Source organism: Aristolochia californica, unplaced genomic scaffold, assembly GCF_029961685.1.
Source record: "Aristolochia californica isolate CCGP_79_NKW_82.1479 unplaced genomic scaffold, dmAriCali1.0.hap1 SCAF_6, whole genome shotgun sequence".
Classification (NCBI taxonomy): domain Eukaryota; kingdom Viridiplantae; phylum Streptophyta; class Magnoliopsida; order Piperales; family Aristolochiaceae; genus Aristolochia; species Aristolochia californica.
The window spans coordinates 1,804,670-1,872,340 of record NW_027182257.1 but is presented as its reverse complement, the minus strand read 5'-3'; the positions used below and the strand labels follow the sequence as shown (position 1 = coordinate 1,872,340).

Sequence of the window (67,671 nt, the reverse complement as noted above, 5' to 3'; positions counted from 1 at the left end):
GTATGCTTGGGTGGGGACGCTTAAATCTTAAGGTAAGTAAAACCACCCTCGGTTTTATGAGTATTACTGTATTACCATTGCGACCAATCATTCCGTGGCGCCCCTCTTGTGTCCTCTTCCTGCGATCGTCCTCTTCTCCTAGGGTCATCTCATGGCCGTCGCCACTCAACTCAGCTCCGCCATTTTCTCCCGGCTCTCGCCGCCTGATGGACCCGCCAAATTCTCGCGCCACATGGCTGTTATCGGCGCCGGTGCCGCCGGTCTCGTCACAGCTCGCGAGCTCCGTCGGGAAGGGCATAGTGTTGTGGTTTTCGAGCGGGGGAACCAGGTTGGGGGAACGTGGGTTTACGACCCTAACGTCGATTCCGACCCGCTAAGCTCGGATCCCTTCAGAAAGATAGTGCATACCAGTCTGTACCAATCGTTGAGAACCAATCTTCCGAGGGAGTCGATGGGATTCCGCGATTATCCCTTCGTCCGGAAGCGCGGAAGGGATTCTAGGAGGTTTCCGGGTCACCGAGAAGTTTTTCTCTATCTGGAAGATTTCGCTGGCGATTTTGGGTTGAAGGAGTTGGTGAGATTCGAGACGGAGGTGTATCACGTGGGAGTGGCGGAGGACGGCAAATGGGTAGTGAAATCCCGGAAGATTGGAGAAGAGGGTGGTAAAAAGGCGACTGGCCGTGATGAGTTTTATGATGGTGTTGTCATCTGTTGTGGGCATTTTACTGAGCCCCATCTTGCCGAGATTCCAGGTACCATTATCCTTGCTGACGTTTCTTCATGTTTCATTCCTCCTGAACGATAAAACCCAATTTTCTGTAAAATCATGCATGTACCTACATAGTAGATGGATATAAAGTATAATTCGGGGACAGTTATTCTTAAAAAGTCTTAGGGCGGCATCTAAAAGTTGTATTTTGATTTTGTTTTATAGAAAATCTAGGAGGCACCATCCAAGCTTTCTAAATTTTGAGGTACCTAAAAAAAGAGCACCGAAGGGTCATGGCTTGGAAGAGTGAGCCAACTCAAAGGCAAACTATGAATTTAAAAAGCTGGTCAAAAGGGTGTCAAGGCAATCTGGAGTTTCCATTCTTGAAGCATTCTCCAAAGATAGGATTTCAATCAATTTAGTGATCTCATTCAATCTCCTACAAGTGTGTAATTTTAATTTTCTTGTTTGATATAATTAGAAATCCTAATTGAATTTGGAATTTCCTAGTAGATGTAAAGGAAAAACTATGAATAGAGAGAATTTATTTTAATTTACTCTCTCTCAATCCTCTTCTCCCTCTTACTCTCTGAAATTTGTGCCCTAGTACCTCTTCTCTCTTATTCTCCATTTTGCTTCTTGCCTTTCTCTATCTCCCTCTCTTCCTTTGCTTACTTCTCCCTTCTTCCTTTCTCTCTTATTCCAACCCTCTTAACCACTCTTCTTCAATCCCTTCTTATAATTTTAAGAAAAATATAGGACCTTCCCCAAGGTAGTTCTATCAATTGGTATCAAAGCATCCTACTCTGAACCCTTTCTGTCTTAGTTGTACTCGCATAGAAGATCAATTTGCCCAAACTACAGATCCGACAATCTATCAAATTATCTCCTTCACATGAAACATATTTTATGTGCCAATATTATATTTGAATGAAAGATATTCGAGTCTATTCTTAGAGGCAACAAGTTTCAAGTCAATCTGATATCTCTTTAAAGAGATATCCCCATCATAGTCAACTAGGGTTTTGCTGCAGAATGAAGCAATCAAACAATCATTAAAGATATTTGAGTCTACGTTTTGGAGCAAGCTGTTTGGTATTCGGAGTTATATGTTGTGAGATATCACCATTAGAAGCCATAAAGATCAGTTCTTCCAAAATTTTCTTTTTTAATTCTTCGAGCTGATTCGACCTAGCCCTCCTTTTGCCTTCCCCCATTACCTTAAAACCCTAAAAATTATTTATTCACCATATTCTTTGTGTTTCACCTCATTGTAGAGTCTCATTAGGTCCACATCCATAAAATAAAATAAAATATATCCATATCCCTGCATCTTAGGAGAAACCAACTCTTCCCTCCTATTTTCTCTCTCCCAACATTCCTAACTTCTCTCCCAAGTTATTTTTAGCCAAACCCACGACCCTAGATCTTCTAAATCACATCCTAGTCCCACTAAACACTCTCTCCCTTCTCCAAAATCACTTCTACAAAAAAGAAAAAAAGAAAAATGAAGCATGGTGAGCACAAAATGGATGGAGCAACAATTACATGAGGTTGTTGCTATTAATAAGTTTAGCCCTAATAATTTGGAACTGCAGGTGCATCACCTAACAAACATGTTTCAACATTGAATGGAAGCAAGGGCTACAAGACCTCCTTCCCCTCATCAATAAGCAATAGATCGTGAAACCTCAACTAAATCTATTTTTGGTAAGTTAATTGTTCATCACGCACCATCAGTTTTATTACCTATGCCATCTCTATCAAACCAAAATTACAACACAACACCCTCACCTTCATCTTATTATTCCATCCAGCCTCCACACCCCTTACCCACCAACCATGAAATCCCATCCAATCCATCTACAATTTCACCGCACCAATTTAATCTATTCCAAACACCACCAACATACCCACCACTACCCTCCTCAATGCCACAATAGCATAGAAGTTCCCCATGCACAAAAAACTATCTCACTTATACTCTCAATTTTGGCCATCATCTAAACCAATCCACGGATGCAATCATTCACATTACATCTAAAAAAAGCAAACCCTCATTATTTTCCTCCTCTCCCCAACCCATATAGTTTACGAATGTTCCATCCGCATAAAACTCACTCAACTCTCTCATATTCTTCATCTGTCTCAGTCGCTCCTTCTCCTCCTCAAACAAATCCTCTCCACCCCACCACTGCAACCATGAAAAAATCCATCAGACCATGCACCACCTAGCTACTCTTCCAACCGCCCCCTCCTATGAAGATCCCCACCCTATTTCTTCCATGAAACATACCACATATCACCTCCCTATTTCCCAACTTAGCCTCAACTCAAGTCACTTTCCAAAACAAAACCCTAACCCATTCCAACAAGAAATTCTTATTCCTACCAATAACCGAATCCTCACCTTCCCATTTGGCACAACCACCCACCATTGTCCAAGACCAAAATGTTCCTACACTAAGATAAGCTTGGTTGCACCGAGATCTAGTTCTCAAGCTCAACAACCACCAACTTAGCATAACACAACAGCAGAAGCAAAGCGAGCTTAACAAGAAATACATAACTTGGGAAATTGAAGAAAAATTCTTATAACGCTTTCTCAGTACTTCAACCTTGAGGGCAAGGTTGATCTTCCAAAGAGGTGGAATAATAAAACCCAATTTTAGTTAGAAGCACACATGTACCAAGCTAGAGAAGGGTATAAATGGTAATTTGGATGGTATTTATTTTTAAAAAGTCTAAGCGGTGCCACCTTAATAATAAAAGTGGTAATTTGATTTTGTTTTCTAGAAAATCTAGGGGGCGCCATTCAAACTTCTAAATTTTGGGGTGCCTACAAAAGAGGAACACGTGAGGGGTATAGCTAGAAAAAGGGAGCCAAATCAAGGGCAAACTAGGAATTCAAAAAGTGGGTCAAAAGGGAGTCAAAGCAATCTGGAGTTTCCATTCCTGCAGTAGTTTCTAGAGATAGGATTTCAATAAATTTAGCAATCTCGTTCAATCTCCTACAATTATGTAATTTTAATTTCTTTGATTGATGTAATTGGAAATCTTAATTGAATTAGGAATTTCATAATAGATGTAATGGAAAAATTATTAATAGAGAAGAATGGGCTAGAGCAAACCATCCAAAGCCAAAGATTTTATTTTAGTTTGCTCTCTCTAAATCCTCTTCTCCCTATCACTCTCTCAAATTCATGCCCAAGCAGCTCTCCTCTGTTTTATCCTCTCTTCTTCTCTATTTTCCTTGTAGCTCTCTCTCTATTTCCCTCTCTTCCTCTACTTCTCTCTTCTTCCCTTATCTCATATTCCAACCCTCTTAACTTCTCTGTTTCAATCCCTCCTTGCAATTTAAGAAAAAGATCGGATCTTCCCCTTGAGGTTTTATCACTGTATCTCAATCTTTTGCTTCCCATTTTTGTCTAAAAAGTGAACTAATTCACGTGAGAGCACACCATATACCTTCCATGTTTACTGTCTGTGAACTTTATAGAAAAGGAAACAACATATTTACGGTATGTGTACATTGTAGAAAAGATAACGAAATAGAAAATTCTGTTTGTTTCTTGTATTGTGAAGGCATACATTTATGTTGTTGTCTGGTGCTACTCTAAGACTTTTATCTAGGTGCTCTGTTTGATGTTATATGCATTTTCAGGTGTTGAGTCATGGCCCGGAAAGCAGCTACACAGCCACAATTATCGTGTTCCCAGACCATTCAAGGATAAAGTATGAGATTCCATAAATGAATCTATGGACATCAGATATTTTATAGGTCCTGTATCTGCTGTTCTTTTTTGCTTAGTGGATCTGTATTACTATCACATATTAATCTTAAAATTTCATGTTCTTTTCCCTCACATTTGGTCTTCTTAAAATTAAAGACAACCATCTGTTTTGGACTCTTGGCAGGCCATTCAGACCATTTTCAGGTTTTCTGTGGGACTCCAATGTTGAAATTGGAGCGAATGAATCTTTTTCTTCCTGATAAAAGACTGAATTTGAAACTTGAAAAGTGATAGAGACTAGAACCGTAGATGACATGATATATTATATTTTATTCTTCTTTGTATTCTCGTTCATACTCGATGCCAATATCAAACTAACTAGAGGTTTTGGAGCAAATGAACTTTTACATGTATAGATTGATTAAAGTTTCAGGAATGTGTACATTTGTCATTTCTCTTCTGGCCAGGTTGTTGTTCTTATAGGGAGTTCTGCTAGTGGTGTTGACATCTCTAGAGACATAGCTGCTGTTGCCAAGGAAGTTCATGTATCTTCAAGATCTGCACCCGATGGGCCGTCAACAAAACAACCTGGCTATGATAATATGTGGCTTCATTCTACGGTAAAAGCATCCTCAATTGAAGAGTGAGTTGGAAAGGTTCTCTCCATAAGTCCATGCTGAAGAACTTAGCTCCAACAGTGATTTAAATATGCTAATATAGCTCAAAAAACATGCAGATAGAGAGGGCGAATGAGGATGGTACTGTGGTATTCAAAGATGGCAGTTGTGTCTTTGTTGACATTATTCTGCATTGCACTGGGTATGCACAACATATGTGTTTCACTGTATGCAGTATTCCTTTTAGAGTCTATACATAGCAGTCTAACCGTTAATTTTCTTGTGCTTAGTCTGTCCTAAAAAAGGATGGCCCATGGTACTTTAGGACTGTTTAAGAGGATTATTAGTCTATACCAACCCTAACTTTTAATGAAATATTCACCAAGAGCTATTGAGTTTGACATACTTTGAATGATTTTCAGGTACAAGTATCATTTTCCCTTTCTCAAAATAAATGATATTGTCACTGTTGATGACAGCCGTGTTGGCCCTTTGTATAAGCACATGTTTCCTCCGTCGCTTGCTCCATTCTTGTCTTTTATTGGACTACCTTGGAAGGTTTGTTGCCTCATCTTATGAAGTATTTTGGTAAAACCCAATTTTATGTAAAAGCACACATGCACCTCTCTTTTCTTCTTCTCTATTTTTCTTTTAGCTCTCTCTCCACTCCCTCTACTTTACTTCTCTTCTTCCTCTCTCTCTTATTCCAACCTTCTTCCGTCTTAACCTCTTTCTTTCAACCCATCATTGCAATTTTAAGAAAAAGATAGGACCTTTCCCTTGGGGGTTCTATCATATTTGTTCATGAAGATCAACTACGCATATCAGGCAGTGGTACAGTGATTTTGGATTGTCTCTTGGTTTAGGTTATTCCTTTTCCTATGTTTGAACTACAAAGCAAGTGGTTAGCTGCTATATTGGCAGGAAGAGTTTCACTTCCTTCCTACGAGGAGATGATGGAGGATGTGAAAGCTTTATACTCAGAACTTGAGGCATCTGGTTGGCCCAAAAGATACACTCACAATATGTCAACTTGTCAGGTAACATCTCTTAGTAAAGCTAATCAATACTTTTTAATATTCTGGACAAGACATCTGATTGCTGAATGCAAAAGTGCAGAATCTTGGGGAAGGGATCATGATTTGTCCAGTAATGTGCCTTTTTTTTCCAACTAATAACTACAGGATTTTCCAATAGGTCTGAGATGTGAATAACACAAACAGGATAAAAACTAAATGGGACATGGAGTTGATATAATAAAACAGGTGATCTACTCTGATAATCTTAAAATTAGGTCCAGATACATCCCAAAAGGAATACCCTCTTTAGGCGAGCTTTATCCTTCATTAGTCTTATGTGGATGTATTTCCAAAGTAAGAAAACTTTCTTGTCATTGAATGTTCCAGCGCCATCATCCTGCTAACTTGATCAATATATTTGGCATTTTTTTGCAGTTTCAATATAACGATTGGCTTGCTTCCCAGTGTCACTATCCTCCTGTTGAGGAGTGGAGGAAGCAGATGTATGATATAACTGGGGAGAATAGGGTGGTCCGGCCAGAAACATACCGTGATGAGTGGGAAGATCAGGAGTTGATTCTAGAAGCCGAAGCTGATTTCCTAGAATATCTGAAAGTACGTTCCAGCAAGCTCTAGAATTTGTGTTCATGCATTTTTATATCGATAATCCTCTGTGAGTGCTTTCCGATACACTGAAATGATCTAACGGACATTCAAATATGCTTACAATCGATATTGTTTCCTCAAATGCCTGATAATTATCTTCTGTATGCCGGCAGGTATCCTCCGGTGGTGTTGGAGAGCAGCTGGGGACTCACGTGAACTAATTTCATTATGAAGAAGACGAGGACGTGAAGTTGGGTTATGAAGAGCATTCGGATTGACGTACGTTTTCCCAATAATTTTTTTCTGGGAGCGGTTGTGTATGAGTACTCGTTGTTTTGCTGAGATTAAATGGATTTTAATGGAAATATTTATATTATTATATTATTAAAGTATTATATTATGTTTATTTACTACATTCATAATATTATATTAAATTATTAAGAGTAATAATTAAGATATTGTAAAAGTAAGAATTTGAATATTTTTGTTTAAGTATTCTATTTTTATAATTAATTAATTTTTTATTTTATTTTTTAATTATTGTAGTAATTTAGACTAAACAAAAAATTTTCTTATTTTATTAATAAATATTTTATTTATTTATTTTTTATATTCATGATTTTTAATAGTATATTAAATTATTAATTTAAGAATAATAATTTAGATATTATAAAAATAAGAATTTAGATATTATAAAAGTAAAGGTATATTAATTGTTATATTTAATTAATTTAATATTTAAAATTATTTGTTTTATTTGGTAATTAAAAAGTTAAATAAAATTATCTTAACAAAGTTAAATATATTATTAATAAATTTATTCTCCACTTTCCACTAAAATTTTTATTTGACATACTAAAAAGGACAAAAAGTAATTCTTTACACTATAATTTTATTATCGAAATCATGAAAAAATTTATATGCACCAGCCGGGAATCGAACCCGGGTCTGTACCGTGGCAGGGTACTATTCTACCACTAGACCACTGGTGCTCAGTTGAGAGTTCTTGTCGACTTGGAAAACTCAAAACTGCAATCAGATGTCGGAAACTTTTTCGAGTGTCTCCGTACGACAACAAAAGATTGGACGAATCTCTGCTGGTTCTGTCTTTTGCCTTTCTTTACACTCCCCACTAGATGCTTATCCTGACAGTTCTCTCTGATCAATCTGCGAAGGGGGCCGTTCGAGTCTGACCTCTGCTTGATATTACGAATAAAATCGTAACGTTTGATAAATTGTTTTCAAATTTCTTTCTCTGCGGCGTTCTCAGCAGCCTTCGAAAGGCACGTCGCCTTCTGTAGGACTCTCTCCTTAAACTACTGTGAACTGGGTTCGCCAATGCATCGTGTAAATCTGCTGTGCTCCCTTTCTTAACTCTCCAATATTAAAGCATAGTATGGAGATTTGCTTTTGAAACCAGTGGATTTGATAACATCGCACACTCTGACATTTTCGTCCTATCTTCTCTAACTAGGAAGAGAACCGAAAGAAATTGCTTTTATTTGCCTTCGTCTGCTTTCCCCCTTCTGGCTCCCACTTTCTCCTTTCCCATTTTAGCCTTTCCACCGTCCCTTTTGGTCTTTCACCCTTTTTAACCTGGGTTTCCCCCCCTTCCCCTTCTATTGCTGCTAAGCAATCCACCATTACTCACTTCTGCGAGCTATGAGCAGGTTTCAGATAATGGATCTTTTCGAGCCTTCTTCATCTGTCACGTATAGGCAAGCTTCAGTTCACCGATCGAAACCTTCGCTTCTGTTCCCATTCACTTCGCCATTTCTGGTTGAAGAGGAGGAGACAGGGTTAGGGTTTAGTCTTGATCTCGTAACTCCGAAGCCCAACCCCTTTGATCTGATCTACTCGCCTCCTTTCCCGTTTGAAGTCTTCGAAACGGCGACCGATCTGATCCAGGTCGAGAAAAGCCCGCTTTCGTCAGCATTCAAGAGGTATGAGGAGCGGAGAGACGCGGACTTGCATCTGCAATACCTCAGCGGTCGTGTCTCGGCGCTTGAGCTAGGGCTCGATCAGGCGTTGAACGCGAGGAAGGCCGGTGCTGAAGATCGCAAGTACAAATGGATTTCGGAGTACAAAGGACCGGAAAATGGTGGAGTCGAGAAGAAGTATAAGTGGTTGGCGGAGATCAAACAAGCCAAAGGCAAAGATGGGAAGCTCACCGGCGGGGTCGAGAAGAGCTTCAAATGGACGAGCGCGGTCAAAGGGAAAGGAATGGACACTCCGATCTCCAAGAGTTACACTTTCAAGTCCACGACGGCTCCTGCCGGTAACACAGGAAAGCCCAAGAAGAAGAATGAGCCACTGCGGCTGGTAGAGATCGAAGAACCTGTTGATCCGGCTGCTCTTGCTCTGAAACAGGTATATCGTCGCTCTTTGATCGTTAATTAATCTTTTGATTTATGTTTTTCTGGATTTAGTTGTCATTAATCTTTTGGTATATTGTTGGTGTGGGAACTCATTTGATGTTTGGACCACAGCACAGAGCAGAAAGATTGAAGCTGGTTTATTTCGTTTCATTTGATCTCTCTCTATTTCTTCCTTATCTTTCGGGAATGTAGATTTTCACAATGTGGGTCTTTTCAGACTTGGCTAACGGCATTTTTCCTAGTTTTATTTGCTTTTCAGTTTTGCTAGTGTTCGTTCGTTGACTTGATTATAAGAGTTGTGCACACTTGAGCTTCTCTAGCTCATAGATTACAATTTCTGTTTAACTTAAAATCTGAATGTGACTGAAGCTGCTCTTTGTAGTTCTGTTTTAATGGCTGCGTTTATTGAAGTTGGCACCTTGTCATATCGGTTGAAATTCACATTTATGTAGCTTGTATGTCCTGAAGTCTCTTAAGACAACGAAGGCTTCTAGTATTGGGGACCTAATATGTCATATGTCTCTGGCTCAGCAAACCTCGAGAGAAGCAGGACATGTCGTTTTTTTGGTTGCTTAGTTTCTGATTCATGAATTGAAAACATTGATGAGTCTGATTAGTTCTCTAAATCATGGTTTTCTGACTTGCTGAGTCAACTTACACGTCGGGCAAATCAGATTGGATTTTGGACTGGCTGAGTTTAGTTGGGAGGGACTCAACTCTTCTGATCTGGCCAAATCCCTTCAGTCTCGCCCCGAGTTCGATCATGGTACTGCATCCTGAGTTCCAATCCAACTTTGTTGATCTGCCTGAGTCTGGTCCCGATCAGAGTTTGCTGCTCTAAATTGTTTTACAGATTTGCTTCGTTTTGATCATTCAAGAATCTGCTGAAGAAGCTCGTATAATCTAGGAACTCACTAAAAATATAGTAATAGTTCAAGTCAAGAAAGGTACCAAGTTTAGAACATGAAGTTGGCAGTTCAGAACATTTGTGAAAGTAGTTACTATGTTACAAAACCATTGTTTTAGAAGTCCAATTTTGTATTTTACACCATTTTGTTGAATTGTTCACTCTAATGCTTTTCTAGGGAGGTTTTTGTCTTGGTGTTAACTTTTATTATTCTCGGTTATTAGATCTTTGAGAAGAGGAGGTCTTTAGTCATCAAGAATGACAAAGGCAAGAAGCAGGAACTGTCTCCACAAGATGCTGCTTTGATAATCCAAGTCTATTTCAGATCTCATTTGGTCCGCAGATCTCAAGCACTTCGAGGGCTTCGTGAGCTTGCTGTAGCTAAAGCAAAGTTGAAAGAGATTCGTGCTTGTTTTAACAATTTCTCCTATCGCCGCCGCATTGGCAATGATGCAGAAGAGAGGCAAAGGTTCTCCGAGAAAATCATTGTGCTGCTCCTTACTGTTGATGCTATAGAGGTTTGTTTTGCTTCACCCTGTAGTTACCTGCCTCTGAGATAAAGTATTGCTTCACTTGTTTTGGTCTATTACTGCTATTCATCTTCTTAGTTAATTGTAAGATCATTACAAATACATGATAATTCTTTGTAGGGAGCGGATTATATGGTTCGGTCTGCACGGAGGTCCATGGTGGCGGAGCTAGAGGCCATGCTTGATGTTGTGGACCCGCAGCCGGTAGGAAAACTAGGCTCATTGAAGAGGAGAAAATTCGATATGCCTGAAGTTGGTCCCATTCAGAAGGAAATGGCCTTAGGTGTAGCCGAGGTGATGCAGATGCTTGACCAGAGTGACAATGGAAGCACTGCCTTCCCAGATGGGTCTTAGTGAAAGTTCTATTGACAGATCATTCCCCCGAGCAGAGACAGACAGGAATTGAAAGTGTTTTTCTGCAAGATGTTTATTAGCTAAGACATGAGCTAGAACTTTGCTCGGCTTGTTTGTAATGTAATGCAGTTCTCATTTGTGATCATTATCGTTTTTAAGATAGGTTTTCAAACTTTGTCTCGCTGTTACATTGATTTTTTTTTTTATCTCAGAAGAGATCCCGCGTCTCAGAACATCAACATCGTTGCAATTGCCATCTTTCAGTCTCCGATATTAACTCGTCTAATCTTCTAGCTGAAGAACTAAAACGACCGATGCAGAGTCTGCATCAGAATATTGAGTGCCCCGTCCGTTTCTCATAATTGTCAGCAACGAGGACTGCTGTTTATCAATTCTATCGTGAAGAGTACGTTTCAGACACAGTAATAATGGTGGATCGTTGCAGCCCGTCGTCAACAGGGGTCCCGCTGGAGGAAAAGAAAGTTACCAGCAGTTGCCTAAGGGTCCCCAGTACGGAGATGAGACTTGGTAGCCTCTTAAACTGGAAATTCGAACAAAGCTATCTCTCAAAATCATCTGCACATCTCGTACGAGAGGATTTTGTCTTCCAACTGCCAAGATTTAAATAAGAGACCTATGGAATTTCAAACAATAGATACAAAAACTAAGCCTCCATTGAAGAGTAGTAGTACTTCGGGATCTTCTACCATCTTAATTCGCAAAAAAATAAAAGGACCAATTCGGATCACTTTCCCCCCCCCCCCGTGGAGATTTGTAGAAAAGAAATATCACTACACACTACAGAGATAAACAATCAAGAATTGAAAAAATAATAACTAATAAAACAAATCCGTCTTCAACCCGCTTTGATCTTCTTCGGAGACGTGTAATGTCTAACGAAGACGGAGCTGAGATCATGGGGAACGAGGAAGAAACCTCCGGGTGGCGAGACGGATTTCCGCTTCACCGGTCGGGGTTTCCTCGGCGCCGGCGGACACTCCAGAACTGGCCGGATCATGTGATCTTCCGACTTGGGCGTACGCAATTCTCCTCCTTCGTCCGAAACATCTTTCGCAGCCTTCGTTCTTACTGGAGCGATTGATACCGATACCAATTCTTCAATGTCTCTCGAACCCATAATTCACCGAACAGGTGACGAACACTACAACATCTGCCAACGGCGAAGAACCTAGCGAAACTGAGTCTGAAGCTGTTTAGGGATGAAACACATGATACATCTCGTAAATATATACAGAGACCGCGAGGGCAGTCGAGAGAGGGAAGAGTCGGAAACAAGCACGAATTATTGTGAAAGAGACTAACAGAAGAACGAATTACGGAGGGTGTAAAGAGGGAAAAGGGCAATCAAGGAATGAGATTTAATGCTGCCTTTAAACTCACGCTAGCTGTGCATGAAGATGGCGGCAGACAACTCTGTTATTTACTCTTTAAAAAAAAAAAAAAAAAAAAAAAGTCTCCTTTTTCTTTAAAAGAAGATCGCAGGAGAGACGACAGGGGCAGGGACATTAAAGTCATTTCACGGTTAGATTAAGTGTCGATGTCACGAGGACGATGAAAGTGGAAAATCCACCCGATCTTCGTCTCCTACGGGGCCCGCACGCCCACCATCATCCGGACATGCCGAGTCGTCTACTGTCTCTATCGTCGTCCATCCCTGTGGGACCGGATTGATCTGTACCATGTTCTTATTTTTTTCTCTTCTAAGTAGGAAAACACGAAAAGGCATCCAAGGCAAATTTTGTTTTTTTTTCTTTTATGCCACTTTCTGTGGTTCACTAAAATACCCTCACTGATTAGAGTAATTACCCTATTGAATACGAAAGATAATAATCTCATAATCCACTCTGGAATCGGAGGCAAAAGCTGGTGAACTCACATGGTTTTGTTTGGTGGGAGGCGATTTATGAACTCTCCCAATGAAGAACACCATGTGGGCTGGCTGTATCATGCTATCATCCGATCGGTCGGGAAAAAATATTTCTGGAATAGCTGGAGTTGAGTGCTGAATGCGAACTTTCCCTTGGATTATATTACTGAAACGCAATACTAAAGCTGTGTTTGTGTCCCACCCAAACATGGGTTAGCCTCAATGTTCCACCGCCGGGCCAGTAGAAATCATGTGAGGGAAGAATTTTAATTCCGGTGGGGGCGCCCGCGGCAGACATCGGTCTCTATCCTTGCAGAATTGAGGGCGTTTTGATTCTTTGATCTTTTCCTGTGGGCAGCCTGGCGAGAATGGGAAACATCGGAGCAGAGGAGTTTACATGGGTATCTGTTTCTGATGAAGAAATGAAAAGAGGGAGGAGGGAGAGGTTCAGACGATAGGCGAGTGCTTTGGATTCCTACAGAAGAGGGATCGAGATTAACGAGTCAACTGCAAGTGAGTCCATAAAGAAAAGGGGATGGAAGAGGAGGAGAAGATTACAAACGCGTCTTTTCACTTTTGTTGGTATGCTTTGTGTTTGATCTTGAGAACCCACAGAAATGGGAAGAAAGGGAATAATGGTGTTTGAGCTTTTTAAGATTGTGAAAAAGGGTTTTTGGTTTTGTTTCTCTGGATAAGTTCGAATACCAGCAGATTTAGCTCAAAAAGACTTCAGACAGTAGTTCACAGTTTACACAGTCTCCGGGTTTGACACAGTAAACACTCCTTCGAGTCAGAAACATGAGAATGTTACAAAATATATGAAAATAGAATAGAAAATCTGCCTGGCGGGAATGCCCATCTCTTGTCTATAACTCTTTTTTGGTTTGTCTTCATAATGGAGATGTATGAAGGAAGCCATCTTTGTGGGAATTTGTTCGTGAGTGATGTCGCTGTACCAGAATGACTGGATGCTCGAAACGGAGTTGCAGAGGATGGAAAGAATTGCTTAGGTTGGTGCTGTGTCAACGTATGCTTCTGCAAGACAGCAAGTCATTTTTGCTTCTGGTTGTGATCTCAAATCCCAAGGTGAATGACCTTCTTTATGTAGTTGTCTGTTCTTGTATGCTTGTACTTAAAGCCTTCCCTTAACAGTGGAAAGTAGAAACACTGTAGAAGTAGAACATGGCGATGAACTCACACCACATAAGCTAGACCTTATCTGTTGGGGGTGGCCACCCAATTTATATTTTTCCTTGCTTCGTTTTAAATAGCCATGGCTACAAATATCCAAACTTAATTCATATTCACAACTTCATTCTTCATTCATGAAATTATCAAAATACTGTCAATCTCACCTGGGTAATCCAGTGATTAAGTACGAAAATTTTAGATGGACAAATTTACAAGAAGTCAGGTGTCCTCACCTAAAAAGGATCATGAGAAATGAAGAAAATTTAATGTGATGCCGGCTAGACTTTCTATTTCTCTCTACTATAATAGAAGTTTCAGAATGGTGGGGGGGGCATGGACATTTTTTAGGTTGGAACTGTTCTTGCCTTCTTCTATAACTCTCCAATCCGTCTCTGCTTATTTTTAACATAATTTTTCTGTTAAACCTCAGGTTTGGATCATAAAGTGAATAACATTTTGAGAAAATTGTGAAAATGGTTTTTTACATTGAGAACTATTATCAAATCTCTGAATACAGTAGACAGCAGTGGTTTTACACAGTCAAAGAGTATCAGGCTCAGGTATAAACAGTTTATTATTGTTCCCCAGATGCAGGAAGGAGTGCTGACGGATGAGAAACCATGGTAATAAAGACAATCAATCTTTGTTATTCTCTTTGTATGGAGGCCTACAGCAATAAAGAACAGAATCATACCCAGGTTTTGTGTGTCCCAACAATGAATGCCATGGTAGAGACGGAAAGGAGAGTCAAATTTTTATTGTTTTGATTTGCATCCTGGAGGGTTTTTCAATTGCTCTGGGAAATTGCTAAGAATGCAGGAAGAATTGACTGGTGCTCGTCACAAATAAAGCAAGAGTATACTATCATTCTCAAACTCTCTCTCTCTATCTGAACTCAGGCTTTCAGTCTGCAGCTGTTGAAGATTCTGAACTCAGGCTCCGCTTGTGAGGCACTTAAAAGGGTCAAATCAACGAAAGCCGGTTTAAGTCTGAGATGATGGAGGGTGGGTAAGGTCAGGGAAAGCATATCGAAATTCACAATCAGGCATCGACAGGTATCTAAAAATGGTAAGCGTCGTCATTAGCCGGACACTGGACGAGTTTGCAACTTGGGGACGCCATTGTTCGAACAAGATAATAGAGATTTCCTTAAGAGCCCAGAAATGACTCGAATATCTGGCTTTCATGTGGCTGCTGTCTGGTGTCCTGAATCGTCTTGAGTCGATTTGATCGACAAAAGCTAATTGGAAGTACTGAATCTGACCAGTGGAAACGCGTTAAGCTCTCTAATTGATCATGGCGTGAGGGGTGAATTGTTGAAGACGATCATGTAAAATAGGAAACTGAATATTCGGTTTCCATTGTCAATGATCCAGTAGAAAAGAGATTGTGTAATGGACATGCTATAGGTGATGACTCTTTCAATTCATGGTCATTGAAGCCTCCTACAACGATATATTGTAGTGATTTATCGTTCAATGAATGAATAAAACGTTCTTTGGTCGGATCATAATATTACTTTTAACATAAACAAACCTTCCGTAATGTTTCTAACGGGAAAATTTCTCTATCCATTGTTCTTGATTCTTTTTACCTTCAAGAAATGTAAAAAATAATAAGAAACCATAGAAAAAACCAAACCAAAAATGGTTTTTGATTACTTATCTCTTATTTTTAATCTTATCTTTATTATTTATAAATTATTTATCTATCTTCAATCGAGCGATTTCACCGAACAGACAATTGAAATTCATCGGCCTTTTCATGAAAGAGAGAAAGAAAGAGGGTGTAAGGCCACCCTACCCGCCTTCCTTTATTTGACAGAAAGCAGGTCCTCCTCAGAGCTATGGTCCACCACTCCCCCTCCCCCCCTTCTTTTAACACGTGCCCCAAAAGCTTGGGGGACCCCCTTCCCTTCCTCTCCCTTTCATTAATCCTTCCTCCCAAAGTGAGACCAAATGGAATATTTCCTCCCAAAAGACGACATGTCGGCCTCTTCCTATGCTTCAACTGTATCCGTATCCCATTCCCCCCATCATTCATACATTCCCATGCAAATTTCTATTCGATTATCACTAACCCAGTTGTTTAGATTACAGAGGAAGAGAGACAGAGAGAGCTTCTGATTCTGAAAATGTAAGTCACATGGCGGAGTAGCAGTGGCAGCTCTGCTGCTGCTGCTACAGCAATACAGACAAGGTTGGTGTAGTACGTGACAGAAGAAACTAAGGGGGCTGAGAAAGGAAACAGATGAGCCAGGGAAGGAAACCTGACTTTAGAGTTTTTGCTCAGGCAAGTGGCTCCCGCCCACTTGAAGCTATAGATTTCAGGTCCGCACTGTGAAAGCGCCAATTGGTGTTTTCATGGAAGCTTTACCTTCTTTTTTTTTACCTCTCACATCCACAACAACAATGCTACAGCTGGAGAAGCTTACTCACCAGTTCCCACAAGCACAGAAATACGAAAAAGAATGCCAGGCTTGTTTGTTTCTTTTGGGTCTGGAAATTTATTGCTCATTTACGAAAAGAAGCCTTCTGTCTCAGTTTTTTCTATTCTGAAACTGCTCTGAAATGTCAGTAATCGAAGATAAAAACAGCCCAGCAGAAGAGACGAACGGGGAGAAACGTAAATTGGGGACGAAAAGAATTACAAGAAGAAAAGGATAAAGTTTTTAGTATTCATTATGAATCAAGATAAACACTGAGAAGAAGAACAACATCCTTTTGTCTACAAAATTGGGAGGCCATTTTTTTCTGTTCTATTGTCTCTCTCCCTCGAAACCCAACTGCTCAGTATGCAACTGCGAATTACCGAATACAAAGCTGCCATCTCCCACAAAGACGGATTTTCTCCACTTTCAGTACAGCGGCGACCGGTTGGGGATGCCCTTCCGCCGGTTGACATGAACTTCGAGCACTGCCGCGGGCGAGCACGTCGGCCGGTACGTGCTGCGGGAGCTTCCGGAGACGCTGCTCCTCTTTTTTCTCACGACCTCGGTTGTCGCCGTGCAGCCGAGAGTCCGACAGCCTACCCCACCACTATGGCTGGAACCAGACGCAGAAGAAAACGAGACCGGGGATTCTAAAATCGAGTCAGGAGTCATTTGTCCATCTTCCAGCTCATAATAACTGCTGTCTCCCCTGGCTCCATCTGGTAGGGGAAGGAACTGGCAGTCGTAGAGATACTTTGAAATCCCACCTTCACTCTTTATCAGATGTTTCACCTGAAATTAGGGAAAATAAAAAATAATTCAAAGAAACCAGGGAAGATAAAGAATGGGAATCTCTGGAGTGGGTGCAATCAAGTTTAAAACTTGGACCTTGCAGGCAACGGAGCAGAAGACGTAAGGATCTTGGAGGCTCCTGTCGCAGGTATTGCAGACATTCCCGGAACCTCTGAAGGGGCGTGTCTGAGGCCTCTGGTTCAAGAACACCACTTTCGCACTGTTTGTTATATAAGACTGCTCAAAACAAAAACCCAGAATTATTTTTACCAAAAATGCCGCGAAAGAAAGAAAGAACGAGCTAAAGGAATTACACGCATGACAATTACCTGAACATAGGAACAATCGATTAATTTCTCCATGTCGTCGACCCGGATAACATCGTGGTAAACATACCTTCTAATCTGAACAACGGAAAAAAGGAAAAAAGAAAAAAAAAGGAAAACGAAATGAGTTTTTAGCACAGTGAAAGAGAATCTCTCCAAACAGGAAAGTATGTCGATCTTTTCACCTGTAGGAGGCGGTGAGAGCGATGGGGAGACAAGCAGTGGGGGCATATACTGATACTACAATCCAAGCAAAAAATATTCTTCTCGTTCTTCTTCACTCCCTCGTGCACAAAACAAGGATTGAAGAATTTCTCTTGCAGAAGCCGCTCCAGCCACCCCGGAGAACAAGTAAACCCCACCTGAAGACAAGTAAAAAAAATAAACAAAAATCAATTCAAACAACCAAAACCTTAAACCCAAACAAAAGGCACATAGACGAAGCGTAGAAAGCCACAGAAGAAATTAACAAAAGAAAAGAAAAGAAAAAGAAAACCAACCATCTTCTCTCCCTCTCCGAAATTCGCAGCTTGAAGAGGATAAAAGAAGAATGTTTCACAGCTTGTATACCCGTGTGCCTTCCGCCACCCTCAACATCTCTGTACTTCAAAAAAAATCGAAAACCCTAAATGGACAAAAGAGGAAAGTTGACAGGTCGAGGGAGCTAAGAGTGAGAAGAAAGAAACGGCGCCTGCTCCTGCTGCCACTGCTGCCGCTGAGAACGAAGCAACGATAGGCGAGGAGATGTTTGAGCGCATTTAAGACAGGATGTCAAAAATCTAAGAATTAAATAATTTTACACCTTAAAAAAATAAAAAACCCAATTATTAATTCCTTTATTAATTATAACACCTCAGCTAAAACGTGGATTTACTTTTTACTAATTACTTTAAACCGTGGTTAAAAGTTATTAGAGAAAAACACCGTTCCCTAATCCCGCTCCTTTTACGTGTCCACTAAACGACAACACCTTTGACGGTGACTTTTCGCATTTATCGGTAAAAATAAAAAAAATGGACCTAAGAAGAAGAATGACCGGAGGGTATTCAGCTTCTTCATTGACGAATTTACCCCCGGATTCAGGGCTAAATTGTCTTTTTGGACAATCACTTGCACTGGAGCGGGTCCCGCAGGGAAGATGCTGAGCTGGCGACAAAGGGACTTGAAGCTTCGCTCCTATTGCTCGTGATGTGGGCCCCGAAACTTCACATGTCCGTGGGACTTGTGAAAGAGTGGTCCTCAAAACTTTTAAAAGGCGAGGGGAGAAGCCAGGATGGGGCCAAATTCAGGTCCACATTGGGAACGCTGATAAGATTTATTTAATTTTTTTAGGGCATTTCCGTCATTTTATGTTATGTTTTCTGCTTTAAAATGCTCCCGATAGGCTCCACGGTGGACGCTATGTTGTGCTGCCACGTTGGCATCGGAGGATATCCGCTAATGTGAGCCGAGGGAGCGTAACACGGGGAGTGAACCCGAGGAAACAGGATCTCATTGTCGAGAAAGAAGTGCCTACTTTGGCCTTTTTCTAATTCCATGTCGACCAAGACCGTCGACTTTAAAAAGACCAAAACGCCCTGACGGGTACCCCGTGGGCTTTTTTGATGATTTGAACCATAATTCGGTCACATCGACTCATATTTAAAACAGATAACAGGTCAGATTCGACTCATCCAACTCAGTTTATCGAGACTCCAATTCGATCCCCATAAGTCCAAGTCCGCGTCCGCTGGAACCGAAGAACCGGAAATTGGCCAGGTCGGACGATCCGGCATGAAAAGCAGCGAACGATAATAATTTTGGTGATCGGACTGGTCTGTGCCGGAAAAAAAACAAAAAAAACACAAAGAAGACAGTCTCGAGGCAGAAGGCGGGATCCGAGTCGAGAGTCGTTTGACAATTGATTTGAAAAGAAGGGTACATTAGTAAATGCAAATTGAAGAGAGAGGGAGAGGGAGACAGCTAAGGCGTGGAGGGAATCAAGGAAAGGGGCGTGCGTCAGGCAGCCATCAAACTGTTGGGAAGTGTACCTATACACACACCCTCTCACTAGCCTAACAAAACCCTCTACTCTGACTATCATTTTCTAATATATATTTAGTTTAAAATTAATTATTTATATATATAAATAACACCAAAAAATATTATATATATATTTTTTATTATAATTTTATGTGTTATAATTTAAGCATTTATCATTTACATTTAGATTTGGCAAAATACAAACCCTGTCTGCCGCTCATTGGTGGTTGTTTCCGGCTCCGGCAACCATGCTTTTGCTATTTTTTAAAAAGTTAAAAAGACCGACTCCGTGCCCTGGGGAGGGGGACCAGCTGGAGCAAAGCAGCGCCTGATTCTGCGCAGGTACTGGACACGCTCGTTCCTTTACGAAGCCTGTCAGATTCAAGACTCCATTCAAGTCAATTTCCTATTCTATCAAAGCAAACGGAAGAGTAGGAACCGACTTTAATCTCCTGATTCTTCACAAATCCGTGCAACGAAATTGGGGTAGCTTGGAGTAGTAGGCGATGAGATTAGCAGACAAATGCAAGGTTCGGACTATCAGATGCTTTTCAAAGGCGGAGGCAGATCCCAGACGAAGGGTACGGACAGGTGGCGGAGCCATTGTTAGGCCTGGTTATCTCTTTGAGATGTTTTGACAGAATAATGAAGGAAGATGACAGATATCGATTCCGTACTGGGAGAGGGGAAGGAGAAGTCGCGTCTGAGGGGAGCAATCTTGATGTCTTTTTCGAATTTTCGCGATCGAAGATCCACTCAAGGGCTGAAATTATCTCGGAGAGAGACCGCTGCCATTGTTCCGCCCCTGGTAACGGTGACCTCCAGGTATTCGACTAAATTCTCAAAAAACAGAATGTCTACAGATTTCCTCCTGCGAAAAACGAAAAGGTTTAGCTGCTTTTAGTATTAATTGGACTGTAGGTGAAAATTTTCGTTCCGCCGTCCAAAATTTCATTGATTGTTCTGAAAATTTAACGGGAACGAACAGTTCTTGTGGACTCCATGGTTGGGGCAAGGCTCGGGGAAATCATGTCATGTCATGTACATGAAGTTCAGGTAAGAATTTGTGTTAGTCTTGATGACTTTATGTGCACCGGAAAACAGTTTTCAGTGTTAATGCCCCAACATGAGAAAAACATAAAAAATAAGAGAATTTCTAAACCTTTACAGTGCATTTAACTACAACATAATCCTTAAACCCCAAATTAGGTAAAATAACCATTATTACTACACGAATAAGTTATTGAATGTATAATTAAATATATTAATATATTTATTAATTAAATTAGATATTTTATTGTACATTAATATGGTAATTACATGAGCCCCAAAGTGGATTCTTGAAGATTAAACATGAAGATCATGTCATGTCATGTACATGAAGATCAGGTAAGAATTTGCGTTAGTCTTGACGACTTCATGTGCACTGGAAAACAGTTTCCAGTGTTAGTGCCCCAACATGAGAAAAACATAAAAAACAAGAGAATTTCTAAACCTTTACAGTGCACTTAATTACAACATAATCCTTAAACCCCAAATTAGGTAAAACAACCATTATTACTACACGAATAATTTATTGAATGTATCATTAAATATATTAATATATTTATTAATTGAATTAGATATTTTATTGTACATTAATATGGTAATTACATGAGCCCCAAAGTGGATTCTTGAAGATTAAACATGAAGATCATGTCATGTCATGTACATGAAGATCAGGTAAGAATTTGCGTTAGTCTTGACGACTTCATGTGCACTGGAAAACAGTTTCCAGTGTTAGTGCCCCAACATGAGAAAAACATAAAAAACAAGAGAATTTCTAAACCTTTACAGTGCACTTAATTACAACATAATCCTTAAACCCCAAATTAGGTAAAACAACCATTATTACTACACGAATAATTTATTGAATGTATCATTAAATATATTAATATATTTATTAATTGAATTAGATATTTTATTGTACATTAATATGGTAATTACATGAGCCAATGAAATACGTATATGATTAATTAAAAATAATAAATAAATAATATTATAAATAAAAAACAAAAGTAATACATTAAGTTATTAATTTATTAATAACATATGATATATTTTAACCTAAAAATGAATAATTTAAGAGAATAAATTGATCTAATCATAACTTTAACACACTATATATTTCTACATAATATATTTTATGTATTATTAATTAATAATATATTATCACAAAATTTAAAACCATTGGTTTAATTAACTATAACAATAGGATAATTATGTCAAAATAATTTATCAAATATTTATTTTAACAATATTTTAATTATAACTATTAAATCACTATTTTAATATAGTAATTGTAAAATAAAAATAATTATTTTATAAATAAAAATTATAAATTAATAATTTTTAAGAAGATAGTTTAATTTTTCCTAACTTAGGAAAAATTAAACATCTTCGTCTTCCTCAGCAGCGAGCCAGCGGGGCGATGGCGACGGGGACTGCTAGGCAAAGGCAACGACCGACGACAGCGGCGGGCAATGCCGATAGAGGCGGCGCTCCGACGGTACGTCGAGAGGGAGAAGAGAGGGAGGCCAAGAAGCTCTGCAAATGCTCGACCTCCCGTGCTCTGCGGGAATGAGAGAGGGCTGCGGGAATGAGAGAGGGTTGCGGGAATGGAGACGAGAGAGGGTTGCAGAGACGAGAGAGGGCTGTGGGAATGAGAGAGGGTTGTGGGAACGGAGACGAGAGAGGGCTGCGGGAAAGGAGACGAGAGAGGGAGCAGAGAAAGAGAGAGGGCTACGGGAATGCAATGGCAGAGAGAGAGCCCCGAGAGACAGCCCCGCGCGAGAGTCATGTAGATGATTCTCAAAATCGGGCGGAAAGCACTTTCCACCCGTTACTCTTGAGACATGAACTCTTGATTCATGTATGGGGGGGTTAGTACACATGACTCAGGACATGATCTTCATGCGCATTATGCAGGTCATGTCCTGATGTCGTTAGGGAGCGCCCAAATTCATGTCATGTACATGAATATACATGAATCAAGAGTTCATGTCTCAAGAGTAACGTGCGGAAAGTGCTTTCCGCCCGATTTTGAGAATCATCTACATGACTCTCGTGCGGGGCTCTCTCTCTGCCGCACACCCTCTCTGCCATTGCATTCCCGCAACCCTCTCTCTTTCTCTACTCCCTCTCTCGTCTCCTTTCCCGCAGCCCTCTCTCGTCTCCGCAGCCCTCTCTCGTCTCCATTCCCGCAGCCCTCTCTCATTCTCTGCTCCCTCTCTCATTTCCGTAGCCGAGGTCGAGCGGCTAGATAATTGAATAATTTTTTTTTTCTATTTTTGGCTTCAAGACATAAAATTTATTATTCTTCCCAAAGATAAATATCCAATATTTTAGATATTAGGTAATAAAAAATATATCTGATTTTTTTATTTTTTTTAAAAAATTATTCAATTTTTTCATTTAATGATGTGGCAACTTATGTGGTAGATGACGTAGATAAATAATGATGTGACAGTCAAAGTGTTGATCTATGTTTACTACACTTATGATATGGCAACACATAAACAATCAAAACTTACGTGTTGCTTTTGATTGCATACGTGCAGTAGACCGGTCAAAATTGGGTATTTGTGAAAATATTTTGATGACGACGTTGTTTTTCAAAATAAGTTATTTTAAATGGTTGTTTATGTGAAATTCCCTAGTATAAAACTATTTTAAAACTATTTCAAATAAAATATATACTTTTTAAAAATATTTGAGTATTTTAAAGTATTTAAAAAATAAAAAATATTTTAACTTATTTTAATATTTATTCGTTGATATGTCAGGATGACGAAGCAGTGTGTGACATTGCTTGCCAAAGACGTGGAGTAGGGCTTCAGATGACGATGGGGCACCACATAATCGATCAAAACTTTTATGTAACATTTGATTGTACACGTGTGCGGTTGATCGGTCGCAATTTTACGCTAAGCTGCGTCTAACACTAGCTGATATCTGGATTGGTGATCTTGCCGGAGCTAGTTTTTTAACCAGAATTTACCTCGAACTGGTAAGTATAAATCACTAATCCTAGCACATTGGAGCTACTGAACTCTGAGTAATGCAGAGTTCTCATCTGACTTGTAACATTCTTTCTGCTCTCAGTTGGTGTTGGATTTGATGAATCCATACCCATGATTCGTTTTCTCGGTTTCCAGACGCTCCCCCCTTCTCCTTCTGTCTGATCTCTTCTCCGTGTTTGCTGTGGAATCCTCACTCTCAGACCTGTTTTCTTTTCTCCTTCTGTCTGATCTCTTCTCCGTGTTTGCTGTGGAATCTGCAGTCTCAGACCTGTTTTCTTTATTATCACGCGGAGTCCATAAAAGCATTCTGACTCGAGGCAAGAAACAGAACTGGGTAATACTGAATACCTTCTGCATTTTTTTTTAATCTCTAGATTATTGTATGAACAAACAAGTGTGGGAAAAAGATACAAATTTTTTAATAAACTCCTCTTGGGCACTTATTTGTACAAGAAGAAGAACCGAATTGGATGTAAATAGGAATAATTTATAATAGTTTGATGAATTTAATTAGGTTAGATCTTATCTGATGAGTTCGTTGCCTCCTGCCAACCGTCTCTTCACTCTTTCTAGAACACCATCGACAGCCAAATCGAAAGCATCCTTCTTCGCCATTAGACCCGCCGAGCTCCGATGCCGCCTGTAAATGATGTGAGGCATAAGCTCCAGCAACCGCTCCCTCATCCGCCGGACTTTGGCCCGAGGGATCCCCAACAGCACGTCTGCAATCTTCAACCCGTTCGATACCACCTCCTCTTTGGGTATATAAACGGAGAAATCCGAGTACTCCGCCGCCGGCAGGTGCCACCCGTACTGCTTTCTCGCCGATAGTTCCTCGAAGAAGACGGGTATGCATCCGGCAAGGATGGAGTCGAAGGTGGAGCGCCGGGTGGGGGTATCCCCCGGCGGCTGCAGGCAGAAGGAAGCTCGGAGCATGGGTCGCATATAGCGAATCGGGTCGTGCTCGCAGACGGCATTGGAGCACTCCACAATGTCACATAGAGAGGTCCTGTTCTCGCACTCGTTGCGGATGCTGTGTCTCACATTGGGGGCGGAAGCGGTGCCACCGCCGCCGGCGAACAGCATGAGCGTCGTACGGCGCGAACGCCTGACACGAGCGAGCCACTGCTCGAACCTGGCAAGGTTAGCGGGGTGAAAGGAGGTGGGATACGGGATGGCCTGCTCCTGCCACGGCCAGGGCCGGGACTCGAGGATCAGCGCGGTGACGTTAAAGAACTCCGGCAATTGCAGAAAGGAGGTTCCCCAGATAGGCGGATCGTATTCGAGCGGCTGGGAGAAGTCCCACGCCGGGCGAGCCATCACCAGGAAGTGATCGTAGCCGGAACGTCGATCCCATATCTGAGGGGAATCACTTTGGAGGAAATCAAAGAGTTGGAGGCCGTGGTCGGCGCTGGAATTGACATCAGGGCCGTAGAGATAACTGAGTGCATCGAGGCCGGCATAGTAAGGGAGGAAGACGGCGTCAGCTCGGTCAGGATCTGGGGTAAGGCAGGGGTACTCGAGAACGCGACGGTGGAAGAAGAGCTCGAGCATGTGACTGTCCGTCCTGTACCAACTACGGGACCGGTTGTGGGTCTTCTGGCCCAGGCCATGATTGGCGATGTAAGGACAGAAATCATCGTAGATGGGGTACTCCGAGCAGTTGCGAAGCAAGTCAAGGTTGAACCGCGAGGGGAGTCGCCGGACATGGATCCACCGTCCGTCACAGCCGGGGTTCTCCGATCCATCTTCAGCGACGGCGAAATTGGGGAACAGAAGTAAAGAAAGGGAAATCACAAGGAGGAAGGAGAAGGGAAAGAAGGAAGCCATGGAGAGGAGGATAGAGGTAAAGAGAGTATGTAGCAGAGTAGATTTTCATTTCATTTCATTTCAATTCAGAAGATTGATGCAACGGAAAACCAGATTGGATCTGTAAAAGCGGGGAAGTGGAGATAGTGGGGAAAGAGATGAAAACCCCAAAAGCCAAAACGAAAGAAAGATCCAATCCAATAAAGGGGCTGTCGGTGCTGTGATCTCCTCCCTTCGCGGCGTCTTCCTTGTAAGACTTCCTCTTTTTAGTTTTTTTTTTTATTATATTTTTTTTTTCAAGGTGTTGGGGATTACACTTTTTATTACCTAATATTTAAAATAATAAAAATAAAATAAGTATATTAATTAATTAAAAAATTTTACTCTTACCTATTTAACACCTTTTATTATTGATTTTAAATAATTAAAAAAGTATTAAAAAAATTAAGTGTTTTAAAATGAAATTTATCTTTACACTTTTTCTTACCTTATATTTCAAATAATACATTATTAAAAAAGTCTATTAATTAATTAAAATATCTTGCTATTACCAATTTAATACATTTTATTATCGATCTAATATATTTATTAATTGAAAAAATATTAAGAAAATGTTTTTAGAGTTTAAAAATCTAATTTATCGGTATACATTTTACTACGTTATATTTATAATAATAAAATATAAAATAAGTATATTAATTAATTAAAAAATCTTACTCTTACCAGTTTAACACATTTATTATCGATTTAAAATATTTAATAACTAAAAAATATTTCAAATTTTTTGTAGAGTATAGAAATAAAATTTATTTGTACAATTTTTATTACCTTATATTTATAATAATAAATTATTAAAAAATTATATTAATTAATTAAAAATCTTACTCTTTATCAATTTATCACCTTTTATTATCAATTTAATTAAAAAAATAGAAAAAAAAATATTTTAGAGATTAAATTTTAATTTATTGTAAAAAAATTATTAACTTATATTTAATATAATAAAATATAAAATAAGTATATTAATTCATTAAAAAATCTTACTCTTACCTATTTAACACCATTTATAATCGATTTAAAATATTTCTTAATTAAAAAAATATTTTTAAAAATTATTATTGAGTTTAGAAATAAAATTTATCGATACACTTTTTGTGACATTATATTTATAATAATAAAATATAAAATAAAATATAAAATAAAATATAAAATAAAATATAAAATAAAATTCTTACCTATTTAACACTTTTTATTATAGATTTAAGACATTTTCTAATTTAGAAATAATTAGTAAATTTTTTGAGATATCAAAAAACTTTTTTGTCAAAGCACATTTCATTAACTTTAATTTATTAAAAGAAAATTTAAAAGAACATCTTCAAATATGATTAACACTTATGATTATCCATTTAAGATATTTTTGAAATTTTAAATTAAAAAAATGTTATTTTAGTTTTTAACAATCTTATTTATCAATTACCTTGTATTTATTTTAATAAAATCTAAACTTTATTTATTAACTAGTAAAAAAATATATCATTATATATTGAAAAAAGATATTTAAAATTTTAATTTTAATAAATTATATAATATATCTTAGCCAATAATAATTATATTCTATTCAATTTCATACCTTTCATTATCAATTTAATATATTTTCAAACCTTAAAGTATTATAAAATCTCAAATTCATTTTTAAAAATCTTATTTATCTATGCTCATTTTATTACCTTCTAATTATTCTAATAAAATTTATTTAATATATTAATTAGTAAAATGATTCAATTTAATTTAATTAAAATCTTTAATTTTTTACTTCAATCCACCAACCATTAAAATGTGTTTGTTTTACTTAAAACTATATAACAGAATATAATAAATGCACATGGAGAAATCATAAGACTCATTTTGTCCATTTCCTTACATCCACATTTTTGGAGATGTGTATACTTCCAAATGTGAGACATATTGAATCACATTGGAAACTAGGGAGGTTGGTTTTCTTGGTTGTGAAGGGGTCCTGAGGACTGATAAAAAATTCCGTGAGATGCTGCTTCGGATAGGGAAAGGTAGATCTGATTATTTGCAGGCAAATGAGCGTCTGGAAGGCTCTTTTCGCCTGCAATTACGTTGTTTAGGTTGAACGGTATAAACGGGTAACAAACGAGTATAAATGGGTACGAAGTACTCAAAATCCACCACCATAACGCATTTTAATCATCGAAATTACAGATTCTGCAACTGTAGAACAAAAGAAGAAAGCACGGTACTCTTTTAAGTCTCCGTGAAGACCTTATCGTTCTTGGGCACTGCTCCCTTGCTACAGTTACAACTGCTCTTGTTCAGATTTACACCACATTTGAGACACAAACCCTTACAATTCGGGTCGCATATGGCGTTTATGGTGATCTCCACATGTAATATATCTCTGATGTGCTTTGAGATATCAATTTCGTCTACTTCCACCGGAAAATAGAGCTGATCATCCACATCGATATCTTCATCTTCGTCTTCCCCGTTGGAACTCTTGAAGTCATCTCCAAAAAGATAAATTGTGTCTGGTTCTTTGATGGGTTCCTCGCTTAGGAGGAGAGAGAAATTAGAGAATATGCCCTCCGCTGCTGGCTCTGCACACCTTCACATCCAAAGTACAAGTTCAAATTTCCCAACAGAACAGAAAAAAGGATCGTTTTGGCAAAGGATCAAACATAAAAGAGTACCTATTACAGCCTAGAGTGATCACAGTTTTGACAATGCCATCGAGCCTGAGCTTCTTCTTCTTTCTTGTGACGTCAATCGATAACTGAACAGGGGTTCCGAGAGGGAAATCTTTTACGGTCCTTGTTACCCTTAATCCAAGCGAGGAAGCCCTGGACTTCGAGAGCTCCGACGAGAGCTTGTCCAGACCTAACCTCTCCAAGGTAGTGCAGTACTCGAGATGCGTGACTGAAGCGTCTCTCTTGTAAATTATAGCCCCTTCCCACGGAGAGCCCTCGTCGTCTTCGAGACATCGGAGAGAAGAAGAAATGGGTCCAAGTCGCGCTCTCCTGGAATCGGAAATTAGGGCTTCGGAGAGGAAATGGGAGGAAGTGGACAGCGTCTTGGAGAAGGAAAACTGACGCTTTGAGAGGGATCTGCAATTCAAAAAACTAAAGCGAGGAAAGCAGATGGAGTTTCTGTGAATAATCTCAGGGCTTGAGGAATAAGTTCGCTTGGCTGAAGGAGAAATGAGAGCCATTCGCCTCTGGGTTTTGGAGAACGAACAATCGGATAGGATTTTTGCAGAGAGAAAACAAGAAGACGAGGTGAGTGACGAGTTAGGAACGAGAGTACACTGGACATCGTCTTAGAGGTTCTCGAGTAGGCCAAGCCCAGATGCGGCCCAAAATTTGAGTAATCGAACCGGTTAAAACAAAAAGTCCAGAAACTGCAAGAAACAGCCCAAACCCATTTTTAAATTGTTCAAATGGGCTTCGAGTTCAAATTTAACCCATGAACAAATAACTCAAATGTTCGAACCCATATTTGTCGAGTAAAAAATTATATAAATTGAACGGTTCTAATTAATTTGATATCCAGTCTCTCCAAAATTAAAAAATTTTATACCTATATTGTAATAAAAATGACAAGACAAAGAGGGACCTCGCACAGTAAATGGGATCGGATCAACTTTCTCTGATTAACTTTTACATGCTCAACCTTACACTGTCTATACTTTAAAAAAAAAATTATACAAAAGCGAGGGCAGTGACTATACAATAATAACAACCTGTTTGAGTTTTCATTTCACCTGCTTCTGAAGCTACTCGAATTTCTTGATCAGAGAAAGGTCGTTCAACATTGTCTCTATTGCTTCGTCGTTGTGAAACCTTTCACGGCTCTGCAAAACGGGGAAATCTACCATTAACAAGTACCATGAGATAGTGGCTTACAGGAAATACAAGAAAATTATCTGCCAGTCTTCTATAGCTGCTAACATGACTAATTAAGGCAAAAACCCAAAACTATTCAACTGACTACTGCTAGTGAAAACTTCATGGTATGAAGAAGGTTCTTTTTTTTTTTTTGACTGATTATCATGTTGCTTGTCATGAAAAATGAGTACTTAGCTAACTGTATCTTGTCGAGTTCGCCGGAACCATGACTGACAAGTGTAAGTCTCTTCACTTTCTGAGTATCAAGTCTAAGTTACCTTTAGGCAATTCCAAAATGGACAAATTTTCAACAAATTATGTGTTCTAAATACACAAAAATGATCACAAAGAGTTGGTAGCTATTTTTGGCATAGCTACTGAAATCTAACTAAAACACCACAGATGTAGCCTGAACCTAAAGGAGATATGCAACCAGAGAGAAACGTTGTTTCATGTAGGCATGACAGCATCACATGTTACTTTACCTTAAGAGATGGAACCATAGCTATTGCTTCCTCCACAGTTTCAGGACAAAGGTTGCCCAGAACACAAAGCTGAAAAAAGGAGAAAAAAAATCTTCAAGCTTAAATAGTATTCTACAAAAATTTCTTGCTTCTGCTTTATTCAAAATTTCCAGAACTTACCTCAAATTCAGCCAACTTGTGCCGACTCAGAATCCTGCATTTTCTAGTTAAGAAATTACATTGGTGCTATAATTTTCTCACTTCAAATGTTCAATGCTGCTAATTATGGATGGATACCAGCTGCTATATGAAAAAACACTAAGAAATATTACCTCAACAGCCAAAAGTATCACAAAGCCCACTCAATAAGTTTTTAAAATTATGTCCACAATCTAAAAACTCACTCCATAACAGCAGCTTCACATCAAGTATTACCTTTACACAGCATTGGAATTCATGAACAAAAAATCTTTCTTTTTTTTTTGTTTGAAAAAGCTGAACATGAAATCTTTATTTCCAAAATATTACTAGGAGACTCTAAACTTATCTTTTTTTTAATTTTCTTGCTCTGTTATGACCTCCACATAATAAAAGGTTCTATCATGGTACTTGTAAAGAGTGCCATCTTTGGAGTAAAATTTCCGAATCCACGAGATGCTAGAACCATCACCGTTGAGCAAACATCAAAACTAATATCAAGATGATATTAACTGTAATCCAACAAATAGCATATCTCAAATTTGAAGACTACTGATATTTTCTAAAACCATTCTCTAAATAATAAAACCTCCAATGACTTAGTGAATTTGCCAACTCAGATTCTATTTAACTTCTAGGAGTTTGGAGTGCACTAGTTTCGGAACTCATCTATCATTAACGTGCCAAACAAATACTCCAGAATACAACCACATAACTCAATTATTTAAGCACAATAGCAGGATAAAAAAAAGAGAGAAAATCCATTAAGAAAAAAAATATGGCAGGTTTAAGGAAAAATTCATAAAAATTACTATATATAGAGCTTTTTGATGACTCCAAAAATGATGAAACCACAAGATGATTGGTTCAGATGAATTATTCTTGATAAGACTACAAATAAGAAGGATACTCTCGAACTTGTTTAACAGCATCTGGATTTTTGTAGCGGCTAAAGCGCTTCACATATTGCAATGACTTCTCGAAGACTCTGGAAAGAAGAGAGAAGAAGATTTAAACCATCAGTCTTGATAAAGGAATTGGTTAGCTCAAAGAATGAAGACAAAAACGAAAAGACAGACAAAATCATACAGCAATATTGAGAATTTCTAAAATTTCAAAAATATCTAGAACTTCTAAAAACAGAAAATAAACAGTTTGAACAATGATAGCATCTACTACTCACTGAGAAATTTGGTTCAAAGGATCTTCAGACATTTGTTGAAGCTGCTCATATTTTCGATCCAGAATTAATGCAACTTCACAATTCATCAAACACTTGGCCTTCAAAAATTCTGGAAAACAGAACCCATCGGTTAAAACTTTCAAAGCAGGTCCTAATAATCCACTTTACTAATCTAAACTGAGATACCGCTAAATGCTAATAGTTTTTTTTTTCTCTCATGTTGACTTTCAAACCTGGCTTCCTTGAAAATAAAATAAAAACATCGAGAAGCCATATTCATGCGCAACTAAAATTTTTGAAACCATTGAAGTGATTGTCTATCTTTAGGTGGAACTGATTAAAGTGATGGCGTGGAATTGGATAACTGATAAGTCCTAAAGTTTCAACGATGTGTTATAAACGTAACGAACCACCAAAGTAAGTATTCCCAGCATCCAAGCATGGAGAAGCGGAAAAGAAATACAAACCTTCACCAATCTTCAACTCCGCTGCATTTTCATCCTCTTCTCCAGACATCTGTAAGTGAAACAAACAAGCAGCAAAGTTTTTTTGTAAAAAAGCAAGAGTCAAAATCCCTATTTCCAAGGATACCTCCGACGCGCTCTCTCGTCACAAAAGCAGAACACAAACCTAGCATCCAAAAACGAAAAGACACGCAAGCAAACCTAAACCTAGTAACTCTACAAAAGCTATACAATAACTTCGGTAGAAGGTGGCACCTTCACGCACCGCGGGAGCTCCTTCAGGGACTGGCAGTTGCAGGTAGCGGAAGCGGGCTGATTTTGGAGTTTTGAAGAGCCCTAGAAAATATTGCCGTAGATAAAGAGGGTATGCAGAAATTAGCGGGAATCCGATGAGTAGAAGCATTGTTGGGCCTGTGATGGGTTTTTTAATGATTTGGATTGGGCTTGGGCTTGGGCTTGGGTTTGGGTTAACCCAAACAATTGCAACAACGAAGACAAGAAAAGTTCTAATCTAACGTCTTCCCCGAGCTATGCTTGCTAGTTGTAATATCTTCCAGACAGCCACGGAAAGGCGCGGCCAACCCAGAAAAGTTTAGCTGGGGCTGCTCACGCCTGCTTTTGTTTTTCTTCTTTTACGATGATAGAAAGTAGGCGAACAGTTTAGTTTGATTTATGAACGAGAAGATCTGATCGATTGAGAAGTGATTAGTGAGCAGCAGCAAATCAATCGTTCAAACTGAGCCTTCCTCCCTCTACAGATGATGAATCATGTGCAGCAGATGGTTTGGTTGTTCCAATAGAGACTACTCTCCTCTACCTCATACTGACATTACTGTCGTAGCTCGCTGCTGTACGGAAGTTGTTTCGCTGTTGTTTTCACTTATCACTCCCCATCAGAGCCACAGTCCCGAACTAGTAAAAAGAAAAGCAGCTGAATCTCTTTTGTCAGTTGCATCTAAGCGGACGTGATGCTGGACGAGACTTATCTGACCGGAGAGGCGACAGCCTTCCTCTCAGAAACATTTGCTATCTCTGTTTTACCCAAAAATAATTGCTATCATTTGGATTGGGTCCCTCCCAAACAGTTCCCGTTTTGTCCATTTCTGATGTACAGTTTGAGTGGTTTGATGGAAGTGACGCTGTTCAGAAAGCCGTAGACGTTGTCAAAATCAACTCTCGCTGTCTAGAACCATGCAGCAGTCTTATTAAGGAAATTTCCTGCTTCTGGCTGGAGGTAACGGAGGAAGACGACGACGAGAATAAATGCAAATGGGCTGATTTGATACGGAAAAGGTCGGTACTCGCTACCACGTGGGCGTCAAATCGAAACGAGTTCCCTCTCAACCATCTGCTGTTGCCTCTCCGTCCATCTCGAATGCTTCACGACAACCAATTTAAAAAAAGTCTGGTTACATTTGGCAGACAACGTAAAAAAAAATACAAAAAACTAAAAAAACAGCCCAGTTCTCTCCTGCAAGCAAACACTGAAACACAATTACTTGTCGGTTTAAAGTTTGACTTGAATCGGTAAAAAAAAAAAAAAAAACGACTACCCTGCTCCCCAAGTTATTAATGGCTTCACAATCTGAATCTGCTCTCCTCTCTCTGTTTGACCTGTACTTGTCAAATTTGAAGACGAAACTGCATGGGAAACTAAGGCAAAGAAAATAATTATAACCAAGCCGAGAGGAGCAATTGGTGTCAACCTCAAAACAGAACATGCTGACACATGACTCATGACTCATGCTTTGTATATCATTTAAGAAAAAAATATCAGAAGCTTACATTGTTTGATTTTCAAAAGGGGAACGTGTTTTGGTAGCTGCAGCTAGAGTATCTCAATTCTTGTGGCTGAAGTAAACTAACTAGATTTTTATAAAGTTCAACTTCTGGAAAAGGAACAACTGATAACCCTTTCTGGGGATCCACAGAGGATCGCTGAAGATAGAAAAATGCTTTAAAGTTCATTTACTGGGTCGTTTGAAGCCGGCAGATGAACAGTCGCGTAATTCAACAGTTCAAAGCAGATTTATTGCATGTTTGACGAACTTAAATGATGAACTCTGCACATATACTTGGAACTTACCTCTTGAAGCCCTCTTTTTGTGATCCTTTCTGCAAAATATTAGAACTTGCAACTGTATCTGATACTGAAAATTAATAAGAATTGATCACAGGTTATTTGTTTAAACGATCTAATATTTTATTTCTTCAAATATTGCAATGGGCACCATCTCACAAGAGGTTTAAGCAGACTTGCAGACCACAGCAAACTTTTCGCTCAACCCACAGGAACCTGCCACCACTTGTTCGTTAGAATTGTTCTTCTTTCGGTCACTTCAGGTCTTGCCGAAGAAGCAGAACCTCCAAGGAGAAAAGTCTGCATCTGTGATAAAAATGGTAAGCTAACAAGGTCTGAGCATGCTTTCTCATGTAGACTGCTGTTACCATTTACTGGTTCATCAATGGGAATACTTTGTCTTCCTCTTCTGTCCGCTGTCAATCCTGTTTACTCATAAAGCTGCAAGTACCTGAGCAGTTGCAGCCCAATAAATTAATGTACACGGAAGCGGACGTGCGTTTTTCAATCTCAAAGCCGATTCAGGCGGAAGATTAGTGTTGTGGGGAGACACAGAGTAGATTTCGTCAACAAGTTGTCGTTAAATAATTCAAATCGTGCGTTCTTAGGTCAGTTCAAACTGCTTCTGTTCACATACGTGCTTCCGAAGGAGCTGCAGAAGTTTGAAGAGATAATATTGGTAATTAGATTGTCAGAAATGGCAAATCATCTGCTCTTCTTGCTCTGTATTTTGAGCTTCTATACCCATAAATTTCTACAAGTTGCAGATATAAAATTCTGGGTTTCCGTAACTCGAATTGTTGATTCGTGATTCACATGGCAACAGATTTTAGAACCTGATAGTCTGTTATAGTTGATTGAATAAAGAAAGAAAACAAAGACAGACAAGTTCTCAGCTGATAATATTAAACCCATCAAATGTTTTAATTTAATTGTTATTTCTACTGCCATATGGTGTGGGATTTAAATGGTACAGATTATTGGAACCTCTTTATAAAAAAGACATGTATGATGTTCAAGAGAATCAGACTCTAAAATAGAACTAAACCACCTCACTGCAAGCAACAACCCACCAACCGCTTCTTTAGATTCTAAAACCTTGGCTGGAGAATAAATCTTTTATACCCATCCCTTTCTTTCAGTCAATGTATTCCTATGGCTTTTTCATTGTTTGGCGCTCCTGTGGTAATTTCCTTACGGTAATTCTGGTTTCTGCCCTGACACTGATAATCAGGCTACTCGAAGAATGCTACGATTTATCCTGAAAAACGAAAAAAAGAGGGTGGTGGGGAAAGTAGGATCCCATTCTAAAGAGGCGTACTGGGTACTGGTCCACTGGATGCATGAAGCTAAAGAAGACGAGGAACGAGAAAAGACAAATAACTCACCGAATGCTGAAAAGCTTCACAACCTTCAGAGGATTTCTGGAATTAGAGTAAAAGGCTTTAAAGGCTGCTCCGCCTCGTGGGGCACTCGTTATTCAGAAAACAGTAATCTGACATTAAAAAAGACTTGTTTATGCTTCTCCAGCTGGAAAATTTCTAGAACCAAATGGTGAGCACTGGGTAGGCGCGGCTTGTAGGTTCTCCCTGCCCTCCATTAACGGGCAGTGATAAGAGGTAGCTCGTCCCATGTCAAGCAACAGGAAGGTCCCACCCATGTGTCATGTATGACGCGAGGTCGTCGTCACCCACCTCCATTGACCGGAACACCAAGCGATCGCAATTTCCCCCTCCCCTTCTGACACGGGCATTTTCAGCAAACACCAAGCACGCACACGAAATAGAAAAACTAAAACCTAAAGCCTCTTCGTCATCCAGCGGTAGCAGTGAATAGATTCATCATCGATCGGCCATAAACGGTCGGTTCAGCATCACTGACGTTCTAGAAACTCCAATGCCGTAACCGGCGGTTAATTGCTTCGCTTAACCTCTTCCAATTTTTCCACGGTTGAAGCGACCTTTCGGCTCCAGTCGAGGCTTTCCGAGGCGAATGTAGACGGAAGAAGGTTCCTCATTAGGTTGTTTTTCTTTTCGTCCTCGTCAGCTCCGAGTCAAACAGTGTAGTCAGAGCCACGTTGTCTCACCCATCACCGTCTTCCCACGTGTTGCCACATCATTATTTTAGTGAGATCAATGATTACAAGCGAGGGAAAAGCCATCTGCCGTGGGGCCCGTCCTCTTTTGTCTTCTCATGTCGCGACAACGGCGGCCTCGTGGATCCTAGGTGGTGGCTCCTGGCCGTACCATACCAGCGCTTTCATGCGCGGCGTAGTTTACGGTTTAGACGGGGTGACGCATTTCTTTTTCCGGTTCCCATTGGTGGAATCATAATAACCCGAACTCCGAAGGCGCAGGTACCGTGGAAAGTTAAAAGAGGAGGAGAAAGGGAGAATCGATTACGTCCAGAAAAGAGCGGCGAAGGTGAGGGTTCACCTTCCTAAAGTTTGACGACAGACCGCTTCGAAAGATCCCGAGAAACAACCAACAACCAACCGTGGGGCCCGCCCCGGTCTAGTCGCGACTTGACGGTTATCATAATTTTTTTTTATTTTTTATTTTACTGAGTCGTCTCTTAAGGGGCCAGCTCGGCGGTGGGGCCACGTGAAGTACCGCCCCTGCACGCGCTCCCCTGCGACTAAAGAGAGGCGATTTCCTCACGTGTCCCTGAGATACGTGGATAGGTTTTGGCGGCCGGTCGTAAACCACCGCGCCGTCGCTCGCCAACAGCTCATGGCCTTCCTTACGTGGGAGCCATGCTCCTGCTGTAGGCCACGTGGCATATCATTGCACGCTCGGTCACGAGTGTCGTCATCTTGTTATGACCCCACGTGTCTTGGCTTCTCTCCGGTTATCTGTCGCCGTGGCTCCGACACTGCTCTGAGAGGTCGAGGAGTCTCGGAACTCGAAACGAACGCGTCCTCGACACAGTATTAAGTTATTTATGACGTGTTATTTTTAAAATAGAAAAAATGAAATAAAATTATTTTAAAAAAAAAAAGAGAGAAAAAAAGGTGTCTCTGTCAAGTGTCAAGGTTTTTACTAAATATATAATTTTCTAATTTCTGGTGTTGTCATCCGTATTCAACAACCGTGTTGCCTTGTTTGGCACGTCTCTTAGGCGACGTAACTCTATAAATACCCAAGCTCCGCTACGCTTGCCTCTTCTTCCTGCTCTCTCGTTTCCGCTCTTTTTTTTTTTTCCCGATTTCCTGCAGTTTTCCATCTCCATTTCTCCGAGTGAGGTTCTTTTCTTCTTCTTGTTTCCATTTTCTCTCCGCTGCTTGGCTGCTTTTCGCCTGGTGCTCCGCTTTTTTCTTCTCTCGAGAGACATTCTCGCCGGGTTTCTTTCCCAATCTTCTCGATTCTGCTCCTGCATTTTTAGGATCCTCGTTCGTGTGCCCTACCGGCTGAGGGGAGGATTATCGGTTCTGGATTCGTCAATCAGGTATTGCATGATTTCTTTCTCTCTCGTTTTTATGTTTCGGAGGTTTGTCTGCAATGCTCTTGAAACTCGACGGAGGAAACGTTGTTGCACGCATGTTCCTTCGTGATGCAAACTGTTCTTTAATCTTCCGACATCTCCTTTCTAAAATTTGATAGATTATTAACTTTCTGTTTTTTTTTTTTTTTTTAAATCCGATACTCTCTTGCTTGACGGTGCTTTCATGCGATCCTCGGCATGAAATGCTTCGTCGTTTCTGAACCGTAGAGCTTTGTGTTGTCGAAAATGAATAGCCCGAGGGGGTACCGGACCTTTCGAATCGTCTCCGTGAGAGCTTTCTTGTGGGGAAATCCGCCATGGAGCTTTCTCCTGGGAGTTGTAGTTTTCTGTTGACTGAGTCATGAGATCCAGGCTTTTCTCTCCGGATGTATTATTTTATTGTTGGAAAATCTCGTGTCAGTTTGACTGTTTAGTTAGAGTCACGGTAAATTTTCACTGTATACAACTATTGCTGACATCAGTTTCTAATCCTTCGAGGCGATAGCTCCACACCGTCTGTCCGTTGGTATCATGTTATTTTATTTCTTTTGTCCATGATGCTACTGTCCGACAAATGATGTTTGACGGCGAATCAAAATCTCTGTCTTGTTCAGCAATATGAAACGAGTTTTTTCTGATTTCTTTTCGGAGTAACTGGCAACGATTAATTTAAAACGACTTTTCTGGAACAATGAGTAGTGCGATTAAAAAGTTCATTTGATGTGTTTCTAGTTCATATGTGACAAATTTAATTTATTTTGGTTTTATGAATGAACTTTTTATATCGTATGCGTGATGATCTATTAGCTGAATATGTACTTATGCCTTTATGGTGATAACTAAATATTTTAAAAAACTCTAGTATTGTCTAAAAGAATTAAGCTTTACCATAAAGCTTGAAGGAAATTACTCACCTCAGTCTCCTTCTTCCTTTTTCCTTTTCTCTCCTTTTTAATTTAGATTTACATTTATAGTAGAAAGATTTAGTCCTTTTTCTTTTTAGTATTTTTTCATGTACTTTATGATTTGCTTTTAATTATTCTGTCTGTAAACAAAGAACTACAGCCTTTTTTGGCGATATAGGGGGTGAGATCTGCTTAGTGCGTATGTCAAATCTGAACTCATATGTGTCGGTCAGTGCTAAAATTTCTTCTATGGACTAATTTAGACAAATTTACATTTTCCTTTTTTTGGATGATTTTATCTGTTTAGGGAACTCCCAACTTGTGCAAGTTGTTTGATATAATAATTGGCATGACCACTTATTTAATATACTTGCCATATAAACAACATAATCATTTGTTTTTATTTATCCTATTGCTTCTAACTTTTTATTTTCTTATCGAGATTTTATAAGCTGAATGAGAAGGAGAAGAAGCGGTGTCTGTGCAGGGTCCATACTATTATGAGTTGGCTGTCATTCTGTCAATAACTAGCTTTTAAGAACTGGTACCAAACCTAACTATACCTCTAGAGAGCTTGTGAGAGATGCCCAGTGATTATTCTGTCTCCAACATTTAATAGTCGGGCCCTAAGACCTTCAAGCCAAGATGAGAATACTTTTCTACTGAGAAAGCTTTTAATCTTAAGTGTTGGTTAAATTAATTGTGAGTGGCTGGCAAGATAATGCCCTTCTTGAAAAGAGAGACTTTTGCCAAATGGCACAGCCTGTGTTACTTACACTGTTAGTCCACCAAGCATCCTACAATTATGCTGGAATGCCCACTTGAAGTGGAAATTTGAGTCTAATTGCCGCGTGTTTAAATGCACCATTCAATTTTCACTGTTAGTAAACCAACTGTAATTGCTTATTTATATCGCGTGACTCAATGGCTACATGAGGGGTTTATACTGTGAGGTCTCTGGTTGAAGTCTCTCACCTAGAGAAAAGGTGAAGCAAGTCTAATCAACAGTCGAAAAATAAAAATAAAAATAAAACTGGATGTTATTACAAACACCTTTGGTGACTTCAATGAGTCTAGATTTAGCTGTTATTGGTTTTTGAGCTGCTATGCTTTCCAAATTCTATCTTTGATATATCTCTTTCACCTGTACTCTTGCAGGGAGCATTTAGTGTAATGTAGTTAAAAAATGGTGTAGCTGGAGTAATTTTCATTAAAGAAGTTCTGTACTTCAGAAATGAAACACATACAATCTTCACTTTATGGATGCTTGTGTATTGAAAATCAAAGCTTCTTTTTTTTTTTTGGTATTTAGTATAATTACACTTTCACTTGTTTGCTGTGCACATGGATGACCTTATTACTTGGACAAAATGACATCTACTCTTGATAAAGCTAATCTTTTTACACAGTAACAATTAATGGTATAATTAATTGAAATAGTTTGCAGGTGTCTGCGACACTGATTTGAATAAGAAAATGTGCACATGGATGATCTTTGCATGGACAAAATCACATCTACTCTTGATAAAGCTAATCTTTTTACCCGTTAACAATTAATGATATAATTAATTGAATTAGTTTGCAGGTGTCTGCGACACTGATTTGAATAAGAAACATCTTTTGGCTAGAGCAATTTCTATTTTTGCTGACATTTCATGTTTCCATCAATTGAGAAAAATTTTCTGTTGAATCCTCTTTCCATATTGCTATTACACTTAACTGCCAATCTGGACTTTTCAACTTCTCATTTATATTTTCTTCCATGCAGAGTAGTGGAGTAAGGAGATTGTGAATTTGCAATCTTATTTTTCTCTGGTGTCATGTATTTGCATCCAAATGCCTAGATCTCAGCTATAAATGCAGTATAGTTTTGGAGATGACAAGGTATTTAGCTAGATCTTAAACTGCTTCAGTGCATACTTAATTCTGACTGAATTTCACTATATTTCACGTACAATTTGGTTGTAAGACAAGATTCATCTGTTCAGTTTTCAGGATATCTATGCTTGATGGGCTGCTCGCATAACAGCACTGACAAGAAAACTCTGAAGAGGTGGTTTTTCATTGATAAAAGAGTTGGTTAGATAGTGGAGACGTTGTGAACAATACACTTGGGTTCTGATCACTTTCAGGCAACTTAACTATTATTGTTGGCCTTAAGGTTAGCAAATAAACTGGATCCAATGGACCTAAAGTCTAACCATGCTGCACCTGTCCTTACTGAACCTGTTCCTATCAACAAGTCAAGACTTGGGATTCATTCTAGTCTGTTTTCATGCTCTGCCCCTGCGGCAACAGTGTTTTCTTCTGGGCTGTACTTAACAATTCCCAGGAGAAAGGCTATACCTAGCAAGCTTGATGATTTCCGTGCTAGTAGTTGGCTGGATGCCATGCAATCCTCATCACCCCCTCGTAAGAAATTGAGCAAGGAGAGCAATTTTGACTCGGGTTCAGATGAAAAAGCTGCTTACAATTCTTGGGTGGTAAGTTTATTTATATCTAGTAATCTTGTTTATCTCGGAAAAAGCTGTCAATGAGACTTGCTATCTAATACTGTCTTGTTTAATCACTTGTCAGATATTTGGTTTCACAATTTAATACCACTGTAATGACAAAGTTGTGATCTGGATAGAAACATGTTCATTGGGCAATTGCTTGAATATGTTCAAGCATATACGAATGTGTGAAATCTAGAATACTGTACACAATTAGGTGAACTTGTCAAACTTATTGGTTGTTAGTGAGAGGATATTAATTCATGTTCTCCACAAGCTTCTTGTCTTATTAAACCAGAACATGATCCATAACATACATATTTGATTTAGTGGGATAAGGCTCTGTGACCCAAAGATCCCAATGCTTTATCTTCCACAGCCTTGACTAGTGACAGTCCAAATCTTGGTCTTGCGTCTTGGATGAACTTTTGTCTTCAATGACTTTTTATGACACCTTTCTGAATCTAATGCAGCTCAAGCATCCATCCGCTGTGAAGTCATTTGAGCAAATCACAAATTTTGCAAAAGGCAAGCGTATAGCGTTGTTTTTGGATTATGATGGAACACTATCCCCAATTGTAGATGATCCTGAACGTGCTTTTATGTCTAATCAGGTAAACTCGAACTCTCATGACACATTGGTTCTCTTGTATTACGAAATATGCACCTCAGAATATTTCTCATATGAGGGATAATTACAATTTTTGCCAGATGCGTGCTGCTGTGAAAAATGTTGCCAAGTATTTCCCAACTGCTATTATAAGTGGAAGAAGCCGAGACAAGGTAGTTCCAAATTGTACTTCGATGAGATTCGTCTTTAAGTTACATGATTTTTTATCTTATGGGTTATGGGACTAATCGCTAGGTTTTAACTAATGTATCTTATTACATCTTTTCCCAGGTTTATGAATTTGTGGGATTAACAGAGCTCTACTATGCTGGTAGTCATGGAATGGACATAATGGGCCCTGTGACTCATTCAACTTCCATTAACGAGCACCCAGACTGCCTTAGGTCTACTGACAAGCAGGTGAGAATTGCATGCATGTTCTATTTGTTGCAGGAAGTATGTGTAAAAAACAAAGCATAAGGGTCTCTCATTCTTCAACTGTTGTTGTATGATCTGCATCTGATCTCAATGCAAGTTGTTGTTACTGAGGATTATATTATCAGTCCTTGGACAGGAAGTACAGGATATATAACCCTTAATTAATTCAGACTAGTTGTTTTTCTTGTTTTACTTATATTATAAACAGATATTCCTACTGTCATCTTATTAAACTTGAAGTCTGAAGTTTTGTCAATTCAGTATCACTGATCTCTTCATAATGCTCTGCAGGGGAAGGAAGTAAATCTATTCCAACCTGCTAGTGAATTCTTACCCATGATCGATGAGGTATATTACAACAACTCTTGGAGAAAACTCTGTTCACTTTCAGACCATATCGTTGTGCTCATTGTCCTTTTAACTTGTCTCAGGTTTTTAGGTCCCTTATCGAGAATACTAAAGATATTAAAGGTTCAAAAGTTGAGAACAATAAGTTTTGTGTCTCTGTACATTACAGGAACGTAGACGAACAGGTAAATCTTTATAAGAGATGAATGTTGCAAGATTGTTTTCTTTTCAAGTTGTTGCTGTTTTTCAGGGATTTGTTCCATTTATGATATATGTTTATGGTTTTGTGTCACAGCATTGGACCACAATTGCGCAAGTTGTTCATGATATTCTTAAGGGCTACCCTAGGTTGCGATTAACACATGGCAGGAAGGTAATATTTCTAGTTAAGAGAGCTTATTTTCCCAATAATACCATCTGAGAGGAAGTCATGAGCTTACCATCTAATATGTTCTTCTGATTCTATTTAGGTTTTAGAGGTCCGTCCCGTGATTGATTGGAACAAGGGAAAAGCCCTTGAATTTTTGCTCGAGTCTCTTGGTTAGTTGCCTTTTTTTCTGTCTCAACATGGGGTACATTAGTACTTGGCAGATTCCTGATATTTGCACTTTTGTTTTTCCAAAATTGTGAAGGGCTTAGTAATTCGGATGATGTACTCCCGATCTATGTTGGAGATGATTGCACCGATGAAGATGCTTTTAAGGTACAAAGAAATGGCACAGTTCATATGTTTATTCAATGACAATAAATTTTACTCAAAAAGTAGAATGTTCATTGGATTTTGCTGTAATGACATGTTTGCATGTGACAAACCAGGTGTTGCGTGAAAGCAACAAAGGATATGGGATTTTAGTGTCGACTAGGCCCAAAGAAACCAATGCCTTTTACTCCCTCAAGGACCCTTCTGAGGTATAGAACTTGAAAGAAAAGTTTTGTTTTGTCCACAGTGATCATTCTTTGGGTCCTTTCTCATTTAACAAGTTCGAGGTTGGCAATCTGGCTTATTGCAGGTTATGGAGTTTCTCAGGTCCCTCGCAAGATGGATGAAGTTAACTGGTGCTCATATGACGGAGCAGTCAGCGTCTTTACATAATAAAAGCACGTAGTACTCTAGTTCTAAGCCCCTGACAAATAAAATGGAGATGGTGCAGTTAAGAAGGGTGACCACTGACCACTGTTCTGGTGGGCTAAAAAAGAGTCGCCTCTCTGATCCCGTTTTTTCCTACTAATGGCCAGTGGAGGATTTTATGTAGTCTCTGTATAGCTCTCAGTGAATATATAGAGTATACAAGTCCTTACCAATTTGTTAATAACTTATTCATTAGCCTTGGGTGGTGCTTTACACCGTCTGTCTATTTTATAGCAAATTTGTTTAATATGTTCCAGGCATTTAGAGGTGCTGATTTACATTTGTTTTATTTTTTTATTTTTTTTATTTTGTATGCAACAGACTTGCACAAGCTTGACTCAGGAGAATTTTTTTTATTATTAAAGTGAGAATTTTAAGAAGAATGTAGAGATTATAAAAATAAATATTTTTGTTTGAGTATTCTATATTTTATAATTAATATAATTAATAATTTAATCTTAACTCGTAATTATTATATTAATTTAGACTAAACTATAGTTTATCTTAATTTATTAATAAAATACACTACCTAATAAAAAAGTAACTCATTTTCCATTTTTTTAAGTAAAAATTTAACAATATATATCGACATTTTGTTTCCAATATACCGATTCATTTCCTAAGATGAATCAATACAAATTTCAATGATGTTTACTCCTGCATCAACAGAGAATTGAATTTTTCTGTAAGGTGTTAATAATCAGTTGAGTTTAACTTGTTATTACATATCAAACACAGATTGGCCTAGTCCGTTGACTCAAGTCTCCTTTTCAGATTTTGACAAAGATAAAACTCAAAAGGGGAAAACCAGTTAACCTGGTTCGCTTTTTACAGATTTACAGGGTAATGAAGTAGCGTGAAGAGCACCATTTATGTTTCATATGCAGTTATATCTAATTCAGAGTAAGAGGTTGGCTTCAAATCAACACTTGCTCTCGGCAATCTTCTGAAAATTCTGAGACAGATTATATTCAGCATATATCGTATTCAAAAGGTAGATAGATCTTCGTTTACTCCTCAACTGGCGAGGAAGAGGGATGGGAAGAGGTCTTGATGGCGTTTTAACTATGGGAATCTCAAAGCCAAAGAAGTAACTCAACTTTTAATTAGATAGTCTCTTGTTACTGGAAAGCTGAATCGAGGTCTTCTGCCAAAATGGTGGATCCGAGTCTTGAGCTTCAAGAGGCCGGCTGGGAGGAATTGAGAAAAGAAGCCAGGAAGATCGAGGGGGATCTCGATGTCAAGCTCTCTTCCTACGCTAAACTCGGCGGCAGATTCACTCAAGGAGGTAACTGCTCTTTCCCTCTCTTGCCTAATTGCAATATGTAAGAAGTTTTCGCAGTTCTACTTAGATTTGGGTCATCCGTACCGGGATAATGAGAGAAATGTAGATCCAAGTGTTCATTGTCTAGGAGTAATTGCTGGTCTACTGTGTCTCATTCTGTGACTGGTGGTTTGTTATTGACATTGAGGAACAATTTGAATATTGATGTGGGGGATGGTGATCAGAGTTTTCATGTCTGGGTTGGGGTGATGCAGATACTGGGTCACCCACAGTTGGATCAAGCAGATCGTGGAAGTCCATGGAAATGGAAATTCAATCCCTTCTGGAGAAGCTACTAGACATTAATGATGCCTTGAGCCGCTGTGCTGCGTCTGCGGCTCCTACTACGTCCGTCGCACAGAAGCTAGCTAGGCACCGGGACATACTTCATGAGTATACCCAGGTTGAGCAATTTAATTTTGGTTTTGCTCAGTCTAGCATCGTTTAATATGTTTTTACTTTCAAAAGTTGCTCTTTTATCATTTATGGTTTTGCTGAATTGATCGACGAGCATGATATTAGGAATTTAGAAGAAAAAAAGGGAATATAAACTCCATGAGGGAGCACGCTGAGCTTCTCACTTCTGTCAGAGATGATATAAGTGAATACAAGGTGAGCGAAGATTTGACTGCCTGCCCAACTTTGCAGTCTTTCATTTGAATGTTCTCTCTTTCTTAAAATAATCTCTTGCTCTTTGCTTCCCATTAGGCATCTGGGAGTTTGTCACCTCGAATGCAGTTGTTACGAGAGCGTGCTGCAATACATGGGAGCATAGTACACGTAAGATTACATTTCTATCATGCATGGCAGCCCTTGTTTGCTTTTAACTTTGGTCTCTTCTAAATGTTTAATACTTCATTTTTAGTTACATAGAATTGACTCAATAGATGTAGATGTTGCTGTAAGATGAACGAGTTTAAAATCCTGCTGTTTTAAGCCAAAAAGTACAATTTTGAACTGCAGTCCAATTCAAATAAAAGGTACCTGCCGTACATCTTAATTATGTATTAATAATTAAGAATATTTTCATGTTCGCATTCCTTGACTTGAAAACTAAAACGTGCAAACTCGTAAATAAATGAGCATTAAGCATCACCTCCTGAACTTTTTAGTACCCCCCTGAGCATTAGTCATAGGATTACTGCAGTTTGAACACGTCTGTTTGTATCCATTCTTGTCCTCATACAATTGTTTTGGTTGTCTTGTTCTTCTTGCTTTGAAGAAAGAGTTCATCAAAGAGAAAGGAGGAGTGGGAAGAGTTCATCAAATTTGTTGGGGCTTTGCTACGTAAAATCCTCTCCTCAATCTTAACCTATCATTTCTATGACCTAACATGTATCTGAAGAGGAAAAGAGTCATATATCAACCTACTCAATGCAACTCCCTCCTTCATCCTTTCTTCAGCTTTGAAATTAAATTTAAACTTTGAAGAAACCATTGTAAGAGACAAACAGGAAATTAGGTTGCATATTTAATGACAAAAAATAATTAAAAGTTTTTAACAAGTGCAGAGAAAAGTTATATATTTTATAGGAGTATTTTATTGTTAATGGTTTTGAATTAACTCACCCATTGATTTGGACCTGTACCTTTGGATTTTTATTCTTAGTTTGACCTGGTACTTTCTTTTCATTGAGAAAGACTCATATCCCAAGGTTTTTTTAATAGTGTTTTCAAATTTGAGTTTCGAGTTTCAAACTAGTTGAAATGAGTTAAATAAATTTTTAGTATGTTATCTTATGTGATGAGTTTCATTTTAATTCAGTAATGGGTTTCTTACACTTCATTAAAAAAAAAAGGGGGGTTTCTTACTCTGCACAAGTGTTTCCAATAGCTATTGTCAGAGCGTTTGAAGGTTTACATAAGTGTATTTGTTTCTCCACTGGGAACCCCTTTTATTCAACTTCCTGAAGATTTATGTAATCTGTCTTGTAAATCCTGAAAATGAAACAAGGAGCCACCTGATCCTACTTGTTTGACCTCTTTATGTCACTGTGCTGTCTGCCTCTAGAATCTTGATGCTGAAGAATAGTGTGTCAAATATCTGTAACTAGAACTTGTCTACATGGAATCATCACACTGACATTAGTACTTTCTGAACTAGTGTGCTTAAACTGTTAGAAAAGTAATAACTTCTTCAAATTCACATTATATCTTGAATTTTGTATGAGATGTTTCAACTATGAAAGGATATAGCCATGTGTTTCCTTGTATCCATTGTCCTCAGAGCATCATCCAAACTATTATCTGTTCAGCTAGAGTTATTGTACTCCATTCTGATCAATCAGCTACTGGTTCAATCAATAGGCTGACCTTCCTGAAGTCTTTCCTAGCACTTCATCCCCATCATGTTTAGTTTTCTGTGTATGTTGGCAGTCCCTCAACCAACTTTGACAACATCCTTCAAATTGGGGTTGAATCAATGGCCTTTGCTCAACAGGTTCTCTTTTAAAAATCTCATCCTTCAGTTCAGTGATAACCATTTGCTTTACAGAAGGATCCATCCATCAAACTGTCAAAACTAAACCCTCCTGACGCTCATCATTCTAATCTCTTGGCAAAAGCTGGATTGTCCAAACCTGCTCTTCTTGGGGAAAAAATAGTTCCAAGCAACCTGTTGGAGCAAATGTTTTGGGTGTTAGCTGGCAAACTTTCCCTCTTTATTTAAAAGGGTCTGAGCCAGGGTTTGCCACCTGAAAAGGGGACATTCTTATCTTTTGCAGGAGGGGACATGCTTCTGCTATTGTCAGGTTATCAATTTATTTTCTTTTGCATCTCTGAAGTCCAGTTGTGTGGTGAATCAGATCATGGCTGTTGAATGGAGATAATTGTGTCATGGGGGCAATGATGGCAGAAAATGTGCTTTGAGGGTTCAAAGCATGTTTGTATCTGAAAGAAGCTATGTGACCTTGTGCTAAAAAGTGTTATACAATGAATCGGCCTCTTAAGAAAGTGGCTATGGGGATATGTCATAAAAAAGAATGCTGCTTGGAGAAAAAGTTATGACCATATTGTACTTTTATCCTCAAGGCAGTGAGGTTGCCTTCAACTAATACACAGACCCCATTTCTCCAATTTGGAAGGCTTTTGTCAACTGAAACAAAGGATGACAGCCTTAAAGTCGTAAGATCAGGAGTTCAGAATTAAATTCTGGCTAGATCCTGGATTGTCACATCTCCCTTGCGGAAGTTTTTCTGAGGATTTTCAGCTGGCCTTTGACTACCACATATCAGATCAAAGAGGAAGAGCAGAGGAAATTAGATGGTTTTGGATCACAACCTTGGTGAAACTCATGAGGTACCCCTCTTCATCTCTTTGTGACTTTTACATGAGGTGAAGGAGAGGATAAAAGTTCTGTGCATGTGATGTCTTCTGGACAGTGCACAGTTCCATGTGGAAGACTTTATTTTCTCTTAGAGACTAGAGCACTTCTTAAGAAAGTTGAAACATCCCTTATCTCATACCGTTCCATGGAGTAAATTTCCCTGATATTCTAATTCTTCAGCCTACTCTGTTGCTAAAGAAGGTGTCTCTCCAAGCAATGTCTTGTTGTGGAAGGACCAAAGTTTTTCTGATTGTATCTGTATTAGTCTTTCCTGGGTGGCATTTGCGTCCCTTAATTTTTTGGTGTTTTGCTAGTAAAATAATTTCAGCATTTAAAACAGAAAAAGGCTTCTAATCAGTATGCTTCTCAGTCTCCATTGAACACTGAAATTATCTCAAACTTCTTTGTTTTTTTTTTTTTTTTTTATCTTCAACAACTTTTTCTTCTGTTGTTTAGGCTAGGACTCAATGGTCACATTGGGTGGTTTTAATGTGTGGAAGTCTCAGGGTCAAGTCTTTTCATCCATGGCTGCTTTTAAAAGTAGGAGTGGAAATACCACAAAAGAAAAATAAAAACTAATAGCACATTCATTTCTGATTACCTTCCGATTTTCCTGTATATCCATCTCTGCATTCTCATCTTCGTCTCCCTCATCTTCTGTCACACAGTTACTGATCTCTCTACCCCTGTCAATCGTCAATATATCCTTAATATTACATTGTCTTCAATTTCTCTGCATCCTTTTTCTTGATCAAGCTTGGTAATTGTCACTTTGGGTATCACTTGCATTCAATTTGAACTCAACACGCTTCTGTGAACCTTTGCTTATCATTTGTTAACAAGGCAAACCAATTGATGTATCTAGAGTGAGGAGCATAAGTATATTCATGGTAACAGCAAAGATAAAGGCGCCTAAATTTAGGCTCTTTACAGTGATTGTGAGAAGACTTGTATCTCTTCCTTTAAAAAAAAAAAAAATCGTGTATATCATCCATTATTCTGATCTAGTTATGATGTGCTCATTCATGCACTTAGCGAAATTGACTTCCTACTATGTGACATACTTTCCCTAAATCAGCAATGACCACTGTAGTTATTTCTCTTCCTTGATGTTTTACTTAAGACGGTTTGCATTAGATGTAGCCTCAAAATTTGATCTCCTGGACATAGAATAAAGCTGATATTTTGATATCATGGCATTCTAACTTCACCCCTTCTCTGATACTCTCTCTAATTCCATTAGGCGAGTTATTAGGTTGACCTACTAGTGGTTATTGTACCTACATCTATTTTCTTGAATATGAGTACAACATGTACCTGCCATTTCCTCTTAAAATTTCTTCCATGCAATGAGACTGTTGTATTAGCTCATTTATTGCCTGCTTAAGTTTTCATGTTTCATTTTTTTTTTGTTAAAGTGATGCTTTTTATTCAAAGAGAAAGTGAAAGAACACAAGGTCCCAAATAGGGACAAAAACAAGGCGAAGGTGGCCAATAGAACCCAACATTGTATCCTAAAGTTGGCATTCCCTCCTAACCATCCGGCCATAAACACTTTTGGGATTCCTAGTTAGTATTAAATGGGAAAGTTTGTATTACATAATGCAAATGTGGGTTTTTTAAAATTTTTTTTTTTTTTACAATTTGGCTTGCATTGTTTTGATTTCGTTCTTTGCTGTTTTAACCTAACATGCCAGATAGCTGATTTAATCGTTTTGATAATTTAGTATTATAATGATGAGGCCCTCATAGATTATTATGTTCAGTTAAATGTGTTCGGTTGAGCTCTTTCGTGATAACAGACAAATGATTAGTATTCACTTCCTAAAGCATTGGTAGTTTTGGTTTCAATTCAACCCAATTGTTGCCTTGATAATCACTGCAGTGCTCCGAATCTGTGAAATGACTCCATGAAAGCATGCTGGCTTTTTTCATGTTATTACTTTCCCCATTCTATTCTCATGGTGCCAATTTCAAAATTATGGTGCAGATAGATGATGTAATTAGTCAAGCTCAGACTACGAGGGCTGTCCTGGGCACACAGAGGACCTTGTTTGGAGACGTTCAAGGGAAAGTCAAACAGTTGAGTGACAAATTTCCCTTCATCCGTGGCCTTTTAGGTACATTTCTCCTGCACACTTGATACAGCTTATTTTAGAGATTTACGCATACCAGGAGTTGATGTTTCAATGCATTGCAATCTGGCATTTGCAGGTGCCATTAGAAGGAAGCGTTCAAGAGACACACTTATCCTCTCTGCAGTCATTGCGGCATGCACATTGTTCTTAATCCTCTACTGGCTCTCAAAGTGAAAGCATAAAAATGGAATTGGAAAGCTAATGTACAAGACTTGCAATAAAACAGCAATGGGTTTTTAGCTCTTTGTTTTCAGTGTCCTTCTCATTTACGAGTAACAACTATTTACTTCATATTAGGCATTGATGTACAAGGAATCAAAATTACGGGCTCTTGGTCTGCAGTGGACTGTGGATCACTTTGCATCACAAAGGCCAGTGCCTTGGTCACAAAATCCATCTTTATCAAGCAGCTTTTGTGGTGGTGCACTTAGCAGCGGGGAGGATGGAGTACCATAGGCACTTCGTCTGCTATTTCCACAACCGAGGCTGGTTCTAGTGCTCACCCCTGTTATAGGATTGACCCCGCTTGCATATTTACACAAGGCCTGCAAAGATATTTGAGCAAACAGCAGATGAGAATGGAGACAGCAGAAATCCTAGTTCTGTTATGAATCGGGAAAAAGATAAATATTATTGGTTTCAAGCTCCCTCTATTTCCCGATAAAAAGATGATATCAACTCTGAGCTGATACTTGGTGTACATCAAAAGCCACAAGGCAATTAGATTACCTCAATATAGTTTTCTGTTCAGATTTGATATTTTTTGAACTCTCTGTTAGAAGACTTTGTGGGCAGAATTGATTTAGCACTTAAATCGTCTTCCTGCTGTTCCCTTCCAGTCGTCAAATTGGATACTATTTAAGCTAAAAGGAACTGCTTTCCATCTTGAATGTAAAGTTGCTTACCATTTGAAACTTCTGATTTGTGTTTTATATTAGTGTCTCAGCAGGAAGTTGTTCATTATCTGGGATCTAACTCATTTAAGAGGTGCTGAATATTGAATAAAGGCATAGAGAGTAATTTTTATCCAAGCTAGTACTAAAGAAGCTCTCTGGCTCCTCGTTGAAACCAAAGGCTTTAAGTCTGATAAGTCTTAAGCCAAACAAGGTCTTATCAGCGGCTTTGGATCTTTATTATTGTTATTGTTATTGTTGCAGTTGTTGTTGTTATTATTACCTGCTTCTGCGGAAGGTCCAGAACAGCATCACTGAAATCAGCACCGTTGATGACTGCACCTCCAAGATCACTTCTGGTGAGAACTGATCTCGCAAGCACAGCATTTGATAGATTAGCTTCGTTAAGTACCTGAAATGTCATGGGACAAGCATCATTAGCATACTCTGTTTCCCATCTGTCCTCATGAATGGCAAAATCTCTTTTTTATTTGACGACTAAATTTATAGATAGTTCACATGTTGAAATGAGACAGAAAGGTTGTTTACCATGCGATCCATCAATGTGTCACTCAAATCTGCACCTGCGAGACACCAATCAGAAAAAGAAAAAAAGAAAAAGGAAATTTTAGCGATTCTTCTGTGAGTACACGGAAAATTCTCATGTAGGTTGAGAAGACAACCATGGTGGGGCTTTAATACAAAAACAACAAGATAACCATCAAAGGTTATGCATCCATTAACATAAAGTGCACGTTATTAGCTGATCTATTATGCTATTGAAGTTGCTAGATGCATGTCTGGAAATATTGAAAATACCGCTGTCCTTGACATAAATTTAGTTGAAACAGGTAGAAAGCATATTCCGTGATTAGAGAACTAGCAACAAGTTCATTTGAGGGGATTCCACAACCTGCTTCTCCTTCCAGAAGTAATTTCTTTGGAACTCTAGAGCAAACCAAGTATCTTCATGTTTCCAACATATGACCAGATAAACCTACAAGATGATCCTTACAGTATAATTAGCCAAACTATGAAGTTTAATGAAACATATGCAGAGGTGGATGTCTTTCTCAATTCAACTACTAGAATTACTAGGCTCTCGCAATCCACTAATGCTGCACATGAAACACTTAATAAACCCACTATTCTATTGGTATGGTCAAGGTTCATATTGTAGAAACGCAGTTGTCAGCCTGAATAGTCTTCCACTTAATAAACAACGTAACAAACCTACATGGTCTTCCACCAATCTGCATGGGAAAAATGTTTCAAACATCCTAAGGTTATCGATGTCCTGTATATCATATTTTTCTGTATTCAGATCACCGCTGACGATTTTGCAGGAGAAGAGAGGGGTCTTTTGATCCATTAATAGTAGTCACCAAAATACACATTATTTCTCCTTCCAAGCAGGATGTCAACTGAGACGATCCCAGCCCTGCAAAGCTAAACTGGATTATCCTAGAAAAGTGTCAGGTGGAAATGCACCCAAATATGGAATCTCCAGATGACTGTAAACAAGTACAATACAAAAGCCATTCTCAGTTTGAAGAATTACTCTTCAAAACAAGCACCCTTGAATTAGCTCAGTCTCTGTATGGTCCATTCATAAATAAAAAGCCCCAACAGGTAGCATTAGCATACAGTTTCACTGATTAGTAATTGAACAGCCTCTTTCTGTTGGAACCACCTAGATACCCCAGATTTCAGAATCAGTAAAAGGATGATAATCATCCAATCTGCCGTTCACTTCTCATTTGTCCTTCCTGCTCTTGAGATTTGACATTTTTCATATAACATTTTCTTGCTTTTTGAATAGTTCATAAAAGATAACTTTAACACAGTTCTTGATCCTTCTGCCATCAAAATACAAGACAAAGTATTGGGTTTGACAGAGGCTCAACAGAAGTAGAGTGATAATATCAAACATTTGTTCATTAAATGTCCACACAAAAAAACACGCTTCCAGGAGCAAGAAAATTTAAATAAGTTACCTGAAAAGTTTGCTTTATATGCAACAGCTTTCTCAAGGTATGCACCATTAAATGTGCAACCACTGAAGTCAGATTCTCTCATATCAGCAGATGTAAAGTTAGCTCGTCTGCAATATGTAAGCAATGTTATCACAGGAAGCAGAGTTAACTGGTTTTCCCTTTACCTCAAAGACACTTAAATCCAGGTCTCATAAAAATTAGGCCACTGATATGTAGTTGCTCCAATTGGTTTCAGCTTACAAAAGCCCCATGAGTTTCAGAGCAAAATGACTTGTATTAGTTCCAAGAAAGTTGGACGAGACCATGTTTTATCCATTTCCGGTGTTTTGATCAAAATATAGATGGTCTACCATTGAATTAGGCCTACAACATGGGGAAAAAACGAGCTGCAAGTATGACCTGAAATTTTCGTTGACATGCACCGCCTTCCTGCTCGCATTAAGGGGTGAAAGAAAAGTAAGAAAGAATCAGTTAGAGCCGGCAAGAGAGACAATCGCAACAAAGAGGAAAAGAGAGAACCTGAGGTCGGCCGAACCATACTGAGCAGCAGATCCTATCCCAAATTCCCCTCGTTGGTCTGCCTCAAACTTGTTCAGATCTGCAATGGCTGGCAAACCGGAGCTGAAGCTAATGACGGTAGCAGCTAATGCCGTTGAAATAAGCTTTTGCCACTTCTTCCCTTCTGCATTATTCAGAAACAGTTGTTTCCCTATTGTTTTATAAAGCACCTAGATGAACTGAACGGAGTAACAGAAACGGGAATATATTCAAATCTAGCAGTTGGCTCACCGGGATGAACGTTACTTTCAGCTGCTCCATTGCAAGCAATAACACACGGTCTCGAGCGCGGTTCTTGATGAGTACGAACTGACACGGAAGAAGAAGAGTTTGGGAGAACTGAGAGCTTGAGGGATAAAGGAGTAATCGAGGCGAAAGCCATTGGATTTGATCGGAAAGAAGAGGAGGAGGTAGAGAGAGAAGCAGAGGGTGAGGGAGGAGGGAAAACTGAGGAACTACACACGTGTGTGAGGCATGATTCTCGCCACAGACTCTGCCGGATGATGGTTGAAATCGGACGCGTAGACGTGTCCCCGCGTCCACCGCACGTATGGATGGAAGATAATTTTCGATTTTCACAGCTTAGTAGGTTCTCACTTCTCCGTCGCTGCTCTTTTGGATTAAACACTTCTCCTTCGAACTGAAGTGTGTGTACAGCTGCAAAATTGTACCGATAGAATTTATTACAGTAATTTTAGTAAATAATATGTTTCCCGGATTTTAGGATCTAAGTTGGACCTAATTTTAAGGTGTAATTGTATTGATAAATAGCCTTTGATTGAGAGAAGAATACATCGGAAAAAAATTAACCTTTCGAAACTTTGTATTTGCTCTGTTTTACATGGTATCAGAGTGGGAGAAATTTTCTGCTGTCGCCGTGAATGAAAAGGTTGTCTTATAGCCAAAGAACAAAGCAACAACTCTGGAGCCGAAAAAAAAAAAAAACAGAGCAAGTTTGCTCCGCCGTTGCCATGAACAAAGAAGACACTGGTTTAAACCGGCGAAATTTTCGAATGTCATCGACGACTGCACCACCAACACAAATGTCACCGACAACCGTACCACAAAACTGAAGACGTGTTGTCATCACCCGTCGCTTAAGACTGTCCCGAATTAATCTTTGGTACCACATGAGAGCACTATTCAAAAGTGCTCTCGACGAAGAAGACAACGAACCGCCGTCACGCTACCCCGGCAGACCTTCCAAACGTAGCCACCGGTAGGCCTTACAACAATCAGCCAGCCCGAACCAGAGCATTGTCTTGCCGAAGAAGACGATGAGGTACGAGAGATATTTCTCCACACCGCCTCCTCGCAGCCACCACCATCAAAGTCACTAAATAACTCCGGTGGGACCCGAAAGTTGCCGACGAATGGTAGCCGAACCACCAGTTCGGCAAAGGGGGAGCCGCTCCAGAGCATCGTCTCGCCGAAGAAGATGAAGGTGATTTTTTTTAAACTTAGGTTACTATTCATTTATTTTTCTGTCTAGTGGACAAAATCCAAACCGGGTCAACCCAGCGACAGACCGGACCAAATTTGGACTCGGACCACCAATGATAGTACCTTTCCTATTACAGGGGAAAGATCGATTATCTTGTCTAATAATCTGACATTAGATGTTATCCTTGTTGTTCCATCTCTTGAATCAATCTTTTGTCTGCTAGCCAAATTACTTCAATTCTTACTCGTATTGTAACTTTCTGGCCCTCATTTTATGTTTTTCAGGATATTCTAACCCGAAATATTCTTGGTTATGGTGTTAGACGGGGCAAACTCTACTATTTGGAGTTGACAGAGAATGGAGGATCAAAAATCAGTCAGGCAAATCAAGCAAGCAGTAAAGACATTGTTCAAGCAACTATATGGTTATGGCACCGAAGATTCGGTCATCTTTTTTTTGGGTATTTTAAGAAATTGCAACCACACTTATTTTCAGGTTTGAATAATTTGGATTTTCATTGTGACATTTGTGAACTAGCTAAGAGCCACCGTATCCCTTATTTATCGAGTTTGAATAAAAGTTCTGAACCGTTTGAGGTTATTCATTTTGATGTTTGGGGTCCTGGAAAGGTTTCTTTTATTTCTAGAGCTCGTTACTTTGTGACATTTATTGATGAATGCACTAGAATAATTTGGGTATCCTTGCTTATAAAAAAGAGTGATGTGTGTATAGCATTTCAGAAATTTCACCAAATGGTGCACACTCAGTACCAAAAGCAGATTCGTGTTTTACAATCTGACAATGGTACTGAGTTTGTCGATGCTTCTATCAGTAATTTTCTGAGCAATCGTGGAATTCATCATCAGACCTCATGCATCTATACTCCCCAACAAAATGGATTGCCAGAGAGGAAGAATAGACAATTTTTGGAAGTAGTGTGTGTCTCCCTCTTTGACATGAACATGCCTCAGTTTTATTGGGGCAAAATTGTCAAATATGTTGCCTACCTTATATCGAACACCTTCTCGAGTTATAAACTTTCAAACTCCTCAACAAAAATTGCACTCCTTAATTTCCATTCACCATCTGAAATAAACTTGATCCATGTGCCAAACGATGTGTTTTTGTTAGCTATTCTGATTTTCAAAAAGGATATCGGTGCTATATTCCACACTCCCGAAAGCTCCATGTGACTCTAGATGCCTCTTTCCATGATTTAAAATCTTATTACTCAGGGGGAGTTTCTTGGAATTCTCTTCAGGGGAGGAGAGCTCAAGTGAAGAAAATGTTCAACAAGAGAATAGCGGAGGGGCTGAGTTTATAGAGTTAGAAACAATAAATGAATGTTTTAATCAACAAGAGAATAACAGAGGTGCTGAGTTTATTGAGTTAGAAGCGGTGAATAAATTTTTTAAGAAACTAGGTCGCCATGATGTCCAACAAGACTATGATCACAACTATGAAGCCGAGAGTGAATCATTAATTTTTCCTAAAGAATCCTGAGTTGCTTCCATCTGCACCATCAACTAAAGAATTAACCCAAAATATTCCTCCTCAGATAAATACGAATCTTGTATTTGATGAGTCTAATGAAATATGTGTTCCTATAGAAAATAACTCCTAGATATCCACAAGGATTGAATAGGGGAGTTCCAAAGAAATAGTATGAACCTAATCCTGAAGCCAAGACCAAGTACTCAATCAACAACTATGTGTCCTCCTATAGGTTGACTAAATCGTATGCATTTATTATTGATCAATAATTCAGGGTTTCTATTCCTAATAATGTGCAAGATGCATTAGTTGATGCAAAATAGAAAAATGCGATGAACGAAGAGATGGAGGCTCTACAAGAGAATGTCACTTGGGAACTTGTTCCACAACCTAAAGGAGTGAAGACAATTGGATGTCGATGGGTGTTCATGGTGAAACTCAAACCGGATGGAAGTATTGAAAGATATAAAGTTCGACTAGTTGCAAAGGGATATTCGCAAAGGTATGAGATAAACTATCATGATACTTTTCTACCAGTAGCTAAAATCAATACAATTTGCATTATAATATATATAGCAACAAATTGAGATTGGCCTCTGAAACAATTTGATGTTAAAAATGTGTTTCTCAATGGAGACTTAGAATAAGTCTACATGGAGTTATCACCCGGAGTTTAAAGTACTTCTTTGTGTCAAGGTGAAGTCTATAAATTGAAGAAGTTATTGTACGAGCTGAAATAGTCACCTAAAGCATGGTTTGGGAGATTCTTGACTACAATAAAGGAATTTAGTTATAAGCAAAGTAACTCAATCATAAATTTGTTTAGAAAACACAAAGAAAAAAAAATAACAACCTTAATTGTATATGTTGATGATATGGACTTAATAGGAGATGACCCATGTGAAATGCAAACTTTACAAAAGTATTTAGCCACTAAATTTGAAATGAAGGATCTTGGACAATTGAAATACTTTTTGGGAATTGAAGTAGCAAGATCGAAACATGGAGTCTTCCTTTCACAGAGAAAATATATGTTAGATCTTCAGTCGAAACAAGAATGTTTGATTGTAAACCAGTAGAGACGTCTATAAAAATGAATCATAAGCTCAAAATTCTCCCAGATCAAACTCCAGCAGACAAAGGGTGTTACTAGTGATTAGTTGGGAGATTAATCTACTTATCATACACAAGGCTAGATGTAGCATATGCAGTGAGCGTTGTAGTTCATACATGCACCAAGTGAAGATCATATGGAAGCAGTCTATCGGATCTTGAGATACTTAAAGAGTACTCCAGGAAAAGGTTTGTTATTCTCAAAAAAATGTATCTCCAACATTGAAGGATACACAGATTCTGATTGGGCAGGTGATCAGACAACCAGAAGATCCACCTCTGGTTACTTTACTTTTGTGGAAGTTAATCTTGTCATTTGGAAAAGCCAAAAACAGAAGGTAGTATCAAGATTAAGTGTTGAAGCTGAATTTTTAGGCATGGCTCATGGTGTATGCGAATTGTTATGGATAAGGAATATACTAAGGGACTTAAGGATTGAATATGTTAAACCAATGAATCTCCACTGTGATAATAAGGCAACCATCATAATTGCACAAAATCTTGTTCAACATAATTGCACTAAACATGTTAAAGTCGATCGTCATTTTATCAAGGAGAACCTCGATGCAAAGATTCTACAATTTCCTTTTATTCAATCCGAGAGTCAGCTGACTGATATGCTTACAAAGGCAGTATCAAGGAAGGTGTTTCATGGTATAATTGACAAATTGGGCATAATCGACATCTATGCACCAACTTGAGGGAGAGTATGTGCAAAGCTGTAAAATTGTATCGATAGAATTTGTTACCATAATTTTAGGAAACGATATGTTTTCCGGATTTGCTTCCCTGATTTTAGGATCTAAGTTGGACCTAATTTTAGGGTGTAATTGTATTGATAAATAGCCTCCGGTTGAGAGAAATACATCGGAAAAAAAATTAATTTTTCAAAACTTTGTATTTGCTCTGTTTTACATGAACCAAAAAAAAACGATTTTTTTTGTAATTACTCTCTGTTATTCATCTGAGATAGACGAATCAAAATATGCGGAATTCTTCCTCCTTGTCTCCTCTTACCAGTTTCGAGTGATTTGAACACTCTCGACCCTTTTGATCTTTCATGAATATTTCGATCAAAATTTGCTTCCTCTTTATAAAATTCCAATTAACTTCAGCAAGCTGGAGGTTCCAATTCTCTGCTCTACGATTACGTGTCCTACTCGTCTGCTTGTATCGTCTGCTAGGACTGCAATGCCCTACTCGTCTCGTACAGTATTGCTGAAACTGAGTGGACAGATCCATTTCCCCAACCACACACTCTTTGAACTTAACAAGAATATTATTTTCTGGTCTTCTTTTGGCTGGATACTCTGAATCCCCACATTTATATGAATTGTTTGAATTTCAGACAAACTTCAATGGCCTGCACGAATATGCAATGAGGTCAAGATATGTAATTAAGGATACGGAAATTCAGTACATGAACAGACATTCAGCAATCGATTCCACCGAGTTCTTCTTCTCGGTGAATCTGGCGTTCCAAATCAGTAAACAAGCAAAATAGCAGAGTTAAATACTCAACAAGATCGATTTTACCCAGATCACTGACAGAAACGAGTTCCATGGATAAAACTGGAGGACCGACCAGAGATCGAATGGCTTTAATGGTCAAAAGTGATATTCCTCGAAAAGAACAGAAAGATTTCGATCGTAGTCGTGATTGATTCCTTGGGTATGCCGGACTCGCTAAACCTGAAAATCAAGTACCGGAGGATCTCCTCATTTATTACGAGGATTTTGATCCTTTTATGCCTGGAGGAAAAATCAATTTAAAAGACAAAAACAACAAATTTAAGACTTTAACAAGTACCGGTACCAGATTTTCGAGTTCAACGGATCCATTACTGAGCCAGAATCACTTCTTTGTTTACTTCCTTTCACCACTAAATCACCTCTGAGTTCATTTTTGAGAATCGATAATGAATTGTGAAGAACAAGAGGAAGTGAATAATATTCTCTAGGCTCCAAGATTTGGTCTTCGTATTAGTCTGAGGAGACAAAACTAGGCTAAAATCAAACTCTTTTGAATGCAATTCCCATAGTAATCAATCAAAATCCTTCACTTCAACTTCCATAGCAGAATAGAAGAGAACTTTAGGAGAATCCCAGTAATCTCAACCCAAAACAATTAATAAAAAGGATTACTTAGTAGAAAGCAAATTCATACAACCTCTCTTTCACGTAAACAAGTCTTATTCAGCAAATCTGTTCTCTCCTAAATGGATTAAAGACTTCATTTATGAGAAAGAAGCACATGATATGGGTATCCGAAAATAGCCATTCCTTACACTCCAAAGCCCTAAAGATTAGGAATCCTAAATTCTTCATATTGTTATCTTTCAACACTTCAAAAGCCTTGAGAGACTCCATGTGCTCCGTATCATGCTCATCTTCTAAAGCAGTCGATGAACCTCCTCTTTGCTTGGATCAACAGTCCTTTCTTTTTCGATGAATGGGTTATCTTCTAGCTAAAGAAAAGAAATAGCCTACCTTCTACAAGCTGCAGGAATGAGAGGGAGAGGAGAATAATCATGGAATCAGTTAGAACAGTTCTGAAGCTTGTTTACTAAAGTTGTATAAAAAAATATAGCTCAAAGTCAATCGTCCTTTCTCAGAAAAAAAGTAACTGAGAAGCTTGTTCAGGAAACTGGACAACTTCTGCACTGCTACTGTAGCTGTCTAGTCAAGAAAACTAAAGCTATTTTTGGCTATTGCATATAACAGTGCTCACAGTTGAAATAATCTTTTTCATACTGTTTGGTTAAACGATTTGCATGGATTAAAGAATCTTGAACAGAAGCTGGGATTTGGATCGGTGAAGCGGGGATTGAGATGTTAGAAAGAGGAACTTCCTTACAGAGATGGCAGCAATAATGAATCAAAGATGGTTAGGCAGGCATTCGTTTTCCAAGTATTAAATCAAACGAATTGAGATGCTCTTCTAGATTGAGGTATTTGTAGCCTTTTTGCTTGCTCGGGTAGGGGCCCCAGAAAAATGAAGACAAGCTGAAGCAACATGGAGATGACTCTTCAAGGTCATTGCTGTATCACACTCTCTCTCTCTCTCTTCCGACCTTGCTCAATAGACGGAGAATCTTCAAGCTCAGCAGCAGCACGGGCCTCTCTGAGTTTGCCCAAACTTGGGTATGAGAGGGATGGCTCAAGGAATCAGTCTTTGGATTCTTCTGCAGCTTGGGCTGTGTGGTAATTATGGTTTAGAATTGTCAATTTTTTTGTTCAACTTGTTGCTTTGCTAGTAATTATCTTCAGTAGTTCATAGATAAGTATTTGCTTATGATTTACATTTAAAGATTTTTGTATTTCATAAATAAGGAATATCATAACATATGATCTTCTAGTATTTAGATCTATGTTAAACTATTCTAACACTCTTCCCTCACATGTAAGCCTTCTTTGTGACTCCCATATAGATAATTTCTGGGTGGCAGCCAATGTTCAACTACGTACAAATATATCGATTATTTTGTCGATTAGCCGATATTTACAAGGATTTTCCAACTAACAAGGTTTTTTGAAGATGCAAGTCTTAGAAAGTTTAACAAATTGGTCAGAATGTTTATTATATAGCCAGATATTCTTCGATAATGTGCCGATAAGCCGGAAAAGAAACAAGGAAAACAAAAAATGGGATGCTAATCCATTTATACTAAATTTAATTTTTTTGTTCAGTAGAGTTAAGTTAAAGAGAAAGGTATACAGCTTTTATTGAGCATTGTACTGTGAGAATCCAAGTAGTGGTTGGGAGGTAAGCAAAGCTTTGAGTGAAGTGGGTGCAAAGAGTTAAGCAGCTTTTTGGGACTGGCATTTAACCAAGTACTGCCCAGAGAATTCACAAAAATCTGATTAAGGATAAGGAGTTCCACTTCTAACTTCAATTTAAGGCTCAAATTTGTAATAATTATTGAAATAGATTGGGTTGATGTAGAGCGTTTAGCTCTCCAACATGGATGATCAAAGTTGAAATCGGGTGTTTTGGGATAAATTTAGGGATCCTAATTACTTGGAGAAATGTTATTTGAAGTATCCAATCTAAGGAACAGTAAAAGGTAAAACGTGGAGTAGCAGTGAGGGTACTTACACCATGAAAATCAGAAGAAGCTCCTGTAAATAATTGAAAACTTTGGCAGAAAGCCGTATGTAATGTCACAGAGCAGAGAACAGTGTCACATGCTGGGTCCTATATTGTGTGTCCTTGGCTTTGCACGAACTGCATGCAAGAGACACCCATGCTCATGAACTCCAACGAGAAAGAAACCAAAAGTCATGAAAAGATTTTGTTGTGGTAGTAATTGGCCACATCTGGGACTCAACTCTCAAGTACATTGTCCTCCTCTAGGGTCAGCCCCACCCTCCCTATCTCGTTTTCCTTCTAGGAAAGTATCCCAGTGCTTCGATGTCTCTCTGTGAAGCCACTCTGGTCTGTGATGGCTACTTATCTCATTCTCATGTGGATGCCGGCATCAGCTCTGTGAAGGGACAGAGGAGAGAGAGAAAGAGAGAGAGAGAGCATCTTCGGTTGAGGCAAGTCTAGTACATGTATTTGCAGGGATGGAGGCCAAACACTATTTTTTATACCAGGCCGCATTTAATACCAGACCTTCTCGGTATCTGCCCACCATTTCATTTCTTCCTGTGGGAGAGCGATGGCTCTATAGCTCTTCCAAATAACACCAAGAATACCCTTCGCAGGCTTTTCCAGACGGGTCTTCAAAGGACATGCACGCATGCATGCGTTTGCATGATACAGCAGTCGGAATGGTACTCTGGTCGATCTCTTAGTTCTGGAGGATCCAAGAAGACAAAAGGCTAACTTCTCGTCCCTTTTTTTCTCTTTACCTTTCATCTCTTTTCTCCCTGAGATAGCACGCCAAGTGTTTGATGAAAGGTTTTATTGAACTGAACCTTATGTTCTCCACCACCATTTACAGCCTCTCAACTGATCAAGTGTGTATTGTCACTAATCTTGCCTCACAACCTCTGTACTGGCCTCTTGAGACTTGGCTCCTCATCCTGATGGAATGATGATAGACTGTCTGGTTGACTTTTTGGCTCACCTACATTGTCCGAGCGATTCAGAGGAGATGAGTAATAAAAAAGACAGTATGTGTACAAAACCTATCTTTTATGGGGTCAAATACATACTGGATATAGGAACAGACTGGACGTAGGGGAGGGACTGAATCTGTCCCAAGTTCAGCTGTAGCTAGATTTACCTTGCTGACACGTGAAGCGTGACAGATGGAGGAAGAAGAAGGGAAATGGGGAACGGAAGATTTGGAGTTACCAGCAACTAACAAAGTAAAAAAAACATAAAAAAAAATTGCAGGTACAGATTGGAGGAACGAGGGACTGATCAAAGAATGATGGGGAAAAGAAGACATGGGAATGCAAGTGAGCTTTTGTTGGTTATATGAGAAACAAAAATCTTGAGAGTGTGACGCCATTTTAGTCAGATGATGACATGGGAGTTTTATTCTAAGGAGCATCAATGTCACTCGTTAGGGAAAATACCATATTTTTTGTGGAAGTTGAGAGGCATTGAGGGAAGTAAGAGCTCAGAAATGGAGAAGCGTAGCGTAGCAGATACAGGCTTTAAATTATCCCGAGAAGAGACAGAGCCATATTTAAGCAGAAGAAAAGAAATAAGAAATAAGAAAAAGGGGATCAGATTCAGAGAAGGAAAAGGTAGCGCCTGAATCTGGACATTTGCTGTGGGCCTTCCAGGTCGGTGCGGAATCCAGTTACATTACACGTTAGGGAAAAGAAAGCAACGGAATTCTCTCTCTCTTATGTGGAGGGAGGATGGTTTTACGTGAAAGTGAGTTGCAGGCATCTTTCCGAAGGCCCTGGCGCTTCCTCTTTTCATCAGCAACTGCGTATTGTAATTGCAGCAGAGGGGAATTCAAAGTAAGGAAGAGGGGGAACTCAAACACAGAAATCCTAGAAAAGTGTTGCATATGCGCCTAAAGATAGGTGAATAAGGCTACCGAAGCGAGAAGCATTTGAAATTTAGGAAAGGACAAATGCAGTAAAGAGAGTGGGAAAGAGAGAGAAGGCCCGAAGAGGATCTCTGTCGATCTGTTCTTTTCTAAATTTCCAGACTCCAGAGTCATCACTGAGAGAGATAAAGAAGCTGTAGCAAATTGTGGGGGAAGAGAGTGAGTGTGTGTGTGTGAAAGAGAGAGAGAGAGAGAGAAAAGGGGAGAGAAGAAGTCCAGAACTGGGGAGAGGGAGTGAGGGCAGGGAGAAAAGGAGAGGGCGTTTGTGTGGTCAAATCGGTAAAAGTGGAAATAGGGGAACTGCCTGAGTTTTAATGTATTAAAAGAGAGTAGAATGAGGGGGATGGGGATCCCCATCCCCTGAAGGGGCGGAAGGCAGGGTCTGTGACACTGGGGCTGTGGGCTTATTGCCCGGGAGGTCATAGAGGTGCACGGGATTGGGAAAACGAGAAAGCCCGCCACCCTCATAACTACGAAAACAACAGGTGAATGAGGCAAAGGTAAACGGGGCCATGCAAACGTCCCTTTCGTCGTTTTCTCTCTCTCTTTCTTCTTCTTCTTCTTCTTCCCCCACCTCTGCCGCACCCTGTTAGAATTCGGAATTGCAATGGGAATTGCCTCACTTCTCTATCTATCCCTCTCATCGGGAATGCCAACCACACACTTTCTCTCATCTTTTTAATGACCACACCACCCTGGCGTATGTTAGCCTGCCTGCCTGCCTCCCACGTTTCATCTTCATCGTTTTTTCCCTCATAAATTCCTACACTTTACAAATACATACGAGACCATACAAGAACAACAGCAACCGCCTCTCTGTATCAATTATCATAAAGGGTTCTGTTTCCTGAGTTGTCTCTCTATTTCTACTAGACCTTCTCTGACCTCTCCCTCTCTTTCTCTCTTTTTTTCGGCTCCTTGGCTCGGTGCCTCATCCATCCCTCTCTCTCTCTCTCTCTCTCTCTCTCTCTCTCTCTCTCTCTCTCTCTCTCTTTTTGCTTTCGACACCAACAATAACAAGACCCATCAGGAAGAACAGCCGGAAGGGAAGTGGTTAGACAGTCAATCAATCAATCAATCTGTCACGCAATCGATTGATCAATCATATCACAGCTCGCAGTCAACAAAAACATCATGTCCTCCTCGTCTGCTTTTTCGCTGGACCACCTCCCTCCTTCCGAGCAGCTCTGTTACGTCCATTGCAACTTTTGCGACACCGTCCTCGCGGTAGCTTTTCTCTCTTCTCGTCTCCTAAACGGGCGCAGATGCTTCGTTCTTACCTCTTAGCACTTAGCCCTACCTATAATCGTTCCACTTCTTTCTTCTTTCTTCTGCTGCTTCTTTAGGTTTTCTTCTTCGTTGGTAATTTTCACTCGCGACTCTCCTAACTTTTATTATCTGATAGATTGACCCTCTTTCCGTTCCTTATATGGTAGGTGAGCGTGCCCTGCAGCAGCCTGTTCAAGACGGTCACCGTCCGATGCGGCCACTGCACCAATCTTCTCTCCGTCAACATGCGCGGCCTACTCCTCCCGGCGGCTAACCAGCTGCACCTCGGCCATGCTTTCTTCTCTCCTGCTCACAATCCTCTGGTAAAATTTCACAAAAGAAGAATTAAAAAAAAAAACAAAATGACTTTGCCTCTCTCAGAGTCTCAGGTTGCACAAAAGCATAAAGAGGAAAAAAAATTGAAGCATTTAAGTGGGTTTAACATATTTGAATCTTTGATACTCGTGCTTCGGGATTCTTACAGATGATCTCTTTTCAGTTGTGCTGTGCTGCTTTTTTTCCCCCTTTTTTTCTCATGATCCTGTTTATCTGATTAATTTCTTCAGGAAGAGTTTCCAGCACCACCGCCAAGCTTATTGCTCGATCAATCCAACAACAATGAATCGGTGGTTTCAATAAGAGGATCCGAAGAGCCTCCTCGGACACCAGTTGTGAACAGACGTAAGATTCTCTTTTCCTTCATGATAATGATGCAAGCCATTGGAGACCAACTACGTTCTGGAGATTATTTCATGATTTCCACTTCCCTTGATGCAAAAAATGAGCTTCTTACCCTTTTTTTTTTTTTTTTTCCTGACATCTTTCTTCTTCAACTTTCATCAAAGAAACATCCTGCTCTTCGTTTGTCTTTCAAGAAAGAAAATCATGCACTTGCATTCTTCCTTCGCGCAATTTTCCTTCAGGGGTCATCGAGGAATCAAAAAGTAAAAACTGATTTTAAAAAAATATGGCTAAGAAGGCTGCTGCCTAAACATACGGTGGTGACCTGATTTGGCTTTCTGCACTCTGATATGATGGTCTGGTCTCTGGAAGGAAAACCCTTTAATGCTTTAGTTACAGTGCGACCTTAACTTCTGCTCACCCTCTTACCTATCTTTTACTTTCTTGTACTACTTCGAGCACCTCATTACTAATGGCAGTTAGTAGAATTCATTCTTTTCTGTTCGACGTCCCAAACCAGTGTCTTTTACATATCATAGAAATCAAAAGTAAAGTACTCTTGCCGCATATGCTCCGACAATTTCAATCAATTTTTCTACCAAAAAGCTTTCTGCAATTGCAAAACCCAGTGATTTTTTCCTGAAAAATATGATGTTTCTGCTAGCTTGTTTTGATTTTCGTCCATAAAAATCTGTGATATTACTACATTCTCTGGATTATTGTATATGTGAAACAAAAAGAGAGAGAAAGAGAGAAAGAGAGAGGTTGAGAGAAGTGCAATGATGCACCGATGATACGAAAATGATAAACAGTGTAGTATCGAAAAACCCAGCAACTGTTTTAAATGTTTATGTGGTACTGTGCAGCTCCGGAGAAGCGACAGAGAGTCCCATCTGCGTACAACCGATTCATCAAGTGAGTAATAATGAAAAGCGCCATAAAAACAAAAGAGGAACAACAAATACAGAAATCTGTTTTCTTTCTTGTTCTCGTCCTTCCGTTATATGTATTGTTATGGAATGAGGAGGCGAGATGGCGGAGAATTTGACATCTTTCTGGGCCTCGCTTCTGGTTGCAGGGACGAGATCCAACGCATCAAGGCGGGCAACCCCGACATTACCCACAGAGAGGCCTTCAGCGCCGCTGCAAAGAACGTGAGATCCGAGATTTCCATAATAAAACCATAATACTCTTTGTTTGCTTTCTAGGGTTACTAGTCCTACTGAGCCTTTCTTGTTTATGCACCAGCTAGGGTTTCTTTCTCACTTTTGTTTTCTTTTTGTTCCTTGGTTTCTGGGTCCTGCTTCTGCCAGTGGGCCCACTTCCCACACATCCATTTCGGACTCGTGCCTGACCAGACCACCAAGAAGACAAGCGTTCGTCAGCCGGTAACTCCATTCTTCCGCTGCAACTCCAGCAGATTTAAACTCCAATGCGTTTACGTTAGAATCTTATGTAGCTTTGCCTGTGTGCTTCTCTTCTGTTTTGTTGGGTTTTATGTAGGAAGGAGAAGACGCTCTCATCAAGGATGGGTTTTTCTCTACAGCAAACATGGGTGTCACACCCTACTGAAGAGCTTCAGCTTTTTAGGGTTTCCTTCTTTTTTCTCTTCTTCGTCTTCTTTCTTTGTACTAGTGTTGATTGTTGACAGACTTTCTGGGTTTGTGCAACAAGTTCTTTTCCTGTATTGCAGACCTTGCAATCTCTACTCTTTTCTGTAGGAGGCTTTGTATGCTAATCAGCTTCTCCAAGTAACTATTCTCTCTTTTTATCTTCTGTCCTGTCAATGAATGTGAAGGACTTAAAAGCAAAATGCTGGGGAATAGACGTTCTAAATTCCTAATTTCCTGGTTTCTCTATCCATAACCTTCGTACGTTATTCTACTAAGCAAAAGAAAATCTCTCCAATTTTCTGTTCATGAGCTTTTGCAGAAGTTGCACTACTCTCTATGATGTCTTATTTAACGTCTAATAAGTTTCTCTTTTATATCATCTCTAACTATTCTAATGGATGTAAGCAGCTAATACGATAAACTATCCTTGTAGCTCCCTAATTTCTCAGTTCATGATCTGTATTCGCCCTATGAAACTTTTGCTTATTGGTGGCCTTAAACTCTTTTATGATGCTTCATGATTTTAATTCCATCAATATTCTACTTGAACTTTTTATCATTTTCACAAAAAAAGCTTAGAGGAGATAACAAATCAAGTGCTTATGGCTATGACAAGAAAAACTGTAAGTCTTCTTTTCTAATAAACTATCTTGCCACAAGCAGTAAAATGAAGACAAAAAAAAAAAAAAAAAACGATGATAATCACTGTAATCTCAT

General features: G+C 39.1%; 10 protein-coding genes and 1 non-coding gene across 12 annotated transcripts; 5 read left to right on the top strand and 6 right to left on the bottom strand.

Annotated features, from left to right (window-relative positions):
* Window positions 1-133: 133 nt before the first annotated feature.
* On the top strand, window positions 134-7,091 carry LOC137934044 (flavin-containing monooxygenase FMO GS-OX-like 5). The gene is made up of 8 exons (XM_068778238.1): window positions 134-752; window positions 4,374-4,444; window positions 4,911-5,063; window positions 5,180-5,262; window positions 5,483-5,618; window positions 5,927-6,100; window positions 6,515-6,694; window positions 6,859-7,091. The coding sequence occupies exons 1-8, from the start codon at window positions 152-154 to the stop codon at window positions 6,904-6,906; spliced, it is 1,446 nt and encodes a 481-aa protein (XP_068634339.1). The 5' UTR covers window positions 134-151; the 3' UTR covers window positions 6,907-7,091.
* Window positions 7,092-7,606: 515 nt separating this feature from the next.
* TRNAG-GCC (transfer RNA glycine (anticodon GCC)) lies at window positions 7,607-7,677 on the bottom strand. Its single transcript has one exon. It is a non-coding gene; the product is annotated as a tRNA-Gly (tRNA).
* Window positions 7,678-8,006: 329 nt separating this feature from the next.
* Window positions 8,007-11,012, top strand: LOC137934627 (BAG family molecular chaperone regulator 7-like). Its single transcript, XM_068779074.1, has 3 exons — window positions 8,007-9,055; window positions 10,195-10,488; window positions 10,621-11,012. The coding sequence occupies exons 1-3, from the start codon at window positions 8,348-8,350 to the stop codon at window positions 10,852-10,854; spliced, it is 1,236 nt and encodes a 411-aa protein (XP_068635175.1). The 5' UTR covers window positions 8,007-8,347; the 3' UTR covers window positions 10,855-11,012.
* A 5,574-nt stretch (window positions 11,013-16,586) lies between these two features.
* On the bottom strand, window positions 16,587-18,206 carry LOC137934936 (protein RGF1 INDUCIBLE TRANSCRIPTION FACTOR 1-like). The gene is made up of 5 exons (XM_068779532.1): window positions 17,983-18,206; window positions 17,668-17,844; window positions 17,486-17,560; window positions 17,253-17,393; window positions 16,587-17,156 (listed from the first exon to the last, which is right to left on the bottom strand). Exons 1-5 carry the CDS (start codon window positions 17,983-17,985, stop codon window positions 16,791-16,793), a joined length of 762 nt encoding a protein of 253 aa, XP_068635633.1. The 5' UTR covers window positions 17,986-18,206; the 3' UTR covers window positions 16,587-16,790.
* A 5,754-nt stretch (window positions 18,207-23,960) lies between these two features.
* LOC137934883 (probable xyloglucan galactosyltransferase GT19) lies at window positions 23,961-25,610 on the bottom strand. The gene has a single exon (XM_068779451.1). The coding sequence runs from the start codon at window positions 25,393-25,395 to the stop codon at window positions 24,088-24,090; it is 1,308 nt and encodes a 435-aa protein (XP_068635552.1). The 5' UTR covers window positions 25,396-25,610; the 3' UTR covers window positions 23,961-24,087.
* Window positions 25,611-27,559: 1,949 nt separating this feature from the next.
* LOC137934994 (large ribosomal RNA subunit accumulation protein YCED homolog 1, chloroplastic) lies at window positions 27,560-28,678 on the bottom strand. Its single transcript, XM_068779608.1, has 2 exons — window positions 28,095-28,678; window positions 27,560-28,009 (listed from the first exon to the last, which is right to left on the bottom strand). Exons 1-2 carry the CDS (start codon window positions 28,610-28,612, stop codon window positions 27,649-27,651), a joined length of 879 nt encoding a protein of 292 aa, XP_068635709.1. The 5' UTR covers window positions 28,613-28,678; the 3' UTR covers window positions 27,560-27,648.
* A 339-nt stretch (window positions 28,679-29,017) lies between these two features.
* On the bottom strand, window positions 29,018-31,943 carry LOC137934893 (DNA-directed RNA polymerase II subunit 4). Of its 2 annotated transcripts, none has more exons than XM_068779464.1 (7): window positions 31,853-31,943; window positions 31,601-31,649; window positions 31,134-31,242; window positions 30,861-30,938; window positions 29,933-29,966; window positions 29,774-29,842; window positions 29,018-29,254 (listed from the first exon to the last, which is right to left on the bottom strand). In XM_068779464.1, exons 2-7 carry the CDS (start codon window positions 31,647-31,649, stop codon window positions 29,177-29,179), a joined length of 417 nt encoding a protein of 138 aa, XP_068635565.1. In that variant the 5' UTR covers window positions 31,853-31,943; the 3' UTR covers window positions 29,018-29,176. The 2 variants fall into 2 exon arrangements, with proteins under 2 accessions (XP_068635565.1, XP_068635566.1); XM_068779465.1 differs by having other exon boundaries at window positions 31,863-31,885.
* Window positions 31,944-40,149: 8,206 nt separating this feature from the next.
* LOC137967208 (probable trehalose-phosphate phosphatase F) lies at window positions 40,150-43,346 on the top strand. Its single transcript, XM_068813695.1, has 11 exons — window positions 40,150-40,548; window positions 41,034-41,174; window positions 41,272-41,343; window positions 41,462-41,590; window positions 41,900-41,956; window positions 42,040-42,141; window positions 42,252-42,329; window positions 42,427-42,496; window positions 42,589-42,659; window positions 42,773-42,865; window positions 42,967-43,346. Exons 1-11 carry the CDS (start codon window positions 40,249-40,251, stop codon window positions 43,060-43,062), a joined length of 1,209 nt encoding a protein of 402 aa, XP_068669796.1. The 5' UTR covers window positions 40,150-40,248; the 3' UTR covers window positions 43,063-43,346.
* Window positions 43,347-44,001: 655 nt separating this feature from the next.
* LOC137934478 (Golgi SNAP receptor complex member 1-2) lies at window positions 44,002-50,125 on the top strand. Its single transcript, XM_068778841.1, has 6 exons — window positions 44,002-44,373; window positions 44,625-44,812; window positions 44,932-45,021; window positions 45,118-45,189; window positions 49,725-49,854; window positions 49,949-50,125. The coding sequence occupies exons 1-6, from the start codon at window positions 44,241-44,243 to the stop codon at window positions 50,044-50,046; spliced, it is 711 nt and encodes a 236-aa protein (XP_068634942.1). The 5' UTR covers window positions 44,002-44,240; the 3' UTR covers window positions 50,047-50,125.
* LOC137934477 (thylakoid lumenal protein TL20.3, chloroplastic) lies at window positions 50,096-53,767 on the bottom strand. Its single transcript, XM_068778840.1, has 7 exons — window positions 53,552-53,767; window positions 53,282-53,444; window positions 53,162-53,191; window positions 52,763-52,869; window positions 51,315-51,349; window positions 51,049-51,177; window positions 50,096-50,417 (listed from the first exon to the last, which is right to left on the bottom strand). Exons 1-7 carry the CDS (start codon window positions 53,700-53,702, stop codon window positions 50,226-50,228), a joined length of 807 nt encoding a protein of 268 aa, XP_068634941.1. The 5' UTR covers window positions 53,703-53,767; the 3' UTR covers window positions 50,096-50,225.
* A 10,475-nt stretch (window positions 53,768-64,242) lies between these two features.
* On the top strand, window positions 64,243-67,115 carry LOC137967138 (protein YABBY 4-like). Its single transcript, XM_068813589.1, has 7 exons — window positions 64,243-64,618; window positions 64,828-64,983; window positions 65,227-65,341; window positions 66,208-66,256; window positions 66,420-66,495; window positions 66,655-66,729; window positions 66,845-67,115. Exons 1-7 carry the CDS (start codon window positions 64,526-64,528, stop codon window positions 66,911-66,913), a joined length of 633 nt encoding a protein of 210 aa, XP_068669690.1. The 5' UTR covers window positions 64,243-64,525; the 3' UTR covers window positions 66,914-67,115.
* The last annotated feature ends 556 nt before the right edge of the window (window positions 67,116-67,671 follow it).

Coding starts and splice junctions, on each gene's coding strand:
- LOC137934627 (XM_068779074.1), top strand. CDS start 8,348: ATGAGCAGGTTTCAGATAATGGATCTTTTCGAGCCTTCTTCATCTGTC. Junction 9,056..10,194: donor CTGCTCTTGCTCTGAAACAG/GTATATCGTCGC, acceptor CTCGGTTATTAG/ATCTTTGAGAAGAGGAGGTC. Junction 10,489..10,620: donor TTACTGTTGATGCTATAGAG/GTTTGTTTTGCT, acceptor AATTCTTTGTAG/GGAGCGGATTATATGGTTCG.
- LOC137967208 (XM_068813695.1), top strand. CDS start 40,249: ATGGACCTAAAGTCTAACCATGCTGCACCTGTCCTTACTGAACCTGTT. Junction 41,175..41,271: donor GTGCTTTTATGTCTAATCAG/GTAAACTCGAAC, acceptor AATTTTTGCCAG/ATGCGTGCTGCTGTGAAAAA. Junction 41,591..41,899: donor TTAGGTCTACTGACAAGCAG/GTGAGAATTGCA, acceptor AATGCTCTGCAG/GGGAAGGAAGTAAATCTATT.
- LOC137934994 (XM_068779608.1), bottom strand. CDS start 28,612: ATGGCTCTCATTTCTCCTTCAGCCAAGCGAACTTATTCCTCAAGCCCT. Junction 28,010..28,094: donor ATCACTCTAGGCTGTAATAG/GTACTCTTTTAT, acceptor TTGGATGTGAAG/GTGTGCAGAGCCAGCAGCGG.
- LOC137934044 (XM_068778238.1), top strand. CDS start 152: ATGGCCGTCGCCACTCAACTCAGCTCCGCCATTTTCTCCCGGCTCTCG. Junction 4,445..4,910: donor CCAGACCATTCAAGGATAAA/GTATGAGATTCC, acceptor TCTTCTGGCCAG/GTTGTTGTTCTTATAGGGAG. Junction 5,263..5,482: donor ATTATTCTGCATTGCACTGG/GTATGCACAACA, acceptor AATGATTTTCAG/GTACAAGTATCATTTTCCCT.
- LOC137934936 (XM_068779532.1), bottom strand. Junction 17,561..17,667: donor GCTCTCACCGCCTCCTACAG/GTGAAAAGATCG, acceptor TCCGTTGTTCAG/ATTAGAAGGTATGTTTACCA. Junction 17,394..17,485: donor TCGATTGTTCCTATGTTCAG/GTAATTGTCATG, acceptor TGTTTTGAGCAG/TCTTATATAACAAACAGTGC.
- LOC137934893 (XM_068779464.1), bottom strand. CDS start 31,649: ATGTCTGGAGAAGAGGATGAAAATGCAGCGGAGTTGAAGATTGGTGAA. Junction 29,843..29,932: donor ACAAGTTGGCTGAATTTGAG/GTAAGTTCTGGA, acceptor TCCTTTTTTCAG/CTTTGTGTTCTGGGCAACCT. Junction 29,255..29,773: donor CTATGGTTCCATCTCTTAAG/GTAAAGTAACAT, acceptor CCCGTTTTGCAG/AGCCGTGAAAGGTTTCACAA.
- LOC137934477 (XM_068778840.1), bottom strand. CDS start 53,702: ATGGCTTTCGCCTCGATTACTCCTTTATCCCTCAAGCTCTCAGTTCTC. Junction 51,350..52,762: donor ATATAAAGCAAACTTTTCAG/GTAACTTATTTA, acceptor GGTGTCTCGCAG/GTGCAGATTTGAGTGACACA. Junction 51,178..51,314: donor ACACATTGATGGATCGCATG/GTAAACAACCTT, acceptor ATGACATTTCAG/GTACTTAACGAAGCTAATCT.
- LOC137934883 (XM_068779451.1), bottom strand. CDS start 25,395: ATGGCTTCCTTCTTTCCCTTCTCCTTCCTCCTTGTGATTTCCCTTTCT.
- LOC137967138 (XM_068813589.1), top strand. CDS start 64,526: ATGTCCTCCTCGTCTGCTTTTTCGCTGGACCACCTCCCTCCTTCCGAG. Junction 66,496..66,654: donor TCAGCGCCGCTGCAAAGAAC/GTGAGATCCGAG, acceptor TGCTTCTGCCAG/TGGGCCCACTTCCCACACAT. Junction 66,730..66,844: donor AGACAAGCGTTCGTCAGCCG/GTAACTCCATTC, acceptor GGTTTTATGTAG/GAAGGAGAAGACGCTCTCAT.
- LOC137934478 (XM_068778841.1), top strand. CDS start 44,241: ATGGTGGATCCGAGTCTTGAGCTTCAAGAGGCCGGCTGGGAGGAATTG. Junction 44,813..44,931: donor TACTTCATGAGTATACCCAG/GTTGAGCAATTT, acceptor GCATGATATTAG/GAATTTAGAAGAAAAAAAGG. Junction 45,190..49,724: donor TACATGGGAGCATAGTACAC/GTAAGATTACAT, acceptor ATTATGGTGCAG/ATAGATGATGTAATTAGTCA.